Source organism: Schistocerca nitens, chromosome 8 (assembly GCF_023898315.1).
Source record: "Schistocerca nitens isolate TAMUIC-IGC-003100 chromosome 8, iqSchNite1.1, whole genome shotgun sequence".
Classification (NCBI taxonomy): Eukaryota; Metazoa; Arthropoda; class Insecta; order Orthoptera; family Acrididae; genus Schistocerca; species Schistocerca nitens.
The window spans coordinates 368,595,294-368,667,382 of NC_064621.1; the positions used below are offsets into that span (position 1 = coordinate 368,595,294).

General features: G+C 41.1%; 2 protein-coding genes across 2 annotated transcripts; both read left to right on the plus strand.

Annotated features, from left to right (window-relative positions):
• The first annotated feature begins 15,144 nt into the window (after positions 1 to 15,144).
• LOC126199574 (uncharacterized) lies at positions 15,145 to 16,104 on the plus strand. Its single transcript, XM_049936497.1, has one exon. It carries the CDS (start codon positions 15,145 to 15,147, stop codon positions 16,102 to 16,104), a length of 960 nt encoding a protein of 319 aa, XP_049792454.1.
• Positions 16,105 to 20,459: 4,355 nt separating this feature from the next.
• On the plus strand, positions 20,460 to 53,841 carry LOC126199323 (odorant receptor 85c-like). Its single transcript, XM_049936164.1, has 4 exons — positions 20,460 to 20,555; positions 33,775 to 33,876; positions 36,391 to 36,546; positions 53,686 to 53,841. The coding sequence occupies exons 1-4, from the start codon at positions 20,481 to 20,483 to the stop codon at positions 53,740 to 53,742; spliced, it is 390 nt and encodes a 129-aa protein (XP_049792121.1). The 5' UTR covers positions 20,460 to 20,480; the 3' UTR covers positions 53,743 to 53,841.
• Positions 53,842 to 72,089: the final 18,248 nt, after the last annotated feature.

Here is a 72,089-nt window from a genome sequence, read left to right on the forward strand (position 1 = left end):
TACGTTCAGCTGACGCATAATATGTTCAGATGACGTGATAATACGTTCAGCTGTTTGTATTGTGCAATTAGGATGCCAAGTTTCTGTCGACAAACCGTTACCAGGTTGAGAGGTAATTAGAAATACAACTTGTTGCATAGTTAGTAGATAAATTAGTGTAAAATAACGTTAGAAAAAGATGGACACTTGTTAATTGTAAGCACTGAATTATTTAATGTTCATTTTTTTTCACGTGTAAACATGGAAAGACGAATACATGGAGGAATTCTTTGAAAATACTATGAAATATTTTTCGCAGTGCCTCCACTGACACTTAATTATCTGTAAGTAAATTAGCAGAGAGAATTCGGCTGATCATAGACCAAACGGTAGGCAAATCGTAACAGAAAACTTTCGCTGAGACATGATGATTGTACGAGTGTTGTCAACAGCAACAGAATGGAGCATTAAAAAAACAAGTGTTGACGGTGTAGCACGAAACACGCAAAACTTATTTTTTTAACTGACCTGCAGTGTCGAACATTTACTCTAAATGACCAACTTGCTTCCGACATTGTCCAGTATCTTACAACACACAACAAACAATATTAATAACAGACGAAATATTAATCTCGCAAATGTAAGAAATGAAAACAAAGAAACTCTGAAGACGCAACGAACGGTCTCGCCACCTGAAACTGCAGCATAGTGCAAGCGGAAAGTGTTGCAGTGACGTGGGTAGGGGTGGAGATCAGGTGGCTATAGGTCACGGGGGATTGGCTGAATGCATCGTGAGGTGGCTTCCTAGTTTGCTTCAACCCATGCTGCCTTCGTAGCTATCAACCCTAATCAGGTCAGGTTAAATAAAAAACAAGTAACATACAGATATACTTAAAAAATTGGACAAGCTTTAGAAGTCGGATAACAATAGTGACTTCCGTCCTAAACACAGACTGTATGACGGAATTTAAAAAAAAAAAATCAGACGGATATTGTAAATGTAGGTTGCCGATATGCCATATAATAAGGAAGTACGGCAGTTTATAATAAATGAAAAAACAAAATTACCGTAGATATTGCTTTCTCCATATGGGAATTTCACTGAAAGATTTTTACAATGTCAGGAAAGTGGACTGGTGTTTTTGAAGCTAGTAATATAAGAAACGTTCTACGAGTCGGGGCGTGGAATGTCAGAAGCTTGAACGTGGTAGGGAAACTAGAAAATCAGAAAAGGGAAATGCAAAGGCTCAATCTAGATATAGTAGGGGTCAGTGAAGTGAAGTGGAAGGAAGACAAGGATTTATGGTCAGATGAGTATCGGGTAATATCAACAGCAGCAGAAAATGGTATAACAGGTGTAGGATTCGTTATGAATAGAAAGGTAGGGCAGAGGGTGTGTTACTGTGAACAGTTCAGTGACCGGGTTGTTCTAATCAGAATCGACAGCAGACCAACACCGACAACGATAGTTCAGGTATACATGCCGACGTCGCAAGCTGAAGATGAACAGATAGAGAAAGTGTATGAGGATATTGAAAGGGTAATGCAGTATGTAAATGGGGACGAAAATCTAATAGTCATGGCCGACTGGAATGCAGTTGTAGGAGAAGGAGTAGAAGAAAAGGTTACAGGATAATACGGGCTTGGGACAAGGAATGAAAGAGGAGAAAGACTAATTGAGTTCTGTAACAAGTTTCAGCTAGTAATAGCGAATACCCTGTTCAAGAATCACAAGAGGAGGAGGTATACTTGGAAAAGGCCGGGAGATACGGGAAGATTTCAATTAGATTACATCATGGTCAGACAGAGATTCCGAAATCAGATACTGGATTGTAAGGCGTACCCAGGAGCAGATATAGACTCAGATCACAATATACTCGTAGTAGTGATGAAGAGTAGGCTGAAGTTCAAGACATTAGTCAGGAAGAATCAATACGCAAAGAAGTGGGATACGGAAGTACTAAGGAATGACGAGATACGTTTGAAGTTCTCTAACGCTATAGATACAGCAATAAGGAATAGCGCAGTAGGCAGTACAGTTAAAGAGGAATGGACATCTCTAAAAAGGGCCATTACAGAAGTTGGGAAGGAAAACATAGGTAGAAAGAAAGTAGCTGCGAAGAAACCATGGGTAACAGAAGAAATACTTCAGTTGATTGATGAAAGGAGGAAGTACAAACATGTTCCGGGAAAATCAGGAATACAGAAATACAAGTCGCTGAGGAATGAAATAAATAGGAAGTGCAGGGAAGCTAAGACGAAATGGCTGCAGGAAAAATGTGAAGACATCGAAAAAGATATGATTGTCGGAAGGACAGACTCAGCATACAGGAAAGTCAAAACAACCCTTGGTGACATTAAAAGCAGCGGTGGTAACATTAAGAGTGCAACGGGAATTCCACTGTTAAATGCAGAGGAGAGAGCACATAGGTGGAAAGAATACACTAAAAGCCTTTATGAGGGTGAAGATTTGTCTGATGTGATAGAAGAAGAAACAGGAGTCGATTTAGAAGAGATAGGGGATTCAGTATTAGAATCGGAATTTAAAAGAGCTTTGGAGGACTTACGGTCAAATAAGGCAGAAGGGATAGATAACATTCCATCAGAATTTCTAAAATCATTGGGGGAAGTGGCGACAAAACGACTATTCACGTTGGTGTGTAGAATATATGAGTCTGGCGAAATACCATCTGACTTTCGGAAAAGCATCATCCACACAATTCCGAAGACGGCAAGAGCTGACAAGTGCGAGAATTATCGCACAATCAGCTTAACAGCTCATGCCTCGAAGCTGCTTACAAGAATAATATACAGACGAATGGAAAAGAAAATTGAGAATGCGCTAGGTGACGATCAGTTTGGCTTTAGGAAAAGTAAAGAGACGAGAGAGGCAATTCTGACGTTACGGCTAATAATGGAAGCAAGGCTAAAGAAAAATCAAGACACTTTCATAGGATTTGTCGACCTGGAAAAAGCGTTCGACAATATAAAATGGTGCAAGCTGTTCGAGATTCTGAAAAAAGTAGGGGTAAGCTATAGGGAGAGACGGGTCATATACATTATGTACAACAACCAAGAGGGAATAATAAGAGTGGACGATCAAGAACGAAGTGCTCGTATTAAGAATGGTGTAAGACAAGGCTGTAGCCTTTCGCCCCTACTCTTCAATCTGTACATCGAGGAAGCAATGACGGAAATAAAAGAAAGGTTCAGTGGAATTAAAATACAAGGTGAAAGGATATCAATGATACGATTCGCTGATGACATTGCTATCCTGAGTGAAAGTTAAGAAGAATTAAATGATCTGCTGAATGGAATGAACAGTCTAATGAGTACACAGTATGGTTTGAGAGTAAATCGGAGAAAGACGAAGGTAATGAGAAGTAGCAGAAATGAGAACAGCGAAAACTTAACATCAGGATTGATGGTCACGAAGTCAATGAAGTTAAGGAATTCTGCTACCTAGGCAGTAAAATAACCAATGACGGACGGAGCAAGGAGGACATCAAAAGCAGACTCGCTATGGCAAAAAAGGCATTTCTGGCCAAGAGAAGTCTACTAATATCAAATACCGGCCATAATTTGAGGAAGAAATTTCTGAGGATGTACCTCTGGAGTACAGCATTGTATGGTAGTGAAACATGGACTGTGGGAAAACCGGAACAGAAGAGAATCGAAGCATTTGAGATGTGGTGCTATAGACGAATGTTGAAAATTAGGTGGACTGATAAGGTAAGGAATGAGGAGGTTCTACGCAGAATCGGAGAGGAAAGGAATATGTGGAAAACACTGATAAGGAGAAGGGATAGGATGATAGGACATCTGCTAAGACATGAGGGAATGACTTCCATGGTACTAGAGGGAGCTGTAGAGGGCAAAAACTGTAGAGTAAGACAGATATTGGAATACGTCAAGCAAATAATTGAGGACGTACGTTGCAAGTGCTACTCTGAGATGAAGAGGTTAGCACAGGAAAGGAATTCGTGGCGGGCCGCATCAAACCAGTCAGTAGACTGATGACCAAAAAAAAAAAAATATAAGAAATAGGCACCACATCTTAAAAGTCAAGGTGTCACTGGATACCTGGTGGTACAAGCTATCAATTCAGCCACGCAGAGCATCTAGCAGACAGACGCAAAAACGCGAAATATTGTAATTACAAATGAATTATTTTCTAGTCAAACATTAGTAGAAAAAATGACGCCCAACAACATGTCAAGCTAGAAGCATTGTTGTTTTTGTTGTTGTTGTGGTCTTCAGTCCTGAGACTAGTTTGATGCAGCTCTCCATGCTACTCTATCCTGTGCAAGCTTCTTCATCTCCCAGTACGTACTGCAGCCTACATTCTTCTGAATCTGCTTAGTGTATTCATCTCTTGGTCTCCCTCTACGATTTTTACCCTCCACGCTGCCCTCCAGTACTAAATTGGTGATCCCTTTATGCCTCAGAACATGTCCTACCAACCGATCCCTTCTTCTAGTCAAGTTGGCCACAAACTCCTCTTCTCATTAATTCTGTTCAATACCTCATCATTAGTTATGTGATCTACCCTTCTAATCTTCAGCATTCTTCTGTAGCACCACATTTCGAAATCTTCCATTCTCTTCTTGTCTAAACTATTTATCGTTCATGTTTCACTTCCATACATGACTACACTCCATACAAATACTTTCAGAAACGACTTCCTGACACTTAAATCAAAACTCGATGTTAACAAATTTCTGTTCTTCAGAAACGCTTTCCTTGCCTTTTCCAGTCTACATTAGCATTAGTATCAAGCATTAGTATAAAAATACACATTAAAAACGTAGTATTTACACTTTTTAAAGTCATAAATGATGAGATTCAATTTAAATAAGTAAATTATGGGAGGACAGTGTGCGAAATATCACCAGCCTTCATGCTCGAGTAGAAAAAGTAGTCAGTTTCCTGCAATAAAGACACTATACACACATACTTATGAAATGATTTATGTATGATAAAGTTGTGCAATAATGAATAACATGAAAATACTTAACGTCATATAGAAATTAAGGTAGAATCTACTAATTAGCATTGCTTTTCTTGTTTGACAGCGCAACATGCAACGCTGTTTACAACTTTTCTGTGGTTACATGTGTTGTGACGGGAACTTCTGATGTCGCAAGCCATGGAAATGATACTTATAGGCAGGAAATTGCGTGGGATCAATGCAGTTAGTTTTGCAAAGTTGTCCAGAGGCTCTGGCAGAGGCTGACGGGCTCTGTATCAGCGGAAAATGTAGTGTGGTGATTTTGGCGGCGATTCAGCCACGTTCAGTAGTAACCTCGAAACTCTAAAGGTGTTCGATACTTATAAATTTTTTGGAGCTAAGTCTCGCGTGTGACTTAGTAAACCTCGCTTGACATGTTAGGCAGTGAACAGCGCATATGAACAATGTTGTTAGTGCGGCAGTAGGAATGAGAATATGGAACACTGTTGGAATTAATGGTGCAAGTTCATTAAATGAAATTTAGAATTCAGCGGAACTGATCGTTGGAGTTTAATAACTTCCTGCTTTTATCGAGTCGACCTTTCTGGTTTCGAACGATTGCACTGATTCTTGTTTGATTGAGGAAACTGTAATTAAAATTTACGCCGATTAGAGTGTCGCCTAAATTATTTAAGTTGGTCCACGTGTTTGCTGAACTTCATGAACTATTCAGCTAGTCGCTACGATTTTAGGAACCGATAATTCCAACGGTGCGCGGGTAGCCCAGAGAAATCAGAAGTTTTCTTTAGTGCACTTATCTGTTGTATGTGATTGTATTAAAGATGTAATTTAGGGAGTTATAGTGAAACAGAATAGCTTCTGGCGTTCCCCAAGGTAGTGTTATAGGCCTTCTACTGTTCCTTTTCTCTATAAACGATTTAGGAGACAAGCTGAGCAGCCGTCTTAGGTTGTATCCAGATGATGCTGTCGTTTATCATCTAGTAAAGTCATCAGAAGATCAATAAAAATTGCAAAAGATATAAAAAAGATATCTGTATGGCTCGAAAATTAGCAATTGACCCTAAATGATGAAAAGTGCGTGGTCATCCACATGAGTGCTAAAAAAAACGTTAATCTTCGGTTACACTATGTTGTTGTGGTCTTCAGTCCTGAGACTGGTTTGATGCAGCTCTCCATGCTACTCTATCCTGTGCAAGCTTCTTCATCTCCCAGTACCTACTGCAACCTACATCCTTCTGAATCTGCTTAGTGTATTGATCTCTTGGTCTCCCTCTACGATTTTTACCCTCCACGCTGCCCTCCAATGCTAAATTTGTGATCCCTTGATGCCTCAAAACATGTCCTACCAACCGATCCCTTCTTCAAGTCAAGTTGTGCCACAAACTTCTCTTCTCCCCAATCCTATTCAATATCTCCTCATTAGTTACGTGATCTACCCACCTTATCTTCAGCATTCTTCTGTAGCACCATATTTGAAAGCTTCTATTCTCTTCTTGTCCAAACTGGTTATCGTCCATGTTTCACTTCCATACATGGCTACACTCCATACAAATATTTTCAGAAACGACTTCCTGACACTTAAATCTATACTAGATGTTAACAAATTTCTCTTCTTCCGAAACGATTTCCTTGCCATTGCCAGTCTACATTTTATATCCTCTCTACTTCGACCATCGTCAGTTATTTTACTCCTTAAATAGCAAAACTCCTTTACTATTTTAAGTGTCTCATTTCCTAATCAAATCCCCTCAGCATCACCCGATTTAATTTGACTACATTCCATTATCCTCGTTTTGCTTTTGTTGATGTTCATCTTATATCCTCCTTTCAAGACACTGTTCATTCCGTTCAACTGCTCTTGCAAGTCCTTTGCTGTCTCCGACAGAATTACAATGTCATCGGCGAACCTCAAAGTTTTTACTTCTTCTCCATGAATTTTAATACCTACTCCGAATTTCTCTTTTGTTTCCTTTACTGCTTGCTCAATATACAGATTGAATAACATCGGGGAGAGGCTACAACCCTGTCTCACTCCTTTCCCAACCACTGCTTCCCTTTCATGCCCCTCGACTCTTATAACTGCCATCTGGTTTCTGTACAAATTGTAAATAGCCTTTCGCTCCTTGTATTTTACCCCTGCCACCTTCAGAATTTGAAAGAATCTAAAGGCCGCAAATTCCGCTGAATACCAAGGGATTATAATTACGAAAAACTTAAACTGGAAAGAACACGTAGAAAATGCTGTGGGGAAGGCTAACCAAATACTGCGTTTTATTGGCCGAACACTTAGAAGATGCAACAGATCTGCTAAAGAGATTGCCTACACTACGCTTGACCGTCCTCTTTCGAGGACTGAATCGCTGTGTGGGATACTTACCATATAGCATTAACGGAGTACATCGAGGAAGTTCACAGAAGGGGAGCACGTTCTGTATTATTAGGAAATAGGGCAGAGTGTGTCACTGACGTTGTACAGGATTTGGGGTGGACATCATTAAAACAAAGGTGGATTTCGTTGCGGCGGAATTTTCTCACCAAATTTCAGTCACCAACTTTCTCCTCCGAATGCGAAAATACTTTCTTGACCCAGACCTACATAAGGGAAATCAGAGCCCACACGGAAAGATATATGTGTCCGTTTTCCCACGCGCTTTTCGAGATTGGGATAACAGAATTGTTGTGAAGGAGGTTCGATGAATCCTCTAACAGACACTTAAGTGTGATTTGCAGAGAATCGATGTAGATGTAGATTTAGTACCGGCTACTCCGGTCTTTCTAATCTGGTTTGGGAAGTTGTAATTTCAGCGACGTAGTATGTAAGAATTTTGATGTAATAGTGAAAAGGTAACATCGTGTAACCTTACCCTCCCACACATCACCATTAAATTTCTCTGTCTCTGCAAAAGATTTGAAAGCTTCGTGAGATGTAAGACATAAGGAAGAAAAACTTTTTACTTATCTTCATTTTCTCTTGTTGTTGGCTCCAGTTCTTGCGTCTAGGGGTACACACTTGCGGCTGAAATTTTGATTTAGCATTTTGCGTTCCTGATGACTAAATAACTGATGAAGATTTCTTGAATTTTATTCTATGTCGCATTTTTCAATGTCACACCGTCTTTACTATTTCCATTTAATATTCAAAATTAAATTGTTAGTGTCGATCATATAAATACGTCTGTCTCCATCAGAGGCATACCCACTATTCCTAACATTCTGCGGTACTCATAATATTCCAAAGAATTCACAAAGCAAAAGAGTTTACAAACATTCTTGACAAAGGAAGAATCATCAGCAAGTTATAGCATTATTTTATAAATGAATCCAGAAATAAATTTAATAATTAGCTTTAGAATGTCCATAATAATATGAATTTTAAGTATGCCAAATATTTCGTAATTTCAAATATTTCTAAAAGAAGAAGAATTTTAACCGTACTTACAGAGTGTAACAAATTAATTTCTTTTTATACATTTTAGCCGGAAGTATCATACATCATATACAGAACCATATGAAGTTCACTCAGTTAAACAGCTGATATAATGTTCATTTATACAAGAATCTATAGTATACATGGTACCGGTTTTTTCCATAAGAAAAAGGTAATGTTAGAGGAGGGCGTCCTATTACAACCGCCAAATAGCACTGTCACGCATTCAGGAGATATTGCCACACAAACGTCTGCGGTACTGTGTCAAATTGAAGAAAATACTGCCTCAAATACTCTTCAAGTAACTGCTAAGAAAATATCGTATTTTGGTAATGTCTTCCTCTACATGAAATCCTCAGTAATGGAAATCTAGAAAGGAGAAGGTGAACTGGTCATGAAAAACCCTCATGGACGTAGAATATCCGACAATGACTTGCTGTATCAGATTTTCCCACATTGTTTATCTCAGATGATACGTCGTGTGCACCAAGCTTCTGGAGAAGATAGCGCGTCATTAAGAAGAGCCTTCTTTAATTCAGAGAGGAATCTGTCGGAACACAGAAATTTCACCCTACAGTGTTGAGATTTCATTATTTAAAATTTATTCCCATAACGAAACAGAATACTTGAGTTAAAATATGTTACACTGGAAGTAGTGCGCCGAAAGTTCCACAGACGATTTCTGCGTTGTAAGCAAGAAACCATGTGTCACTGTAATGTGAAAGACGTGTGGAAAAGGATCGAGGAGTTGAGCATATGGCTCACTGTAGGTTTCACAAGTCGAAAATCTGTTGTCTCTCGCAGCGAGCCCCTATTATTCCACCGCCATCTGGGTCTTTATGTCAACAAAAGAAAACCTCAGTTCAGGTCCGCAGCACTAAGCAGCACAGTATGTTCGCACATAAGTGTCCTTCGTGGCTATAGCTGCTGTCTTCGTCATACAGAGTACTGTGTGTCCAGGTACACACTTAAACGTCCCCTTAGAACAATTATGAATTACTATGCTGGTAAACCTCTACGTTATTTGATACAGAGACAGCTGAGTAAAACTCAACGTACGCAAACAGTTTTCTCTTTACTTATTCTGATCATCACTAAACTGACACGCAATAATTTTTTTTCTGACTTTCAATAATCCCTACAATAGAATGGCCCTGACTAACAATAACCTATAGCTTTCATGAATCACTTACCTCACAAAAATCTTCGTTACTCAAGCTACTGCAACACAGCGAGCGCCACTACTGCCAGCTAAATAAAAGATTCTAACTACTGAAAGCACTAACTACTGATAGGCATAGTTAGCAAATGAAAGATTTTGATAGAGAACAAACAATGTATTTACCTTAATTGTGTTCAAAAGTCATAATATATATATCAGTTCATGATATCCAGTCTTACAAATTTACTGTCTCTGTCCAGATCATCCGCTCTCAAAACTCCGCCATCTCACTTCCCACATCCACCACTGCTGGCGGCTCACCTCCAACTGCGCAACGCTACGCGCTGTTAACAGCCAACTGCCCAACACTACAATAGCCAACAAAAATGCAAACCAGCCACAGATTGCACACAGCACAGCCAGTGATTTTAATACAGAGCGCTACGTGGCGTTACCAATATAAAAACCTAAACAGCCTACTTACAAGGTGTCTGAATGCATGTGGAGGAATGGCAGCCCTTTGTTCCTCAAGCGGCGAAACCAGAGAAGACAGTGACATTGGACGCTAGGGTCTGGAGAGAATCTGACGTTCTCACTCATCCCTAAGGAGATCCATTGGATTTAGGTCGGGATTCCGGACAGGCCACTCAGTTTCAGGAATATTATTTTCCACAGACCGTTCCCTCATAGAATCTCCTTTATGACAGGGTGCATTTACATGCTGATACAAATACTCGCCGTCTCCATCCTGTTCTTTTACAGTACACAGTACACAATGCTGTAAAATGTGTTGACGTCCTTTCGCATTTAGCGTTTTCGTGAGCACAATAAGTGGAACACACCATAATCACGAAAAACACTCCACCAACCTTAACATCAACTCCTCTGTACTTCACTATTGGCGCTACACATCATTGCATGTAACGTTCTGCAGGCATTCACCAAACCTGAGTCGCCAAATGGTATAGTGTGATACGTGACTGCAAATCACTCATTCCCAGTCGTCCACTGTCCAGTGGCTTCGCTATTTACACTACCTAAAGAATCACTTAGCTTTGGGTACATAAATAGGTTGCTTATGAGGAGCTGCTAGACCACTGTATATCATTGTGATATTACTCCTTCTCTACTAACAACACAATACGCCCACCTCCTTTTGTACTGATGGGTCCTCCGCACGTGATATCTAGTGGTCAGTTTCGCATTATACATGGGCGTCTGATCAGAGAATGTACATACAAAGTGTTCCAAAAATAGTGTCGAATACTTCGAGAGGTGGTAGTACTAACCAAAAAGAAAAATAAGTCCAGCAAACTTGGGTCCGAAAATGCATACTTTCTGCGATAAACACGTGTTTACAGGAGGTGTTAATCGTGGCGTCCATTCACGACAATGCACCCCTCTGCTCTCCGGCGTGAGGAATGAGGCACCCTTTGAAGTATACCCAGTTGTTTTGCACCCGCTGGCGCACATTGAAGACACAACCCTGCAGTGTCCGTACATCGTTGCTTGGAGTCACCTAGGCCAGTTCCTTCAAATCTCCCCTTAATCAAATGTCTAGGGGATTGAGGTCTGGGGAACTAGCAGGACAAAGTGTGGGGCCCTCCCCGACCGCTCTAGCGGTCCTGAAATGTTTGCCTTCGATGTTTCCGCACACTGTCACGAAAGTGTGCTGGTGCGCCATCTTGGATGTATTCGTTGCTGCAGAGGCACAGCCTCCAGCAAGATAGACAATACAATAATGAGAAAGTTCAGATAAACTGCCACAGTTAACTTTTATGGTTGCACGTATGGGTCATATTAATCTATCGCCAAGTACGTTTGCCCATACGTTGGGCCGGCCGCGGTGGTCTCGCGGTTCTAGGCGCGCAGTCCGGAACCGTGCGACTGCTACGGTCGCAGGTTCGAATCCTGCCTCGGGCATGGATGTGTGTGATGTCCTTAGGTTAGTTAGGTTTAAGTAGTTCTAAGTTCTAGGGGACTGATAACCACAGCAGTTGATTCCCATAGTGCTCAGAGCCATTTGAACCCATACGTTGGCTGAAAATCTTTGTTGATGACCTCTTTCCTGAACTGCTTGGGGATTTGCATCTGTCCATAGATGCTGGTTGTGGAAATTTACAATACCGTCCTGTGGACCCTGCCTCATCGGTAAATGAAATCTGGGATGTACTGTAACAGCCACAGCAGTCTTCCATGATGATCCTGAACGCGGTGTAGATGATATGGGAACAGCAATTTTTCATGAAATACCCTCACCCCTGTGGCCGAGTGGTTCTAGGCGCTTCAGTCGGGAACCGCGTGACTGCTACGGTCGCAGGTTCGAATCCTGCCTCGCGCATGGATGTGTGTGATGTCCTTAGGTTAGTTAGGTTTAGGTAGTTCTAAGTTTAGGGGACTGATACCTCAGATGTTAAGTCCCATAGTGCTCAGAACCATTTGAGCCATTTTACCCTTACCCCACCCCGCACATAAGAGACTGAAGACGCCTCTTCTGCTGCTGCTAATCGTCACAAACTGTTTCCAGAGCTTTCTTCCAACGTAACACACGCTTCTCCTAGCACACGCTCCTTCAAGTGAGGCGTGCGGACTGTGTGGGGCACTCCACTGTCATTCTTCCAAGGCGCTAGGGTACCTGTGTCCCACATATACTCTAAAAGTCGACCGAACAATCAGAGGGCACTCTGCGCCGTAGATATTTTTCTGTCACGGGCTCACAGGCTGCTTCCGTTTGCTAAACCATAGCGGAGTATCATGTCCGCCATTTCACTTGCGAGTAGTAGGCTCCCATTGCTAACAAGTGGTGGAAGAGAGAAAATGCAAATGTACTACACGATTTGTACGTACAATCAGCGCAATAACAGTAAACAGATAAGTAAATCCGCGTTTGGGAGAAGGTAAAACGCCATGGTACGTACCCAGGCTTGACAGTACTGTACAACAAGACACACAAACACGACGAAAACTAACTGAAACTAATTCTTTAATTATTTCGAATTAAACACTGACCTACAGGATTTTCCCCGAGAAATACAACTCAAACTGTTTTGTTGGCTGAAGAGCAAACACCGTGTTACTAGGGGAGGCCGAAATTCACGCGTTTTAGCTCACGCAGGATGGCGTGAGGAGGGAAGAACTATACTGACTTGAGGTCTGCAACACGACAAGGAATTAGAATTCAGAAAGCGGACGTAATTAGTTTGATACTTAATTTTAATCCATTAATGATGAACGTCGCTCTTGAAGGTACATGATTCACAATATCAATATGGCGCCTTGCTAGGTCGTAGCAAATGACGTAGCTGAAGGCTATGCTAAACTGTCGTCTCTGCAAATGAGAGCGTAAGTAGCCAGTGAACCATCGCTAGCAAAGTCGGCTGTACAACTCGGGCGAGTGGTAGGGAGTCTCTCTAGACCTGCCGTGTGGTGACACGCGGGTCCGACGTATACTAACGGACCGCGGCCGATATAAGGCTACCGCATAGCAAGTGTGGTGTCTGGCGGTGACACCACACAAACTTAACCTATTCATTTATTACCCACAATATACAAGCCCAGCGCAGTCTGACTGCTATACATTGACAATATGGCATCCAATAATTAACACGAAACAAAGGCCTTTATTGCAAGGAATCCAAACAATAATAGAAATGCAATAAATATGAAATTAAAGAAACATGAAATACCTCCAACTCCGTTAATTGCCTAAACTCATTTGAATTGCGAATTCCGACAGTGCAAACCTCATTCTTTTTCATAAGTCACTTACCTCACAGAAAATCATAACACGAACTAGAGCAATTACAGCAAGTAGCAACTACAGCCAGCTAAATAAAAACATTCTAACTACTATAGACTCTGACTATTAGGAGGCATATGGTTAGCATAAAGAAAGATTTGGTTGAAGAGCCAACAATGTATTTACCTTATTCATGTGATATCCAGTTCCAAAAATTATATAATTGTTGATAATTCCACTACCCAAACATTAGCAACAACGTTTATCGTCATACATTTCCTTGCAAATTTTCTTATAAACACATCATTTCATCTCACTTTACAGTGCATGTCCTACCAACACAGAGTCTCCACTAAGTATATCTTTTCCTTACACTTCCGTATCCACTCGCTAACTGCTAGTCCGTCCAAACACAGAATCTCTTGCGGAAGGGTGCAGATCGCTGTCAGCGATATTAACCTTGTCTATAGTACTGCCAACATAAAAAAATGGTTCAAATGGCTCTGAGCACTATGGGACTTAACATCTGAGGTCATCAGTCCCCTAGAACTTAGAACTACTTAAACCTAACTAACCTAAGGACACCACACACATCCATGCGCGAGGCAGGATTCGAACCTGCGACCGTAGCGGTCGCGCGGTTCCAGACTGAAGTGCCTAGAACCACTCGGCCGGCCGGCGCTGCCAACATACAAACTGGTTACTTACATAACATAGCCTACAACACGACTCGAACCACACAACTGCGTACGGACCGAATGGTAGGTAGAGTACTGTGAGTGAGACTTGGTGATGCCCTGCTGACACATTTAACGGAGCGCCAATGCAACGACTTTGTTACTATCCTCAAACCCGCAACCAAGTGCCGCGCAGCCTGCCCTATAAACAGGTGTTTACCTTGGAAAGTATACGTTTCCGGATCCATATTTATTTGACAAATTTTTCTTGTTTCGATGAGTACTACCACCTCTGAAAGCATGCGACAGTCTTTTAATTTTTTTTTTTTAGAAATTTGTGGTAAGTACTATGACAGCAAACTGCTGAGGTCATCGGTCCTTAGACTTATGGACTACTTAATCGAGCTTACACTAATTTGCGCGAAGGACATCACACACACCCATACCCGAGGACTCGAACCTCCGGGAGGGGGGGGGGGGGGGGAACCGTGTGAACTGTGACAAGGCGCCTTAGACCGCACGGTGACGCTTTTTCTGGAATACCCTGTGAGTTGCTTTAGCAGATCTTTTGCCCCATCCAAGTGTTCTGCCAATAAAACGTAGGCTTTGAATCGCTTTCCCCAGATTTTATATGTAATGGAACAACTTTAATTAGTTCACAGTACTAAATGGGTTTTTTAAATTTTTACATGTACATCCTTCTGATTGAAGGTTTGTGGGATTTTGGCCGTTCACCGGCGTAATAAAGTGGAACACCTGCAGCCGTCCTTTCGGTGTTATTTATTATACACCAATCACTTTCGGTGACTCAGTTCATTATCTTCGGGCCTTAACTGAACACGACTCCATCAACGGCCAATATTTATGATTTGGCTTTCGTAGAATACTGTAACAGAGATGGTGCGGTTGAAACCATCAACTACCAGCTCAACTGCAGACACAACATTGCTGTTACAGTGTTCTACGGAAGCCAGATCATAAATATTGGCCATTGATTAGATCGTGTATACTATTGGAGTTCTACCCCCCCCCCCCCCCACACACAGTGTCAGCTAAGACCAGAAGAACTGGTTGCTAAATAATAAATAACATCGAAAGGACGGCTGTAGGTGTTTCATGCTTTTGTGTCTTTTAACTTACTCCGTTAAGAAAGAAAAATGTGTGATTCTCCACAGTTCGCGCAGCATTATGCCGGCGCTGTCGATGTTTGAACGCAAAACGAAACCGGCGAGCGGTGTCTCGGTGGGCGATGTCCTGCGTCACAACGTGACGCTGCTGATGGTGACGGGCGCCTGGCCGCCAGAGGGCAGCCGCTGGTGGCACCAGCTGTACCCCGCCTACACGGCCACCATATACTTCAGCATGCTCGCCACCATCGCCATGGGGTTCCTCTTCGCGTACCAGTCGTGGGGCGACTGGGACAGCATCATGCTCACGTTCGTCAACACGTTCACTCTGATCGGCGGCGCCGTCAAACTGGCGCACTTCTCCAGCCACGTCGGCGCCTACCGCCGACTCGTCACCGCACTTCGTGACGTCATCAGCGTGCAGTGGGTGCACTGTGAGCGCGACGGTGCCTTGATGGCCATCTTCACCGGCTCGCACCGTAAGGCCCTGTGGCTGACGTGGGCCCCCATGGTGTACCTCAACATCTTGGGGCCGGTGTGGTTCATGATGCCCGTCGTGGCCTGGGCGTCGGGCGTTCCCGGCCGGCAGTTCCCCTTTGCCAACGTGCGCGGAGTCGTCAAGACGAATTTCCCGCTCTATATCAGCGTCTACTTCATACAGTGCCACTCAGTTTTCTACTGGAACTTTTTAAGCTTCGGTCTGGATATATTCTTCGTCACGTGCATGATATATATAGCTGCACAGCTGCGTATAATGGGAGAGCGACTTTCGACTGTCGGTAGAGAATCAAAAGTCGAAGAAAGTAGAGCTGTGTATAACGAAAAGGCGAGACTGCAAAAATTTGGAACCAAATCGTATAACTCATCAGAGGCTGGCGGAGGATCAGAAGAGATGTACAGGGAATTGGTGGACTGTGTCAAGGCTCATCAGCACACTCTAAGGCGAGTCACTTATAATTTACATTTTCCTCCTAAATATTCTGCTAGAAATCTAACAATGGCGAATTGTTTTACTTCTTGATGTAAAACTTTTGTCATAGGTAGTCACCATTTTTATTCATGTTACAAAATGCAATTTGGGAAGAATATTAGAATTGGAGAGTGCTAATACAGTGATGGGAGATTTTAATGCACAGTTTGGCAAAGACAGAAAGGGACTTCAGGAAGTGTTGGGATGTTTTGCATATGGAGGCAGAAATGAAGAAGAGGAAAGACTCCTGGATTTGTGCCAGAAGAATGGAATGAAAATAGCAAACAGCTGGTTTATGAAGAGAGAAAGTCATGTTATCACCAAATACAGTTGGGATTGAAGAACCAATAGTATAATTGATTATGTTCTAGTAGATAGGGAAGGGGAGAGAAAGTAACAAATGTGAAAGTAATTCCAAGTGTGAGTGCGGAGGGAGACCATAGATTACTGGAGGGCCAATGGAAAATGAATCAGTGTGTAAAAAATAGAAAACAGAAGAAAGTGATGTGGATACGGAATTGGAAACTGAAGGAGAGTGAAAGTGCTTAGAAGTATAGAGAATTATTCACATAAAAATTTCCAAAAGAATTTTTCTGCGATGTAGAAAAAGAATGGAGTTTATTCAAAGGCACTATAGTCGAAGCAGCACAAAGAGTATGTGGTAGAACATCTGGAAAGGAAAAAAAAAGACAGACAAGTTGGTGGCATGATACCACAATCCAAGCAGTAAGAAGAAAAAATGGAGCATGGAAGAAGTGGTGGAAAACTAAAAATGATGAGGACCATATAAGATATATAGAGGAAAACAAGAAGTGCAGAGAAATAGTGGAAACAGCAAAGAAAAAGGCATGGGAAGAGTTTACAAAAAAACTTGAAGAAGATGTGAAGAGCAATAAGAAAATGTTGTATAAAGTGATGAAAAATACAAGGAGGGCTTCTGAAGTACCAGTAAAGATGGAAACAGAGGATGGTACTATGACTGAAGATCAAGGGAATATAAAAGATCTCTGGAAAGAACATTTTAAGAAACTGTTAAACGTTGAGGAGCAGGTACACGAGGAAACAACAACTAATGTAGAAATTGAGAGAAGTTGGGAAGCAGAAATAGGACAAATTACACGGGAATAAATGGAAACAGCTGCGAAGAAGATGAGTGGGGGGAAAGCCCCAGGGCCTGATGAAGTATCAGAGGACATCACAAGAGCAGCAGGTGAAGTGGGAATACAGTGGCTGTATACAGTACTATCAACTGTGTGGAGAAAGAGTACAATACCTGACGATTGGAGAAGAGGAGACAGTTTTCCCATCTTCAAAAACGGCAACAATGACTTTGTAAAAACTACAGAAGAATATCCCTTTTGAGTCATACAGTCAAGAGTTTTGAAAGACTTTTACAAAATTGAATCAGTGAAAAGATAGAAAAAGAAACAAGTTGGGAGTATAACAAAAGGGTGATAATGTTTTTTGTAGACATAGAAAAGCCATATGACTCAGTTAACAGAAAAAGACTCTGGGAAGAAATGAAGAAGATAGATGAATACATTAATGTAATAAAGAAAATGTACAGAGGACACAATTGTAGAATTGGAACACCATTGGGGAACTCTGAATACTTCGAAATAAGACAAGGACTTAAACAAGGAAGTATTCTATCTTCTGCACTTTTTAGTGTTGTGATGGAGGGAATGAATAGGGCAGTTAAAGATATAGTAAAAGAAAAAGACAAATGATTAATGTTGCAAATGATATGGTAATATGTGGTAATAAAGAGGTAGATGTACAGTTACAATTTGATGCGTGGAAGGAAATAATTAAAAGGTATGGATTAAAAATAAATAAAGATAAGAGTGAAGTAATGGTATTTGGAAGAGACAGAGGGATCAACGGAAATATTACTTTGAATGGAGAACCCCTCAAAGTGATAGACAGTTTCACTTATTTAGGGAGTGAAATATCTAGTGAAGGAAGAATAACCAACGACATTAATACGAGGTTGCAGAAGGGAGGCAATTTGTACCAAACAATAAAATACCGGATTTGGAACAAGGAAGTTTCAGAAAAAGCAACACTCCTTATGTATAAGAGTTATTACTTCCTTAATGTCACCTATAGAGGAGGAACATGGTCAATGACAGAAAGGGACTGGAGCAGACTGCAAGCAGGGGAAATGAAATTTCTCAGGGCAGTTTGGGGAAAAACAAGAATGGACAGTAAGGAATGAAGATATTACAAAGGACCTTAAACAATAAAGTGTGAGAGAAGAAATTGAAAAAAAGAGATTAAGATGGTATGTGCATGTAGAAAGGATGCGTGGGCAGAGACTCCCCAAAATTATGGAAGAACAAAAGATGCATGGAAAAAGACCTAAAGACCTAGAGGGTGCCCAAGAACACGGTGAAAAACAGGAGTGAGAATATCTGTGGAAAGGAGAGGTGTGGCTTGGCAGCAAGTGGAGGAAGAAAGGTGGTGGGAGGACCGAGCCAAATGGAGAGGACTCGTCAGCAGCCAGACCCGGCACTAACTGGAACGAGAACCGAATATGGATAGATAGATAGATTAGAATGTTTTACAGGTGAACCTTGTTTTATTACCAGCTGAAACTATTAATATCGAGGGTGGCTTGTGACAAATGAAAATTACATTGCACTTACAAAACACAGCTCGATTTGCTACATGGGAACTTAAACTTACTAACCGTAATATCATTTGTCATTTATTAATTACGTAGCAAACATATGGTCGTGAGCGATAACTGATTGTAAGGTACCACAGGGATTTAGAGGAAGTCGAGACAAACAAGTTGATACAAGGCACCACTTGTGGCCTATCAAATTGAAATAATCTGAAACTGGCCTACAAAAGCCACTCAAGCTGTTTAACGCTCACTTATTTTACTCGCTATAATAATCCTGGGAAACATACGTTGCTATTATGCCCACAAATTATAAACTGACTCTGTATGTAAATTTTAACTCGAAATGCTGTGAATATTACCAGTCTAAAATTAACAATTAAAGCGTTTTGTTTTACTGGCCTTCTTAGCACGATGTGTTTGTAACGGTTGTATTTAGATTCAACTTAAATGTAATTAGATTTTCCATAGAGCTTACAACAGACTCTTTCCCCTAATTACCACCAAGGAAGATTCAAATCAATATTGTTAACGAAATAAAAAACTTCCAAGAATTGGACTGACTAAGATCGGGGTGTAACAGGATGAAATTCAAAAACTGATGGAACACTCATGCGTTGTCGCTAAGGTGACTTCAGAAGCCAGTTTAATGTTTACGAGCATCGAATTTTTCGTCTAGTCTTCCCCTACGACACTGCAGTGGCGTTGAAAATAGTTATTGTACCCACCCCCTACAAATTAAAGACAGTAAACGCATGTGTTACTTCAGCTGTCTCCATTAAATTTAAACGTTTAACACACAGGGTATCAGTGCATAAAATTTTATATGTGATAGATTAATATGTACACACATCAGTGTGTTGCTATTTTTCGCTGTGTCGAACAGTCTTCCTAGAAACACGCTACAAACTTTGTGACGTAAATGTTTTCTGCATGTTCGAGCCTGGGCCAAGAAGTGAACGATTCCTGATAGTGCAGACATAACGTTTTGCGTCCACACGTTCACATTTCAGCTCATGACAAATGTGTCCAGGAGAAAATAAACATTAATGGCTTGTTCTTGCCCTCATGTACTTCGAGGTACTACTCAACCTAAAAACGTACGACTTGTTATCATAATTATTAGCCTGCAAGTGACGTAAATACTGACGATGTAATGTTATTCAGTACACCGTCCTCGTTCGCCGACAAAAATATCTGCACCTTCACCTTTTACCCAATGTACGTTCTAACATAAAAATTTTTGTTACCTTAGTGAATACTCCGAAATTCCTTGTGCCGTAAGAATTGCAATAATTTGGTTATATGTCAATCTGAGGACGATCTGCAGTGCACAGGAACTAAAGAAAACTTCACAAGCTAAGAACACTAAAAAAGCATTTTATTAGATGACCGGTTTCGAAAGAGATGTGCTGTCATCGCAGTGTGAAGCGACTTGTAACACTGATCGAAAATATTTCGCAAAAATTCAAAAGCATAATATCCGATGATGACAGCACAGCCCTGTCGAAACTGGTCGTCCAATAAAATGCTTTTTTTTGCGATTTTGGCTTGTGAAGTTTACTTCAGTTACCAATAATTTGGTTCTGAGAGACTCAGAAAGTCTGGGTGGTAAAATAATGGTCGGACGTTGAGTCGTGGCACCGCATACATTTCTAAATTGCGAGGAAGTGTCGTGGTTGTTCTAAGATTATGTTTAGATGAATGACACACTCAGATCTGAGCAGAGAGCCAGGTTAACTGTGTGATCGTTCCTCTTCCTGCCCGCAGCTTCCTGCACGTGCTGCAGGACGTGATGAGCCCCGTTGCGATGACGCAGTTCGTGTGCAGCGCCACGGCTGCCTGCATCACGCTCTTCCAGGCCACGTTCGTAAGCAGCTCTCGTTGTTTCACAACATATTTCCATTATTTTAGCGATCATTTTCTTGTAAGATACACTGATCAGCCTGAACTGTATGATCACCTAACCAATAGCTATTATGTCCAACTTCGACACGGGTAACAGCGACGACGAGTCGTGGCAGGGAATCTATGAGGCCTTGGTAGGTCGCTGGAGGGCGTTAACCCCATATCTGAGCACACAAGTCACCTTATTCTCGTTAATTCCGGCGAGGAAGCGATGAGCTCTGACGCCACATTCAATCACGTCCCAGATGTGTTCGTAGCGTTCAGATCTGACGAATTGGGAAGCCAGCACATCAATTGGAACTCGCCACTGTTTCCCTCGAAATACTCCATCACATTCCTCGCCTTGTGACATGGCGCATTATCTTGTTGAAAAATGATACTGCCATAGGGAAAAACGATCGTTATGAAGTTGTGTACGTGGTCTCCAACCTTTGTAAGATACTTCTTGGCCATCATGGTGCTTTGTGCGATCTTCTCTGTACTCATGGATGTCCGCGTGAATGGTTTCCAGAGCAGAATGGAGCCGCTGCCACCTTGTCTCCATACCGTCGTACTGAAGTCACGGAGCTGTTCCCCTGTAACAAGATGGATTCGCGCCCTCCCATCAGCATGATGAAGAAGGTCTCGGCTTTTCGCGGATGATAGTGTAGTATACAGAGAAGTTGCAGCATTAGAAAATTGCAGCGAAATGCGGGAAGATCTGCAGCGGATAGGCACTTGATGCAGGGAGTGGCAACTGACCCTTAAAACAGACAAATGTAATGTATTGCAAATACATAGAAAGAAGGATCCTTTATTGTATGATTATGTGATAGCGGAACAAACACTGGTAGTACTTACTTCTGTAAAATATCTGGGAGTATGCGTGCGGAACGATTTGAAGTGGAATGATCATATAAAATTAATTGTTGGTAATGCGGGTGCCAGGTTGAGATTCATTGGGAGAGTCCTTAGAAAATGTAATCTATCAACAAAGGCGGTGGCAAACAAAACACTCGTTCTACCTATACTTGAGTACTGCTCATCAGTGTGGGATCAGTACCAGGTCGGGTTGAGAGAGGACATAGAGAAGATCCAAAGAAGAGCGCTGCGTTTCGTCACACGGTTATTTGGTAAGCGTGATATCGTTACGGAGATGTTTAGCAAACTCAAGTGGCAGACTTTGAAAGAGAGGCGCTCTGCATCGTGGTGTAGCTTGCTGTTCAGATTTCGAGAGGGTGCATTTCTGGATGAGGTATCGAATATATTGCTTCCCCCTACTTATACATCCTGACGAGACCAAGAAAGTAAAATTAGAGAGATTCGAGCGCGCACGGAGGCTTTCCGGCAGTCGTTCTTTCCGCGAACCATACGCGACTGGAACAGGAAAGGGAGGTAATGGCAGTGGCACGTAAAGTGCCCTCCGCCACACACCGTTGGGTGGCTTGCGGAGTATAAATGTAGATGTAGATGTAGATGTAGATGTAGACCATGCATCGCTCTACCACTGCACCCACGTCAAATACGGATGGTCACGTGGCCATTTCAGTCGTAGTTGCCGATGTCGTAGTGTTAAGATTGGCACGTACATGGGTCGTGGGTTGCGGAGACCCATTAGGAGTGGTCGGTGCACAGTGTGTTCGCAACACACTTTTACTCGGCTCAGTATTATGGTCTGATATTAATTCCGCCACAATTCGCAGCCTCTCCTGTTTTATCAGTCTGCCGAGATTACGACGTCGGCATCTGCAATGAGGTGTGGCCACCCAATACCATGACGTCTGGACGTGGTTTCACCTTGGTTTCGCCACTTGTTGAAGATACTTCTCGCAGCATTCGTCGAAAACGCGACAAGTCCTGAAGTTTCCGTAATGTTCATGCCGAGCCTCCGGTCCATCACAATCTGCCGTCGGTCAAACTCAGACAGATCGCACGGCCTTCCCCATTCTCCACACGGACAGCGTGCTCATTATTACTACATGCACCGTGCGTGTGTCTGATTGGCAGTCACTCCTCACCAAGTGAGCTGATGTCGCCTGGACGCGTTATATCGATAGTAGGTCGGTGGTCACCATGTTCTGGATGATCAGTGTATGTGTTCAATAGACACAATACTTTACTGTAGTTCATATTTCATGAGTCTAAGATCACAAACTTCCAGGCCACATTCTGTACATCTCTCTTATTTCAGGACTCATTTCCTGATTGTAAGTTTCGTTTTCGATAGATATAATAATTTACAAATCTATAATAAGTTCAAAGATGAATAAGTTTCATACTTTTGTTCAACCTTCTGTGCAGGACTACGTGTTAAAATTTTATTCGTGTGTTCCAATAAATAATGTTAGTTTATAAGATACACAAGCACATCACCTTCGTGATGAGTAATTTATCCCCTTGAAAATCACCACGCAGTGTTGTTTATGAGAATTACCTTTTACAGTTTTTCCCCCACAACATGTAATCCTCTAACTTATTCGTTAGGGTGACAAGTGTCGCTGTGATTTGGCTTTTTATTTGTTAGTCTGGATAAGACTGAGAGGCGTAGCGACAGAATAATGTTCATCCTCAGTCACTTAGGTTATCTCCGATGCTCCGCACTGTGACAACTCTAAGCAAAGGAATGTGCTGCTTATTGAAAATGCGATGGGAGTGATGGTTTCAGTCTTTACGATTTTTCACTGTTTCAGAGACTTAATTTTACTGTTTAGACTTTCTGTCTTAGCAGTACTATTCTTCTAGATATGATGTTTCCTAGAAGCGACTGTACTGTAAGATAGCAGGACAAGCTCGCAAGCAATTTGAACTTCTAGCTGTCTGCCACTAGCAACGGCCTCTAGGCACGTTCGTGCTAACACTAAAAATACGTAATTCCAGAAAATTGCACATAACGCAGAACACGTATTTACTTTTCCGCAACATTTAAATTTTGAATAACATATAAATAAGAGTGCTGACGATTAGATGGGTAGACCGCGTAACTAATTAGGAGGAACTGAACAGAAATGGGGAGACAAGAAATTTAAGGCACAACATGACTATCTGTTGATAGGACCCAATGTGAGACGTAAAGGTATCACCAATTTAGTGCTGGAGAGGGGTGTGGGGGATTAAAATCGTAGAGGAAGACCAAGGCTGAATATAATAATCGGATTCAAAAGGACGTACGTTGCAGTAGTTTTTCGCAAATAAAGCGGCTTTTACAGGATGGTGCAGCTTGGAGACTTGCATGAACCCGATCTCGGACTAAAGACTACAACAAAAAAAACATATTAGGTGATACAAAACACCAATGTTACGTTGGGGCGTCAACTATTATTCGATCAAGCGTCTATTCTCAAGCATCCTTCTACAGCACCACGGTTCATAAGTTTCTATCTTCTTATTGTCAGAATTTGCTATCACCAACTTTTTTGTTCCACACGAGATAAATTCCTTCAGAAAATAATGTCTGAATCATATTTACAACGTTAAGAAATTCCTCATTTTCAGAAATGCTTTCCTTACCCTTACTAGTCTGCATTTCACACCTTGTCCACTCCATCAGTTATTTTGCTGCCCAAATAACAAAAGTAGCATACTACTTTCAGTGTCTCGTTTCGTAATCTAATTCCCTCAGCATCGTCTCATTTACTTAGATTACTTCCTACTAACCGTGTTTACTTTTAATGATGTTTATCATATAGTCAGTCTGGAACCGCGTGACCGCTACGGTCGCAGATTCGAATCCTGCCTCGGGCATGGATATGTGTAGTTCTAAGTTCTAGGGGACTGATGACCACAGATGTTAAGTCCCATAGTGCTCAGAGCTGTTTTTCATATAGTCATTTCTCAAGTCACTATCCACTTCCTTCAACTGCTGTTCCAAGTCATTAGGCACATCTAACAGAATACAGAGTCATCAGCAACTGCCAAGTTTTTATATATTTTCCCTGAACTTTGATTTCCCTCACAGCCTGCTCTGTGCACAGATTGAATAACATCGACGATAGCCTACATCGACGTCTCACTTCCTTCTCAACTATGGCTTCTCTTACATTACGTTCGATTCACATTAATGCAGTCTGGTTTCCGTATAAGTTGCAAGGAGATTCCGGACCCTGTATTGTGTCCCTGCTTCCTTTAATATTTCTAAGAGAGTAGTCCAGTACACATTGTCAAAAGCCTTCTCTAAATCTAGAAATGTTGCAAATGTAGGTTTGCTTTCTGTGATCTATGAAATAAGTCGATGGGTCAGTACTGCCCCGCGTGTTATACATTTTTACAGGGCCCAAATTGAGCTTCCCCAAGGTCGGTCTCTATCAGTTTTTCCAGTCTTCTGTAGGGAATTATTTTCAATATTTGGCAACTGTGAGTAGAATTCAGTCTTGTTTGCAACTGCTTTCTTTGGAATTGGAATTATTACCTTCTTCTTGAAGTATCAGAGTATTTCGTCTGTCTTATGAATCTTGCACACCAGGTGGAATAATTTTGTCATGGTCTGCTCTCCAAAAGTTCTCAAAAATGCTGAGGGAAATTCGTCCACGCCAGGGATTTTGTTTCCACTTACATCTTTCAGTGCTCGGTAAAATTCTTCTCGCATCCTATATCCCATATCGTCCCTTACTTCTTCGCATTTTTCCATATCATTGTCTTCAAGTTTGTTACTCTTTTATAGACCCTCTATATATTCCTCCCCCCTTTCATCATTTCATTCTTTTGCTTGCATCGGAACATTTTATATTCATAGTTACTCCTTTTCCTCTCAATGGTCCCATTCATTTTTCTACAGGAAGCATCTGTCTTACACCTAGTCATCCTTACGTCTAGGTCTTGCATTTCCTGCTGGTCCCGGCGGAGGTTCGAATCCTCCTTCGGGCATGGGTGTGCGTGTTTGTCCTTAGGATAATTTCGGTTAAATAGTGTGTAAGCTTAGGGACTGATGGCCTTAGCAGTTAAGTCCCATAAGGTTTCATACAAATTAGAACACTTTTTTCTTGCATTTGCCCTCTAGCCATTACTACTTACAAGGGGAGGCCGCCATATATATATATATATATATATATATATATATATATATATATATATATATATATATATATATATAATTCCCGGCAATCAGTTGCAACAATTATGCATATAATAAGTTGTTGAAAGTCGTTTGTCGTGGAAAAACTGGCGACTTCGAACATCATTACGTTTTCCGCGAACAAAGTTGTATTTCACAAATGTTATTAATTTTCTTTATAATGTTAACCACGTATAGTTAACGGAAGATGTAGAAACGATATTCCGACACGAGTACGTATAGCGTAAGTCAAACGTTGGAATTAGAATAGAGACCCCACGAACACAAATTTGCTGTGGCAGGCATGAAATATAAACTCCGTTACTTGCTCGTTACACTTGAAGGACAGATGTTGAATGGGCCGAAACGAGCCGCCGCATAACAGCGTAGTTGCCTGCTAACTTCAAAAGAAGGTAGATGCGGTCCCTAGCGCAACATATAACATCGTCGAAAATCAGTGCGGACGGGAGAGCTTTGGTACACCCTGTTAAACAAACGGAAAAATGGAGGCGGTACAATTGGAAAGCGATCCGCCTTCACCAACATGCATAAGCAATTCATTAATAGTTTATATATATATATATATATATATATATATATATATATATATATATATAATTTCAATTACAAAAAACTAATAATAAAAAAAATTGTATGGCGCGATATTCGATCCGGCGACCTTCGGATTACGAACCCGACCGCTTACCGCTGCGCCACGACGCTGTAGGAAATTATTAATCGTAGAGAGTATTTCACCGCAACGGTTTCTTTTAACTGTCGATTTTCTCGACAGCGGCTGAGAGGTGCATCTTGGTGCTTTGCCACATTACACCTCTGGCCATGAGCTTTTATTATGCGCAGTATGAATCGAATCTGAATTTCACAATTGGCGGCCTCCCCTTGTTAGGTAGTTTATACTTCCATCAGTCTCATTTTTTGGATGTCGGCTTCATTTGCTAAGTTATACATAAAAAGTATAAACTTGAGAGCTATGACTTGAGTGTGTATGTGCGTGGGAGAGGGAATATGCGTATGGGAAAGAGGGTGTTTTCGGAGATCAGCTGGCAAACTGACTTCCCGCCATCCTCTTCTTCTGGAAGCCATCCTTATAACACATCCCTCCAAACCTTACTTAGCTTAAACTTACAGATAAGCACAGCGGTTTCCAGCAAAGTAAGGACAGGGACTCAGGCCTGAGCGTGCTGAAGGCACGACGGCAGTCAGTGTGACGATGCACTCACTTCTTGATAACTAAACAGGTGAGACTACAGCACATAGACACACTTCTTGGACATCAATAGCATCCTGATCCCAGATGTGGCGACAGAAACACTGGCGTCTGCAGCTCGCATGCCGAGGGCGCACTTCCCGTACCACGTAATCAGCGGAGACACGTGGGGGAGCTGCTGTCCCGTAACTGGCAGTGGGAATGTGGGAGTATTTACAAAGAACTTGGTTGGATGAGCCCATTCATCAGTATGAAACTCACTCACTCTGACCTGGATGTTAAAATACTACTCCAATCAATGAGATTCGAGGCCGAAAACGGACCCGAATGTGGTGTATACATTTAGGAAATTACAAAAAAAAAAAAAAAAAAAAAACGGTTCAAATGGCTCTGAGCACTATGGGACTCAACTGCTGTGGTCATAAGTCCCCTAGAACTTAGAACTACTTAAACCTAACTAACCTAAGGACATCACACACATCCATGCCCGAGGCAGGATTCGAACCTGCGACCGTAGCGGTCGTGCGGTTCCAGACTGTAGCACCTTTAACCGCTCGGCCACTCCGGCCGGATAGGAAATTACAGTGAAATGTCAGGCAGAGTACAGGGTGGTCCATTGATAGTGACCAGACCAAATATCTCACGAAATAAGCATCAAACGAAAAAAACTACAAAGAACGAAACTCATCTAGCTTGAAGGGGGAAACCAGATGGCGCTATGGTTGGCCCACTAGATGGCGCTGCCATACGTCAAACGGATATCAACTGCGTGTTTTCAAAAAGGAACCCCCATTTTTATTACATATTCGTGTAGTACATAAAGAAATATGAATGTTTTAGTTGGACCACTTTTTTCGCTTTGTGATAGATGGCGCTGTAATAGTTACAAACGTATAAGTACGTGGTATCACGTAAGATTCCGCCAGTGCGCACGGTATTTGCTTCGTGATATATTACCCGTGTTAAAATGGACCGTTTACCAATTGCCGAAAAGGTCGATATCGTGTTGATGTCTGGCTATTGTGATCAAAATGCCCAACGGGCGTGTGCTATGTATGCTGCTCGGTATCCTGGTCGACTTCATCCAAGTGTCAGGACCGTTTGCCGGGTAGTTACGTTATTTAAGGAAACAGGAAACAGGAAGCGTTGAGCCACATGTGAGACGTCAACCACGACCTGCAACAAATGATGATGCCCAAGTAGGTGTTTTAGCTGCTGTCGCGGCTAATCCGCACATCAGTAGCAGACAAATTGCATGAGAATCGGGAATCTCAAAAACGTCGGTGTTGAGAATGCTACATCAACATCAATTGGACCCGTACCATATTTCTATGCACCAGGAATTGCATGACGACGACTTTGAACATCGTGTACGGTTCTCCTACTGGGCACAAGAGAAATTACGGGACGATGACAGATTTTTTACACGCGTTCTATTTAGCGACGAAGCGTCATTCACCAACAGCGGTAACGTAAACCGGCATAATATGCACTATTGGACAACGGAAAATCCACGATGGCTGCTACAAACGGAACATCAGCGACCTTGGCGGGTTAATGTATCGTGTGGCATTATGGGAGGTCCCCATTTTATCGATGGCACTCTAAGTGGTGCAATGTATGCTGATTTCCTACGTAATGTTCTACCGATGTTACTAAAAAATGTTTCACTGCATGACAGAATGGCGATGTATTTCCAAAATGATGGATGTCCGGCACATAGCTCGCGTGCGGTTGAAGCGGCGTTGAATAGCATATTTCATGACAGGTGGATTGGTCGTCGAAGCACCATACCATGGCCCGCACGTTTACCGGATCTGACGTCCCCGGATTCCTTTCTGTGGGGAATGTTGAAGGATATTTGCTATCGTGATACACCGACAAAGCCTGACAACATGCGTCAGGGCATTGTCAATGCATGTGCGAATATTACGGAAGGCGAACTACTCGCTGTTGAGAGGAATGTCGTTACACGTATTGCCAAATGCATTGAGGTTGACGGACATCATTTTGAGCATTTATTGCATTAATGTGGTATTTACAGGTAATCAGGCTGTAACAGCTTGCGTTCTCAGAAATGATAAGTTCACAAAGGTACTAGTATCACATTAGAACAACCGAAATAAAATGTTCAAACGTACCTACGTTCTGTATTTTGATTTAAAAAACCTACCTGTTACCAACTGTTCGTTTAAAATTGTGAGCCATATGTTTGTGACTATTACAGCACCATCTATCACAAAGCGAAAAAAGTGGTCCAACTAAAACATTCATATTTCCTTACGTACTACACGAATATGTAATAAAAAACTGGGGGTTCCTATTTTTAAAAAAAGCCCAGTTGATATCTGTTTGAACTATGGCAGCGCCATCTAGCGGGCCAACCATAACGTCATCTGGTTTTCCCCTTCAAGCTACACGAGTTTCCTTCTTTGTAGTTTTTTCGTTTGACGCTTATTTCGTGAGATATTTGGCCCGGTCACGGGCAGTGGACCACGCTATATAGTATAATTGTCTTCAGTGACGAGTCCCTCTTTGATCGCCTGCCGGAGTGGCAGAGCGGTTTAGGCACTTGAGTCTAGAACCGCGCGACCGCTACGGCCGCAGGTTCGAATCCTGCCTCGGGCATGGATGTGTGTGATGTCCTTGGGTTAGTTAGGTTTAAGTAGTTCTAAATTGTAGGGGACTGATGACCTGAGATGTTAAGTCCCATAGTCCTCAGAGCCATTTCTTCCCATTTTAATCGAGAGAATGACATAGACTTCATTGTCTTCCTGCGTTAACAGTAGTAATCTTGTAATCTTTTAGATTTGGTTTTTGCTACAAACACAATACTGTAAGATAGCAGGGCAATTCATATAGTTCGAGCTCCTCACTACATGGTATTAGCAATTGTCTTTAGTGATGAGTCCAGCTTTGAAGACGTGTCTGGAGGCATCTCGGACTGATTTGGGATAGCAGCCATACGGCACAACAAACCTAGAGTGATGATCGGGAGTTCCATTTCATTTCATGGCAGGACACTCTTGGTTCCCATCCTTACAACACAGTAGTAGATCGACGATATTCGATTTTGTTACCCTTCATGGAAAGCCATCTTGGGCTCACATTTCAGCAAAATAATTTCCGCCTGTACACGGCGAAATTTTCTGCAGCTTGTCTTCGTGATTCCAAAACCCTATCTTGGCCAGCAAGGTCACCAAATCCCGCTCCAATTGAGAACGTTAGGAGCATTATAAGCAACGCACTCTAACCATATGGGACAGAATTTGGCACGATTTCCCTCAGGAAGGCGTCCAACAACTCTTAAGCAATGTCAAGCCGAATAACTGCTTGAATACGGGTCACAGGTGTACCAACGTTTTTAATGACTTTCTCAATTCGTGAAGCTCATTCTTTTGAATAAATCATCCGATTTTTTCTGAAATTATAATCATTTGTCTGTGCATCAACATTACATCTACCGATTTGAGTCCCATTCGAACAATTACTTCGTGGTGCGTCGTTTTTTTTTATCTTAGGAAGTAATTTGCAGTTCATACTTATTCTTAAATAAAATATGAAAAACTATTAGTCCAGTTCTTATATCTTTGGTAATTAGAAGTTATGAAGCTATTTACGATTATCATATCCTGTAAAACTTTGTGAAATATTGATGAAATATAGTAAATTTAATTTTTTGATCTATTTACCCCCTTCTAAATCAGATTTCTATTTGTTTTATTCCGAAGAGACTTTGCTGTTCTCGCAGTCCATCTCGACAGGGCTTGGACGTCACTCGCACCTGTACTGAGACGTGCAAATGATCGGTGCTGCACAGATTATAATTGGTAATGATAACCATCATTATTATTCATGCTGCAAAAGGCCTTCAGCCGAACCCACAGCTAACGGTGGACCGCAAATTAATTTTTTTGCGACAGGAACTTTCAATCACTAAAGATTCTTCCAGCCGCTTCATGACCAGAACGTGGGGATTTGTTACGAAACTAGAATATGTTTCACGGGCCCTGTTAACTTTCGTATCTATTGCTTTTCCATGTGCTAAGCATCGAGAACAATTAAGGTCACATCGTCACCTTATTATGGTTACGGATTTAATTGTCGTGAGTCCTGTAGCTGAATGACTGTCTGGCCTAATGGAACGCCTATTCAACACTCATATCTTTGCTTCTCGTGTTACTTCGTTAGAATGTGTCACATTTTTTCCTCCAGTTTCCTCAGTGATTTTGTAATCATGTTTGCCGTATAACTTGTGTAGCTTGTAACATAAAAGCTTGTGGCCACGCATTGCGTACCGCCAGCTTTGAGCTACGTCTGGAATTTGAACCCAATGACATCTGCCATTCTTTACTCCTCGATGTATAAATTCAGTCAAAGAGATTGTTAACGTTTTGCACACCCCGAGCACAATCATCTGTAACTCCGGCTCTGTCGTTCCTATATCCACAGCTTCATCCCATGTTAAAACACAATCACTGTACACACCGGTACATGAATATTATTTCTTGCAGCGTGAAAGGAAAGTTCTTCGCTTTACGAATCCACGAGACGAGGGGCAAGTCAACAGAGAATGTCTGTAGTGAATAATTACAGGTCTAGCATGCTAGCATGGAGTTGTACTCATTTCCAGGAATAAGTCACGTTCATTAAGATCATGTTACAATTAAGAACATCTTCGAGGAGTAATCTCATTGCAGTTAGATAATGCTTAAGTCAGAGTAGGATCTTTCTTACATGCAGTGAATTCAATTCTTGATTTAAGACCAACAAGACGCCACTTTCAGATTCCTCTAATATTCGATCTCTGCCATTTGTGGCATCACACACAAAGTTGTAGAATCGATTATTGGTTATTGGTCTGTTTTTGCATTCACATCGATTAGTTTCATCTTGTAATGAGTTTAGCTGACAATGATTATTTCAGTAGTTTCTCATCAGATTTCCCTCTCCTCAGCAGAATGTGAATACGTTGGTGCATTGGCGACAATGATTTTCATTGAATACCTTTTATTTATTTTTACAGCAAATCTTTCTGAAAATATTTAATTACATGTAATATGGTTCCTAATTTTCTTGTTTACAATAAAGCTGCACATTTCCTTCCTTCTCTGTTCCTCTGTAATAAAATAAGCGTCTCACTTTTAATTGATGTAGTCGTTTTTGAAAGAGCCTTATTCCAAATTTTGACAAAGAGAGTTAAGAACGGTGCCAAGTTCTACAAACATAGATACACCCTTGTGAATAAAAAAGGCGTTATTCCAACTATTGTAAATGTGTTTTTTGAGACTTCGTTACAGCGACATCATTTTCGAAAGGGCTTTACTCCTGGAATAATGCCCTCTCAGTGGTGATTATCTACGCCTGTCGTCTAATCGAATACCTAATGCACTAAGCGTTACGTTTCGCTTAACGTAGTTCAAGTCATATGTTGAACGGTACTGCTAAACTGATGCGTAACATGGAAAATAATGAATCTGTAATGCATGCATACCATGAAGGCACTGAGAAGAAAGGAGAAAATGACGTGTGCTCCTTCAGACTTGATTATATAAAAAAACATATACCAGGATATGTCAAAGAGCTAAGTTTGTTTCCCGACGGCTCGGTTTGGCAAAACGAAAATCATTGGTGAACGCTAAACATTTTGCTAAAGTGGAACGGTGTTTTTCTATGCGTCGACATTCGTATAACGTATGCGACAGGATATGTTCCGTGGTAAAACTAGTAACCAGAAGAACTCATAGAGTGTACGTGGCAGAATAATATTGTGAAATCATTGCAAGTGCTTCGAATATCGTAAGCTCGCCATGAAGCTAATAGAAACTAAAGATATGTAAACTTCTCTAATTGGTGACAAACATGTTACAAAAAGGATACATCTTTTATTTTTGGAGGTCCCTGCTCTTTTAAATTTTAAAAAGGCTTACGCTGGACCAGCGGCTATTAACAGGAACAAAATGGAAGATCTTCAATGTTACTTGATTATATTCAGCTCAAATACAGATATTTCTATGATGATTTGATGAAATGGCCTGTACGTAACATTGCTGCTGTTACCGCTGCAGATGATGATCAATAAAATCATGTTTGACGTGCTTTGATTAGAGTTACAATACAGTGAAAACATATGAGTAAAAGGAAACTGGTTAAAACACTATTAAAAAATGCAACTTGACCATAATTATGAATTACTCAATCATGGAAAGGACTTCATTCCAAGATTTTGGACTTAATTTTTTCAAAGACATTTCAAAACCTAGCAACTGCAGTAATGGCAAAATATACATTATATTCTGTTCTTTAAACATTGGAAATCCCAACCTGTTAGTTTCGATACATTCACTCGCAGAATGTTTTCCTTCGTTCCTGAAAACTTAATATTTTGGAGTAATGTCTTTTGAGAAGTTGGCTGTGTCAATTGTATTTGGCCCTCATGGTTTCACCACAGCTCAATTTCTTGTGTTGTACTTCAATGGATCCCATTTTACTACACTACCTTTAGATTATAAAACCATAAAATAGAATTTCCTTAAATAAAAGTAAAAGAAACAGATAGGATTATAAGATATCTGTCACTGTTTATTCACGTGCATAAAAATATGTGACACAGGCCTTTTTTTTTTAAGAAAGGGGGGAATGTTGTTGCAATGTTTAAAGGCAAATAAATTCAGGACTCCTCGAATGTTGTACGGTATCTACATGAAAGTATTTAGCGTAAAACACTATAATCGCCCTTTATTCGTATTTCACATTTGCTACTAACCTTCCACATGTAAGTGAATGTAAATGTAATAATCTGTGACATATTTAGTCCAAACTCGTAGAATTCGATAGCTCAAACAACAAAATGAGTAGTAACATGCATGTAAACAGTTTTTCCAATTGTTCGATACATAAATGAACGTTACTAATTATTTCTTTCAGAATCCGGAAGGAAACTCTATTTTCAAATGTTTGATGTACCTTCCCATGCCAGCATTTCAAATATACATATACTGTTGGGGTGGACATGAATTAATTGACGAGGTATGTACTTGTAATAATTAGATATATATTTCATCTATTTAGAGTAAGTATTTGGCAAATCTCGTTCATATTCTATAGCAGTCTTTGCTGACTGTGAATTAAGAATAGGTCCACCTTTTTCCAGATAAGCTAATTGTTGTTTTGTCTTAACACCCAAACATGTTTCACTACAGTTGTGACATCCTCAGTGGGTTTTATTATTTTCTTGTTGTGTGTGTCCTGTTACTGCCAACCGAAATCTGCCACAGATGTAAATTAGTACCTGTGGTAATTTAAAACAGTGGATGACTTTGGTTAGTAGTCACAGGACCGCACAATTTAAAATAAAAAAAAAACATCCCACTCAGGATGCCACAGCAGTAGTGAAACATGTTTTAGCGTTAAACACGATATTTAGTGTACTTGCAAGATGGCGGAGCCATCCTTATTTCACTGTTATGTTCTGCAAGCACGAGAACTGTGCTCAGATCACCAATATGCTCTTTGTTAACTTTTTTGTATTTCTCCTGGTTTTAAGCAGAATTATAAACCTAGCTCCGAGGTTTTGTATTACAAAACTTGAAAACCTCCATTCCAGGCTTTAGCTTTAACCTTTGAGCTAATGACAAGTTATGACTCCAGTATTAGTTCCTAGAAGACGTCACCCTCTGTATGAAACTTGACCTACGACAGAACAGTATCGCGATCTGAACACTTTTAGTAAAATGTGAGATATTGTACCAACTTTCATAGAGCAACGGATGCAATTATGGGCCTTCAGCAAAAGCTAAATCAAGATAAATTGTAACCAACATCGAAGGACTGAAAACAGATTACGTCAGAAAAAGAATTTAGCGGAGACTTTATATAAACTGAGCTATTCTTCAGACAGTAGAAACGAAAGCTCATGAGTAGATAATATGTACAAGTGCTGACTGGAAGAGCACGCGGCTCTACAAAACCACGTGCACAACTGGCCATTAAAACTGCTACACCACGAAGATGACGTGCTACAGACGCGAAGTTTAACCGACAGGAAGAAGATGCTGTGATATGCAAATGATTAGTTTTTCAGAGCATTCACACAAGGTTGGCGCCGGTGGCGACACTTATAACGTGCTAACATGAGGAAAGTTTCCAACCGATTTCTCATACACAAAAAGCAGTTGACCGGCATTGCCTGGTGAAACGTTGTTGTGATGCCTCGTGTAAGGAGGAGAAATGCGTATCATCACGTTTCCGACTTTGATAAAGGTGGGATTGTAGCCTATCGCGATTACGGTTTATGGTATCGCGACATTGCTGCTCGCGTTGGTCGAGATCCAATGACTGTTTGCAGAATATGGAATCGGTGGGTTGAGGAGGGTAATACGGAACGCCGTGCTGGATCCCAACGGCCTCGTATCACTAGCAGTCGAGATGACAGGCATCTTATCCGCATGGCTGTAGCACATCGTGCAGCCATGTCTCGATCCCTGAGTCAACAGATGGGGACGTTTGCAAGACAACAACCATCTGCATGAACAGTTCGACGACGTTGGCAGCAGCATGAACTATCAGCTCGGAGACCATGGCTGCGGTTACCCTTGACGCTGCATCACAGACAGGAGCGCCTGCGATGGTGTACTCAATGACGAACCTGGGTGCACGAATGGCAAAACGTCATTTTTTCGGACGAATCCAAGTTCTGTTTACAGCATCATGATGGTCGCATCCGTGTTTGGCGACATCGCGGTGAACACACATTGGAAGCGTATATTCGTCACCCTACTGGCGTATCACCCGGCGTGATGGTATGGGGTGCCATTGGGTTACACATCTCGGTCACCTCTTGTTCACATTGACGACACTTTCAACAGTGGACTTTACATTTCAGATGTGTTACGATCCGTGGCTCAACCCTTCATTCGATCCCTGCGAAACTCAACATTTCAACTGGATAAAGCACGACCGCATGTTGCAGGTCCTGTACTGGCCTTTTTGGATACAGAAAATGTTCGACTGCTGGCCTGGCCAGCACATTCTCCAGATCTCTCACCATTTGAAAACGTCTGGTCAATGGTGACCGAGCAACTGTCTCGTCACAATACGCCAGTCACTACTCTTGATGAACTGTGGTATCGTGTTGAAGCTGCATGGGCAGCTGTACCTGTACACTCAATGCCTAGGCGTATCAGGGCTATTATTACTGCCAGAGGTGGTTGTTCTGGGTACTGATTTCTCAGGATCTCTGCACCCAAATTGCGTGAAAATGTAATCGCCTGTCAGTTCTAGCATAATATATTTGTCCAATGAATACCCGTTTATCATCTGCATTTCTTCCTGGTGTAGCAATTTCAATGGCCAGTAGTGTATTTACAAAAGGTAGAATTATAACATGTTTTGGAATGTAGCTTCCAAATTCATAAAATCAAATGGCTTATCAGTATTTTGAATGAACCTGATTTCCTATTAGCGGATACAATTAACAAGTGTGTTATCAATTGTATGGATAGTTTCCGTAGCCCACGACTAAATTTTCACCAATTTATGCAGGGAGCGTCGCTCTCAGTGTCTGCGTACAGCTGTGCGTGGATCGGGGCGAGCCGACGTGTGACGACAGCGCTGCACATTCTCATGTGCAGGGCGCAGAAGCCGCTCATACTCACCGCTGGGAAGCTCTACCCGGTCAACCGGGACACATTCGTTTCTGTAAGTCTCACCTTTTTTGCACATCAAATGTACCTCAGATACCCCTGAAAAATGCCATACCCTGCACAAATTACACACAAAAATCTCAAAAATTGAGTCATAAATGATATAACATTAGAATGACCACCTGATAGGGTTGAGATAAGACCGGCCAAGGTGCACTCCATGGGCGTGTGCGGTCCGAACGCTGTCATACATAGAGGGAAGGGCAAGAGGGGGAAGGAAAATGAAGGTTGTGCCTGAACAGCACACCGAACATCACACCGAACACAGGAGAGGCAGAAAAACTCTGAGCGCTGGCGTGAGGCACACTTCAAGGATGAAAATCTTGCCCAGACCTTGTCTGAAAGAACCGACGATAACAACACACGCAAGACAGATGAGCTGGATGTGACTGTGGTGCTGATAAGTCCACTGGTCACGGAAGTGGCGCCACGTTGCTTTTTCTTCCGACGAATCTCAATTCTGCATACAGCGTCTAGAAGGACACTGTGTGTGTGGAGCCTCCGAAGAGAACGAATGTTACCTAATAGCATTTGTTATTGTCATATGGGAATAGTACCTTGAACCATTTGAGCTTCAGTCTATATGCATAAGATTCTTCAGCTAATTAAGTACAGTATATGAGAAGAATTGTTGTTGTTGTTGTGGTCTTCAGTCCTGAGACTGGTTTGATGCAGCTCTCCATGCTACTCTATCCTGTGCAAGCTTCTTCATCTCCCAGTACCTACTGCAACCTACATCCTTCTGAATCTGTTTAGTGTATTCATCTCTTGGTCTCCTTCTACGATTTTTACCCTCCACGCTGCCCGCCAATACTAAATTGGTGATCCCTTGATGCCTAAAAGAACATGTCCTACCAACCGATCCCTTCTTCTAGTCAAGTTGTGCCACAGACTCCTCTTCTCCCCAATTCTGTTCAATACCTCCTCATTAGTTATGTGATCTACCAATCTAATCTTCAGCACTCTTCTGTAGCACCACATATCGAAAGCCTCTATTCACTTCTTGCAAACTATTTATCGCCCACGTTTCACTTCCATGCATGGTTACACTCCATACAAATACTTTCAGAAATGACTTCCTGACATTTAAATCTATGCTCGATGTTAACAAATTTGTCTTCTTCAGAAAGGCTTTCCTTGCCATTGCCAGCCTACATTTTATATCCTCTCTACTTCGACCATCATCAGTTATTTAGCTCCCCAAATAGCAAAACTCCTTTACTACTTTAAGTGTCTCATTTCCTAATCTAATTCCCTCAGCATCACCCGACTTAATTCGACTACATTCCATTATCCTCGATTTGCTTTTGTTGATGTGCATCTTATATCCTCCTTTCAAGACACTGTCCATTACGTTCAACAGCTCTTCCAAGTCCTTTGCTGTCTCAGACAGAATTACAATGTCATCGGCGAACCTCAAGTTTTTATTTTTTCTCCAGGGGTTTTAATACCTGCTGCGAATTTTTCTTTTGTTTCCTTTACTGCTTGCTCAATATGCAGATTGAATAACATCGGGGAGAGGCTACAATCCTGTCTCACTCCCTTCCCAACCATTGCTTCCCTTTCGTGTCCCTCAACTCTTATAACTGCTATCTGGTTTCTGTACACATTGTAAATAGCCTTTCGCTCCTTTTATTTTACTCCTTCCACCTTCAGAATTTGAAAGAGATTATTCCAGTCAACGTTGTCAAAAGCTTTCTCTAAGTCTACAAATACTAGAAATGTAGGTTTGCCGTTCCTTAATCTATTTTCTAAGATATGTCGTAGGGTCAGTATTGCCTCACGTGTTCCAACATTTCTACGGAATCCAAACTGGTCTTCCCCGAGGTCGGCTTCTATCAGTTTTTCTATTCGTCTGTAAAGAATTTGTATTAGTATTTTGTATCCATGGCTTATTAAACTGATAGTTCGGTAATTTTCACAACTTGTCCTCAAGAACATCACCTTTCCACTAAGTATCCAGCTCTACTGAATTATTCTTGCTGCCAAACGTGTCATGACTGCCTTCTAAATTTTATACTCTGTACTCACCTAAATGTCCTACAAATTTAAACATGTATTTTTCCTGCTGCACTGTATATGTGCAGTGACTAAAATTTTGCTCTGAGCTTTCCTTGGTAGTGTTTGAATTTTAATGGCCAACGGTGTAGACTGCAGCGACAGAGTTCTTGTCCCATGGCCTTCTTTTCAGAGTTGTTCTCCTCTTAAGTTTGCCGATAGATAAGCTGGCATCTCCCAGCCTATAAATACAAAAACCGAGTTATTGCATGTGACCAACCTTCATCTATTAAAAGTAACAAAATTACGATACTGGCACCATACGCTTGCTTCGTAGTTCTGCATGCTACGTTTGTTCCCATTGTAAAGGAGTGTTAGAAGCTGCAGTTGTTACCTGTTGCACATAGGGCTAGGAACCGCATCCTTGGTCACTACAGAGAATATATTCGTTTCTTACATTGTACAGGGTAAACCAGAGCTCCAGTGATGAACTTTCAGAGGTTCTTCAAGGGTAACTTTTGGGTGTTTTGCTATAAGCGACCCACGGCCTCCGTCGGCTCGTTACAGAGTTACTGCATTTCCTTTGACGATAGATTGGCCGCGGTGGTCCTCTTCCACTGCCATCTCGCTACCAGACTTCACACCAATAGACTTCTTCTCGGAGCACGTGAAAAGCCTAGTTTGCGAGACTCCTGTCGATGCTCGCACGACGGTGGTTGCTTGGATTTTCGCAGAAGTGAATTCTGCAATTCTTGAGAGTCTAAAACAGTCGATTGTGCATCGATGTACACAGCGTGATCATGGTGCATGAAACTTTTAGCAAAATCTGTAAGGGAACAGTTCTGCGTTTGTTACGTGCTGTACTCCCACAGTGACAGAACAGACTGTACAAAATGTGATACAAGGGTACCTGTTCCGTCTGAAGGTTGTTGCATTACTTGGTGTTGTGTATTACACGTTTTGGGCATTGAATATTGCAGACTTCTTCACTGTTGTGAAGGAATTTCCGCAGAAGCAAGGGTGACTGCGGTAATACACTGAACGAATCATAATTTCATCCATATTCTGTAACGAGCCGTCAGGGAATGAAGGTTCCTTACACCAAAATATCCCGGAAAAATCTCTGAAGTTGGTCGGTGGAGTTCTCGATCACCTTATTTATATTCACATCTGTAACGGTTTTCAGAAATTCGTAAAGAAAACAATATACCTCCTTATACCGGAAAAGGAAGTGGGAGGATAGATGTGTCATTCACAAGAACCGAATTAATTATTAGTAGTCTAAGGGAAGGGTGCTAGATACGTTACTGCCTATACTTTATTTGAATGGCCCAGACTGTGATAACAGCTGCAGCATCACACTTGGCGAAGGTGACGCGGATATTTAAAATGTATATGTTATAGATAAAACTGTGCAGACACCAGATTTATAAAAATAAAATCATCTTGGCTCTAGAATTATATAATTCGTACACTTTATGACTCGCAGAGTTACAGCAGTCCTTGGTCAAAGAATTAACGCCACATTCACTAAGTAAATCGTATCTCAAAAGTTCTTGCATGTAATGACGCATGGGACCCCGCAATGAGTTAGTCCCAAAATTTCACTCGTGGTTAAAGCAGGCAGAACGCTTCTGTTATTGGTTGGTTGCCGTAGGTTGTCTGTGATAGGTACTGTTTATCCCTAATTGAATATTAAGTTCGAAATACTCTATTTTATTTGCTTCGTATTGTAGAATAAATATGGGGCAAGAGGAGCTTTCACGTATTTTTGAAATAACATTTCATTAAAAACTGTAATCGTGGGTCCTCTTTGCACAGAACAATACATGGTAGCTTATACTTGTTAAGTAAATATAAATGTCATGTAACATTGTCAGACATTGTCTCAGAGTTAAAGTTCCTAAACAGCAAAGTCTACCTATACTCCCGTCGACTGATTGTGAAGCGTGAGTGCTGACTTTTACCTGTGATTGTTTAGTGTAGATAACGGTGTTAGAGTTTATAGAGTGCAGTGCTTACGTTACACTGTTGATCAAATAAGAAGGAGAGGTTGAGCCTGGGGCCACGTGCTACGGACCGATTACCGTCAACAGTATCACATTCCTTCACTTCTTAAGACACAATGGAGTTGCTTGGAATTTAATCTGGGATATTTGCAGAAATTCTAGCGATTAAGTACAGTGCGCCACCACCCTCGCCTTTTTACTCGAGTATTGCTGGTGAAAGTGGCTTCTCCAAGCAAGATTCGAACTTGATACCTTCAAATCGAATGATTTTACACAAGGGCATGTTGGTATAACTCAGTTGCTTCGATGATTTGTTTGTCTTGAGACAGTTTGATAGTATAGTTTTTAATAATTACAATTTACAGGAAATGTTCAGAATTTTATGCCGTTAATGGAAATATTACTATCTTCCCTCTCTGACAAGATGTATTTATTTGAACACTTCTATGACTTCAGTGCCATCGGGAACGATATAACGTCCTCCTTGCAACAAGTGCGTCTCTGGTTCCTTTTGTCCATCTTCACGTAATCTGTTTATCGCACACAACCCCACCATTATATCTGAGCACTTTGCTTTCTCCCTACACCACTAAGCAATTTATTTCACTACTTATGAACTATACAAGCTACATCACATATAAACACAACAAACTCAGCGTCATGTTAAGGCTATGCAATAGCACAAATAGTTTAATTCTTGTCATATCAAGTACTCTAACACATGTTTAATAGCTAGTCTATGTTCAGTATAAGTAGAATGAAGGAAACATGTTTGTAATTAACAGTAGCAAACATACAATATTATTCTGAAACAATTTTTCATGACTTTTCTCTCCATAGTATTCGCACCTTGTATCACCTTTTACTACTTAAGGTAGCTAGCATCATAAACTTCTATAGTTACTGATTCTGTTAAATTCGTGTACAACTATGAATGGTGGAGCTTCATTATTTTTACTATATATTAATCTTGCTACATTTTACTGTCTGTGTTCATGTCTCTATTCTTAATTGCTTGAGGAATAACTGAAATTCTTTAGCTATCTTTCTATTTGTGTAACGTCTAATCAATTTCATTTAGAGAAGATCTCTCTACGTTATTCGATAGAGCGTAAGAAGTGTGATTCATTGGTATCTTATTGGTCATTCTGTTCGTTTCAAATGGATTATATTGGTTTTCCTCAGACTTCAAGAAAAGTGTAAGAATTACTATTCCAAAGAAAGTAGGTGCTGACAAGTTTGAGCATTACCAAGCTATTAGTTCAGTAAGTCGTGGCTGAAAAATACTAACACGAATTCCTTACAGAAGAACGGAAAAAATAGTAGAAGCCGAACTCGGGGAAGATCAGTTTGGATTCCGGAGAAATGTACGAGCACACGAGGCAATACTTACCCTACGACTTCTCTCACCAAGTATGTTTAGGAAAGGCAAAACTACGTTTATAACATTTGTAGGCTTATGGAAATCTTTTGACAGTGCTGACTGGAATACATTCTTCTAAATTCTGAAGGGAGGAGGAGCAAATACAGGAAGCGAAAAGCTATTTGCAACTTTTACAGAAGCCTGTCAGTTATAAGAATCGAGGGACATTAAAGGATATAGTGATGGAGAATCCAGTGAGACAGGGTTGTTACCTATCCCCGATGTCGTTCAATCTGTACACTGAACGAGAAGTAAAGAGAAAATGGTGAAAGAATTAAATTTCAGGCAGAAGAAATAAAAATTTTGTCGTTTGCCGACGACACTGTAATTCTGTCATCTGTCAGAGACAGTAACGAAATAGGAAGAGCAGTTGAACAGAATGGACAGTGACTTTAAAGGAGGATATAAGACGAATATTAAAAAAAAGCAAAACAAGAGAAATGGGATGTAGTAGAATTAAATTAGGTAATGGCGAAGGAATTATGTTATGAAATGAAACACTACAAATACTAGATGGGTTTGGCTATTTCGGCAGCAAGATAACTGATGATGGCTAAAGTAGAGGGGATGGTAAAATGTAGAATGGAACTGGCAAGAAAAGCATTTCTGATGAAGAAATATTAGTTGACGACGAACGTATATTTAAGTGTTAGGAAGTATTTTCGGAAGGCGTTTGTCTGGACTGTAGCTTTTTATGGAGGAAAAACGTTGAAGATGAACAGTTCAGACAGTAAAAGACTAGAATGTTTCGGAATTTGGTGCTACAGAAGAACTGAAGATCAGATAGATCGATCATGTCACTAATGAGAAGAGTATATTGAAGAGTATATTGTGGGAGAAAAAAATCTATGGTACAGCTTGGTCAAAAGGATTCATCGGTTGAAAGAATATTTTTCCAAGACATCAAGAGATGACCAGTTTAGTACTGGAGGGAAGTGCTGGGGAAAAATTGTAGAAGGAGACTAAGAGATGAATACAGTAAGCATGTTCAAAAGGTTGCAGTAGTTATTCGGAGATGAAGAGGGTTGGAAAGGATAGAGTAGCATGGAGAGCTACATCAAACCAGTCTTTAGACTGAAGATCACAACACAACATTGATTTCCTAGTGAATCATATACTTACGTATTTTAAACCATGGATATTTCCTATGGATTACGTCGGATCCATTAACCATTTACGTTAGAAATTTCATTTAAAAAGGTGTTCTTCATTTTTATCGCAGCTCATCTGTTACTTATAACGTTCATATTCCTCCATTTCCTGTGTTCATTACAATGATTACACAAAACGTTGGGCCATATTCATAGCACGACCAGCTCTTTACCTGACTGAACTATTTGCTCCCCAGATCTCCCTGTGGGTCCCAGGACCCTGTGCCATTGTCATATGAGAAGTGCCGAACAATGACTGCAGACTTATATCTGGCTAGTACCACTCCGCTAGGCTCGACAAGAAGCGTTACATCATACAAACTTTAGAGGAAGTTCCACACTCACACAGTTTCATGTTCTGAAACTTGATGATTTTAGTCAATACTACATTTCTTCTTCGAGTCACTGATCCTAGTATTTTTGTCCAATATTACAACAGCGTTAGTGTACGAAAACGAAAACTTAATTTTGATATCCTTTTCAATTTTAAATCGTTTCTTTGTTGGCAGTTTGACTGAACTGTACGTTTTGTGTGGATTACCTTTATGTACAAGACACCAGTGAAACAAAAGTTGATACTAGGAGAGGTTTTAAGGGTCAAAATAATATTCCATAGACCGCAAAAAAGCCTGCCGCTGTGGCCGAGCGGTTCTAGGCGCTTCAGTCTGGAACCGTGCGACCGCTACGGTCGCAGGTTTGAATCCTGCCTCGGGTATGGATGTGTATTATGTCCTTAGGTTAGTTAGGTTTAAGTAGTTCTAACTCTAGGGGACTGATGACCTCAGATGTTAAGTCCCATAGTGCTTAGAGCCATTTGAACCGTAAAAAAAAATTTGTAAACTGTGTATGCACGGTGATTCACGAAAATATGCAAATATTTTAATATGGAGTTAGGGCTAGTAAAAGATTTTGCCCGAAATTTAGCAACTTCGCTAATATGAAGCCATCGCAAAACTGTAAAAGGTTAAAGTAAAGCATGATTTCCATTTATTTTGTTATTACTCATCTGGTGAATCTAATAAAACATGTTCCAGACGTGTCCTGCAGTAGTTTTCCAGAAAGACGTAATTTCGTAAAATTTTTAAGTTATTAATTACTTGACCCGGTTTGTTAACTGCAGCCGTAGCATTACCATTACATCTGCCATAAATAAACTCCATATCGGCGCATTCCTCTGTCGTAAATTTGAAAGGCATCCCTGTTTCATAAATAATCTGCAAACTACAACAGTTACTTTGTGGTTTCACTTACATACTCTGTTCTGGTCATGTTCTTTCACTGCACAATACAGAACACTAACTCATTTCAAGGTTAGGAAACGAAAGAAACAAGCCAATAACGGTTTCCAACACTGACTTAAACGTTTCTACATTCTTAATGGAAAGTAAACAAATTTACTTGTATAATAATCTTTGCTTCTCTGAATGTTCTGGAAAACTACTGCAGATACATGTCTGGTATATGTTTTACTAGATTCACCAGACCAATAACAACAGGATAAATGGAAATCGTCCTTTACTTTAATCTCGTACAGTTTTGCGATGGCTTCAGATTAGCTAAGTTGCAAAATTTCAGGCAAAATCTTTTATTAGCCATAACTCCGTAACTAAACATTCGCAGACCTATGTTTATGTGAACTTTTTTCTTTAGTTTTACTTGTAAAATAACATAAAATATTTGCATATCAACGTGAATCACCCTGTATAAGGAATACCTTCGTCATTCTCGATCACCACTTATCACAAGAAGTATAAAATAACATACTCTGGGAAAAGCTTTCTAGAATTGTTGCAGTATCTTAGAATAGAATGTAATGGCAGAAGTGAATAGATTTGGCTTTTGGAGACTTATCGAAAGAGGTTTTGTTAAATTATGATGTCATAAGAGGAAAGATTCGTTTCACCGAATCAGTGACTTACAAATTATTGAATTATTATGACTTAGCCAGAAACAGAACGAGAGATAATTCTGATGCTAGGAAGAAAACTTTATGGCCCGCTATGAAATGATCTAAAAACTTTCTGCTAACTTTGCGTCACTGATCCTGATAGCTGGTGTTAGAAACAGGAGGCATATATATGAGCGAAAACCATCAATTCCTTGCATCTGTTACAGAAGCTATGAAACCAGCATACAGTTAGTTGTGAAATTCGAAATTCTCTTAGAAATACTTTCACAGTTAAACTCAAAGGCAAAGTGAAGTCTAATTCAGTAATCAGAATCACAGAGAATAATATGGATTCTTACGGCACAAACCACAAAAGTTTAGTGTCTGGGACACGATTTAATGTCTTACTTAAGGCCTTCAACTGAAGTACTGACAATGCATGTTACAGCTGTAACAACAACATATTATTCGGCCCATGTCTCCCCCATTCCCCTAAACTGAAAGAGAGTGGGAAACTGCAATTTAAGTTGTAACTATAACATTCATATCATGAATGTATGGAAATAAAAGAAGGAAAAAAGATGCTTGTGATCGGGACTTTGCTGCATACTTGTGTAGTGCACTTTAAAACTACTGAACATTAAAATCACTTTTTTCTTATAAGATAATTACTTTCAAAAGAACAGGATGCAGGGCACAGGAAACTAAATATCTCATACCTTTTATCATAAATACATAACGAGTTGTGAATGTAGAAGCTACGTAAGAGCTTTTATAGGTGAATGCATGAAGATAAATATGTATTATTTTTAACAAACTGTACTATAATTCAGTTTTAACATAATTCAAGTTCTAATGAAAATAAATAATATATGTTTCTGTAATTGTTACTAAAATGAAAAAATGTTCATGAGTCTGTCTGTTACAACCGTATTTACTATTGATTCACTAGAGAAGCACTCTCCTGAATGGCAGATGAATTTACAGTCAAGTGACTTAGCTTCTTGTAAACAATTGTTTAAGTAACTAGGCACACTAGTAGCTTTACGATAAGCTTACTCCCTCACGATATTTACCGTTCGCCGCTATTTAGGATTTGAAGCTCACCGTGAAGCTCATAAATATTATACCAGGAATACCACTCACTTTTATTGGTGTCTCAAACTTTTTTTAAAGAAAGAAATTTTTGGCGCAAAAATAGTCTGTTAACTTCTCACGAAATGGTTTACTTTTGATAGATAGTAATGCAGATACAAAATATTTATCCGGCAGCTCTCATAATTTGTGGAAAATAGATTCTCAGCCGCAGTTAAATCATAGTTTTTATTTGTTACATAACGTTTAATCAGCACATTCCTTCATTTATTGAACATGTGAATGGTTCAACAATTTATTTTTAATCTCAACGATTTCCCTGTGCTATTCGTGCCACGTCTCAACCTCACAATATGACTCGAAGCTTGATCTCACAGTTCTGTACGTGACTGGTCATAATTTAAGCCAAACGTAAGTGCGTTTTATTTACGTGGGATTCGTATAAGGATAAAATATCAAGGTGCACTAGGAGTGCACAAGAAGGATGGACTAGAATGGAAAGAGATTTGTATGAGTTTCGTGACAATAGCACAGAAATGATGAGAAAAGTGGTTTGGAAGAAATTTAAAGAACGAGGCTTATTAGTACCTCACAAAAGCCCGCTGTTAAGGCTTAAGAAAGCAATTTTCAGTGGTAAATCCTCGAAATCTCCACAACGCTACACAAAACACTCCTTAATGGATCGTGAAGATAAGAGTATGCTAATAATAGTTCCTAAAGTGATAAGTAAGAAGCTGATGGTGCACCACCTCTTCAGTGAAAGGACTGCAAAGGAAATATGCGCCTCAATTAAGGTGAGTGTCTCTCCCATTCAGAGCCTCGATTTACCGATTTCAAGAATTAATTTTATGAGCTTTTGTAGTTATAGCGATATAGCGAAGGGTTGATATTCACAGTGTGAAAGTTTTATCCAACTTCAAACATCTTAGTCAGGTTCTAGTATACTATACAATAGTTTGCAAAATGACAGTACACTGTTATTGGTATTCCGTGCAGACTACCTCTGCAGAGTAAGCTGAACTACCTCAAGAATGTGTGACATATATAGGATGTTTAAAAAATGACTCATTTAGCTGTAGTTGGTAGTATCAAGTTTATTAAGATACATATATTACAAGGCGTCTTACTTTAAAACGAAATACAACATGTAGGAACAACTATATCATAAATACTGGAAACAGTAGAAGAAAACAAACCCAGAAAATTCATTTTATTATAGTCCATGAAAACTAGAACAAGAAGGATAAAATAATGGGTGTCGATAAAGTCACGCTTTCATTTCAAAAAATCATAACCTGGAAACTATTAGGGATAGAGCATCGTAGTTTGCTGGAAAACATGTAATAGCTCTCAGAGTTTTTTTTTATTGTTATGTCAGAATTTTATTGTACGACCCATTCAACGCGCATAGAACACGAATACGACATTGGAGTTCTGCCCGTCTACTGGTAAGCATAGTAGCAGTAGTAATTCTGACTGCTCCAATGAAACGTGCACGATGCTTAGCAGTGTCATTGTCTGATGTTGTGTAGACGCGATCTTTGACACAAATCGGCAAGGGAAGTCTAAGGCCGTGACACCGGTAGAGCGCGTGGGCCATGCGATGGGAACATCATGGCCAGTCCACCTTTCAGGAAATATGTGCATGTCCATCTTTTCACAGATGGTTGCAGGTCCTCAACTGTTCAGTACTTGTCGTCAGGTGATGTTTGAAGTGACAGCTGTCTCAAAAATCGACGGATACTAGTCAAAGAATGCTCGCCCCTATTTTGACTGGACCAAAGGTGGGATCTCGCTACATGTCGGTCAAAAGGCCTGAAGATGGCGTCATATATCGCCGAAACTGGTAGCCCAATAAAATACTTATTTGGAAATTCAGACAGCTGAAAGTTGTTTGATTTGACATTCTTTCAGGAAATATATCGTTCAGCACATCCCGCAGGTTCAAACTGCAGTGCGGTGGTGCACCATTATGCTGAAAGACGATGGTTAGTTGTAGCAGAAACGGTTCGAACATGACCAGGTAAATATTTCGCTTTATCCCATTCAAAGCGCTCGAGGCAAATGTCGCGAAGGTTCTATTTCCTTCCAAGTTCTTCAAACATTCCGAGCTTCTACTCCGATGTCGACGGGACGTTAAATCCTAATCTTCCTTCTTTTTCGTTCTCGTATGTTTTGTGGTTTTCGGAGCTCCAAATTTTAATGTTGTGGCAATTCACATTTCCAGAAATGTGAAACGCTGCTGCATCTGTAAACAGTATGGAACAAGCGAGGACGGTAGTTTGGGTGCAACAAATTGACTATATACACTCTGCATGCAAAACGCGTAACCACCTATGTAACATTTTATGGACAGTTTATCTTGATATTTGTAATTCACGTGATGCTCGACGACTTGACTTCTGAGGGAGCGCTGAAATGGAGCGTACACTCTGTCAACATGTGACTGAGACACAGGGTGACGTCCACTTCGATAAACATATTCCTTGCAGTCAGTCACTTCAAAGCTTCTGAACCACGTTATATGCCCTCCTGTACTGGTGTTGACAATTATGTAGTACCTCTGGCGCAGGTTAGGATTCTGGATACCAGATGACACATTGTGCCTTCTCCCGATCTGTCGCCATTTTGATGTACTGTAATTCCAGTCAGCAAGGGGGGGGAAAAAAAAGAAAGAGAAAGCTTTCTTTGAGGTGCTAAATGTTTTACAACAAACCACGATTTTATATCTCTAATAGTTTCCAAGTTATGATTTTCTGAGGTGATAGAGCGACGTCGTGGATACTGTGCCTGGTACAGGCAGATATACACTCCTGGAAATTGAAATAAGAACACCATGAATTCATTGTCCCAGGAAGGGGAAACTATATTGACACATTCCTGGGGTCAGATACATCACATGATCACACTGACAGAACCACAGGCACATAGACACAGGCAACAGAGCATGCACAATGTCGGCACTAGTACAGTGTATATCCACCTTTTGCAGCAATGCAGGCTGCTATTCTCCCATGGAGACGATCGTAGAGATGCTGGATGTAGTCCTGTGGAACGGCTTGCCATGCCATTTCCACCTGGCGCCTCAGTTGGACCAGCGTTCGTGCTGGACGTGAAGACCGCGTGAGACGACGCTTCATCCAGTCCCAAACATGCTCAATGGGGGACAGATCCGGAGATCTTGCTGGCCAGGGTAGTTGACTTACACCTTCTAGAGCACGTTGGGTGGCACGGGATACATGCGGACGTGCATTGTCCTGTTGGAACAGCAAGTTCCCTTGCCGGTCTAGGAATGGTAGAACGATGGGTTCGATGACGGTTTGGATGTACCGTGCACTATTTAGTGTCACCTCGACGATCACCAGTGGTGTACGGCCAGTGTAGGATCTCGCTCCCCACACCATGATGCCGGGTGTTGGCCCTGTGTGCCTCGGTCGTATGCAGTCCTGATTGTGGCGCTCACCTGCATGGCGCCAAACACGCATACGACCATCATTGGCACCAAGGCAGAAGCGACTCTCATCGCTGAAGACGACACGTCTCCATTCGTCCCTCCATTCACGCCTGTCGCGACACCACTGGAGGCGGGCTGCACGATGTTGGGGCGTGAGCGGAAGACGGCCTAACGGTGTGCGGGACCGTAGTCCAGCTTCATGGAGACGGTTGCGAATGGTCCTCGCCGATACCCCAGGAGCAACAGTGTCCCTAATTTGCTGGGAAGTGGCGGTGCGGTCCCCTACGGCACTGCGTAGGATCCTACGGTCTTGGCGTGCATCCGTGCGTCGCTGCGGTCCGGTCCCAGGTCGACGGGCACGTGCACCTTCCGCCGACCACTGGCGACAACATCGATGTACTGTGGAGACCTCACACCCCACGTGTTGAGCAATTCGGCGGTACGTCCACCCGGCCTCCCGCATGCCCACTATACGCCCTCGCTCAAAGTCCGTCAACTGCACATACGGTTCACGTCCACGCTGTCGCGGCATGCTACCAGTGTTAAAGACTGCGATGGAGCTCCGTATGCCACGGCAAACTGGCTGACACTGACGGCGGCGGTGCACAAATGCTGCGCAGGTAGCGCCATTCGACGGCCAACACCGCGGTTCCTGGTGTGTCCGCTGTGCCGTGTGTGTGATCATTGCTTGTACAGCCCTCTCGCAGTGTCCGGAGCAAGTATGGTGGGTCTGACACACCGGTGTCAATGTGTTCTTTTTTCCATTTCCAGGAGTGTATTTAAACCGGCGGCACTGGCGACAGTGGACATGAGAAGAGGAGGAGGTGGAGAGTAAGACCAATGGGGTGGAACACAAGAAATAGAGAAGTGGACAGAACCTGGCTTGACTGATAGAGAAACGAAGAGTATCTTAAACGTTTGATGAAAACTTATGTAGCTGACAAAAGGAAATGCCTCAGACATTATTTAAATACAACAGGGAATTGAAATGTGCGCAGTGTGCAGGACAGCTTGTTTTGGAAGAGGGAGCAGCAACAGAGAAGAAGTTTGCCAATGTTTCTGTTTTATGGATGAGCACTGGTAGGATACTGAATAAGAGAGGCTTGTGTTCTGGTGATCTCTTATGCAAGATATTGGGGTGCTTGCGCACAGAATAGACACAACGTGTGGTATTTATGTGACGTACCTGTCCACAGCCATCGTTCTTGGGATATGAAGCAATGACATGGTCAAATAAACGCATGTTGCAGGTGTAACACACACAGGCATTCATAGGCAATTCTGACCGTCCAGATTTTTCACTTCTCGTGATGTTACAGATTAGCAAAAGGGTATCGTCAGGAGTGTCCCGGGGAAGTGTTATAGGATCGCTGCTGTTCTCTTCATACACGAACCATTTAGCGAAGATGGTCGGGCAGCAATCTGCGGTTATTTCCTGATGACGCAGTAATGTACGGTAAGATATCGAGGCTGAGTGAGTGTAGTAAGATACCAAACGACTTAGACAAAATTTCGAGTTGATGTGATGAATGGCAGCTAGCTCTAAATATGGAAAAATATAATTAATGCGGACGAGTAGGAAGAGAAAACCTGTATTTTTCGGATGCTGTATTAATAGTGTCCTGCTTGACACCGTCAAGTCGTTTATGTATGAGGGCGTACCACTGAAAAGGGATACGAACGACCATGTGAGAACTGTGGTAGGGAAGGCGAATGGCCAACTTCAGTTTACTGGGAAAATTTTAGGAGAGAGTGGTTCATCTGTAAAGGTAACCGCTTGTAGGACGCTGGTGCGACCTATTCTTGAATACTGCTCGAGTGTTTCGGAGCGGTACCAGGTTGGATTTAAGGAAGACATCGAAGCAATTCAGAGGCGATCTGCTTTACTGGTAGATTCGAACAACACGTAGGTGTTGACGGAGATGCTTCCGGAATTCAAATCCCAGGACGGAAGACGACGTTCTTTTAGGGAAACACTATTGATAAAATTTAGAGAACCGGCGTCTGAAGCTGACTATCGAACGATCGTGGGCCGCGTCAACGTACATTGCGCATAAGGACCACGAAGATAAATTAGGGCTCATACAGAGGCATGTCGACAGTCGCTTCTCGCTCCCCCTATTTTCGACTGCAACAAGAAAGGAAATAATTAATAGTGGTAGAGGATACCCTCCGCCATGCACCGTACGGTGGCTTGCGGAGTTTTTTGGACAACATGGTTGTGGAAAGAAGCAGCGATTGGTATGATTAATCAATAATTCAAAAACAGTCTTAATCGCATTTATTATTATTATTATACCGCCAACCGGTTTCGACCCGACGTAGGGGTCATCTTCCTGCCGTTTACGCCATTGGTCGACTGCTGGTGGTGTCACTCCTGTCTACATAGGGGCAGGAAACTATGTAGACAGGAGTGACACCACCAGAAGTCGACCAATGGTGTAAATTCCCGGAAGATTACCCCTACGTCGGGTTGAAACCGGTTGGCGGTATAATAATAATAACAATAATAAATGCTATAAACAGCAGACCAGTTGCAATGGATAAAGTATTCTTATCTAGGTTTCAACAAATTTAAATTTGTCTTCTTCAGAAGGTGGCCTAAGGACAATGAACATCATAGCTTACATTAGAAAAGTATGAAACTTAAGTCAAGAGTAGATTTTAACATAAATTAGAGAGCTCTTGCATTACAGAATATGAGAACGACGACTGGTACTTACAATTTTACATTTGTAAGGACTAATGTACCATCGCCGTTTTTACAAATGTCGGCATAGATCCATTTGTCAAAATTAAAATATAGCCCTAGAAACAGGGTTTGTCACGTAAATATAAATTAGCACATGGATCTTGCAGAGCTCACAACCGACTGAGTGTAATCGGCCAGCGTAGTTACTCTACGACCAGGGCAGGTGGCGCTTATGGCGCGAACCATGTGCCAATTGGCGTACTAAAGCGTACTTAGATAAAGTAACAATAAAAGAAGGAAAGCGTTTAACACTCCCGTTATAACAGTATGGGAGCCTTGGTACAATTAATGCAGTTATACATAAAAAAGGCAGGTGGCGCTTACGCCGAGAGAGTTACCCACAGTGGCATATACAGCCAAAATATAAAAATTACATTACTATATTAGTGAAGCCCACGAACGGTATATATGTCAGAACTTTAAAATTGACAATAATGGCTCTTAAGACAGAATTACGAACCTATTGGCTTGCGGAGTGTCTGTGCAGATGGGGATGTTGAAGATGCAACTCACACAGGCATTCATAGACAGTTCTAACCGTCTAGATTTTTCACTTCTCGTGATGTTATGTTTTACATGACAATAGCAGAAAGAGTGATCGCACAATTTTACATTCCTAATCCTGTAACACCACTGGAGGGCATAAGGACAAATGGGAGTTTTCTCGCACGTGGCTTAGTATTTTATGCCCACTTCCTGCACCTTTTTCCTTGTTGTGCTGGGATAATTTTCTGGATATCTTTGGCTACAAAAATTTTATACAACTATCTGGTCCCAGACATTAATGCAATAATTTAACAGCCGGACTTTTGAGAGGAAGCTATGAGCTGAAAGGGACTAGAGGGCATTAACTTATATCGCTCTGCGTGGAATGAACGTCGATCAACGGTAGCATCCAACAGTAGTTGTTATTTTAATTTTATCACAGATTTCACAAGACACAGAAACTATATTTGTATCTTTAACTTGATTGTAATGTTTTTTCTGATTATTTTGTAGTAATTATTTCACCACTCATTTTATGAGACTAAATTTAGGTAATCATTAGCAACACTATGATGACGCAGCTTTTCAGTAAACACTGTTGTCTGCCGCATGTTGGTCATTCAGTCAGTAGAAAATCTAGCTTCATCAGCGGCTAGTATCATTCGAACATTAGAAGTATTTTGAGTCGTGGTGGCGGACTATGCAGCTGGGCTGGTCTCTTTAATGAAGCATCATTGTGTAATTAGTGTTAATACATTCCAGCTTAAGCTGCATAGTGTATCTGCTACTATATTCCCAGTAGAGATGATACTACTGTAGTATCAAACATCTAAAGACAATTTTATATTGATCTAAGTGTTCTCTGTGTTCTATTTCAGTTAATAAACGGATCTTATTCATTCTACGCGCTTTTGCGACAGATGAGAGGCCACTAAGCGGAACAGAACACGCAACTTACCATCAGACGACGCAGATAAACACCGCCCTGTCTGCAACGGAGATCTCTGCTGGCTGGACACCACATGTAGTTTACGCATCACTCCGTCTAATTTCTTTTCTTAAGATTACTTATTTCTTAATTAACATTTAGGAGACTTAGAACTGCATGTTTGTCGTTTTTATTTTACAAGTTGTTGGCTCCATCCCAACGAAAACAAATTAAGCATACTCGAAATTTCGTAGTCTAACCATGTAGAAGTAGCTAATATATCTCCTAATGAACTACATACTATTTTCACGCCACACATGCTATATTATTAAATCGATCCTAAATTCCAGAGAATGCAGTGCTTCGCAGTTCTCCGGGGAGTGATGCCTCCTCGTACGTCGAAATATTCTGCACTTTGAAGTTTTCTCCTGTGTCTGCAAATAGTCATTGATCCATGAAACGGCGGAAAAAAATGTTATGTCCCGTCCATGACGAGGTCATGAGAGACTTAACAGGTGCTAGGATAGGACAAGGACATGGACGCGAAGTAGTGTCATTCTGAAAGGAAGCTTCCGGCATCGAACTTCATCGCTTAAAAAAATCCACAGAAAACGTAAATGAGGATTTCAGATGGGGATTTGCGCTCCACCCGTCCACACTGAAGATGGAACTAGATTGAGGTTATTTAGTGGATGGAAGTGGAAGTTATCTCCCTGCTCATTGACTCTCATTTATGTAAATGTTCCGTACGGAGATGTGGGTGTACTAATTGCTGCCTCCCAGTGTAGCCATTCCTTCATACTTTTCTTTCAAAACTACAGCTCAATTTATTAAATAAAAATTGCGAATTAGAAGAGTCTTAAAAACGTGTTAAAGTCACTCGCGTTGATTGATAAAGATGTCCTTTATTTAGGAGCACAAACATTCAATATAAAGTACAGCTAGTAATAAAAAGTGTAATTAGAAATAAACTCTAGGATTTATTTGTCCCCCCGTCCTTCCACTCTTTTGATAAACTTCTCAGCAGAACCAAATTATGCAGTTATTACTAACTCTATGTCATAACACGAATGATATGTGATGACATGATGTACGTTATTCATCCGTTTTCACTGGTTTTGTTTTGACGATGTTCGTCTAGTTAGTCTAGGAATCATCTTATTGACTTCTGTGTTTATACGTGAAAATGCTCGTGGTAAGTTTTTTGATCTATGTATATAGAAATGCAAATATGAATAAAAATCTGACTTTTTACCACATCAATGAGGATCATTATGCTTAGATATGGGGAGGAATATTAGCTCATCGGCTTTTTTATAAATGTGTTACATATTTGGATGTTTCTAATCTTCAATATGCGTCTCCGGAAAGAAAGATTAAAGGTTGCTGAGCTATCCGTGGAGGTTTTTTCGGTAAGAATTTCTACTTTTTAGTCAAATGACTAAACATTTTCTCCTAAATAAAACGTTGAAATAATTAAAACTTCATAGCTCTCGAAAACTCCGACTGGTAAAGATTCGTTTCGCAGACGTGTTGTTTCACTAGAGCGACAAAAGGAATATTGTTGGGCAGAAGAAAATTTCAAGCTGCCAGTACTTTACCTGCCGCTTTAGAGTTTTATATTAATCTTATTTCGAAGTGACGAATACTATAAGCTTTCGAAATTCGAGCATTCATTTCATTTTCTGTTATTAGTTAGGAGTAATCCTCGGTTATTTGTAAGCTTACTATCCCTGGTTTTCATATGCATATTGTGATGCCTAGATGTTTCATTACTTCGTTCTGCATCATAAGAAAAGCAAATATTTGATTACGTTCAGCTGTATCATCGCTCTACAACATGGTTCCAGTGAAACTGATGCTTAGCAGCAACAACGACAGCTGACACCAGAGATAACGCTGTGGTTTATACATAAGGTCCGAGGGATGCACGAGTAACGGAACTGTCCATCGGTATTATTTGACTTTTTCGTGCAATAAGTATACAAAACATTAAAGAAAACCAACTGAAAATGAATCAGGTATTTCCTAACATATCTGTGTCACACATTTAAGTGCAATTCTGTTCTTTGTAGAACATTTAGCTCTCAGTGAGGCACTATAGCATCGAATTTTGTTTTAAATTTGTTAAATAAAGCGTTTACGGAAAATGAAAGTAACTTCTTCAGAAATAACAGCGATAACAAGATGAGAGAAGTAAATGGTCTCAAACATCGCTTAAATACTGTATTTAATGCGTCTGAAATTACGACTTCATCGTAACAGACGACACCAATGCGTCCCCATAGTGAGGGCAAGCTAAAGAGAAGCGGAGGTTTAAATACACCTGATGGAAGATATTTGCATTAATAGCATTTGCCATTTGCCTAGCACTTAGATGTACACTTTCTCAGTTCCTGATCACAATTTACACCAATAGAGGGCGGAGGGAGGGATGGGAGGGGGGTTCTCGGATGAAGGGAGGGAGGAGGTGCCAACAAGACGAAATTTTCCCCGACGCTAGCTACCGTAGCTACGTCACTGGTTTTACGTCGTCGTTATATAAATTCGCAGGAAACTCGGAAGAATATGTGTGTCCTACAAATAAGAGTACCTTCCGAATTTGGCAGCGGCTCTTCTCATGAAATTCTGGGTCAGTGAGTTGAATCTCTGATTTTAGTTAGCACTCCAAATTTTCAAATGAACTCATTACCCTAAGGACATTTTCTTGAATCTTTCACGAAGTTCTGCGATGTCAACGAGCCTCAGTTGCTAGTCAGTTTTATGAGTCACATGGGCAAAAATCAATTAGGTCTTTCCCAAGTTACGAAACACAAACAAACAAATTACAACTACCTTCATACAGCGGAAATAATTAACAGAAATAAATTTACCTTTGAAATGACCGAGGTGCACTACGAAGCAATGAAACAAACTACTCAGCAATGTTAAGCATTACTTTAAATGAACTCAGTGAGTGCAGATTTAAACACAATGACATCAACTCCATGATTAATCTCAACAAGAGATTTTTGAAGTTTTGCAGTAATTAAAATCCATCGTACAGTTTCCGGGAAAACTTTTAATTGCCGCCTGAAGCTCAACAGACGGGGTAAACGAACTTCCTGTACCAGTTAATGATGCTGTCACTCAGAGTCCGATGTATCCATCTTTATTGCTGTTGCTAGAGATCTACCATAATTTTACCCCTGTTGAATATGGCTAGTGATATTCTCACACGATGAATTAATAGACAACGTTTCTGTTATGGTGCTGCAGGATAACCATAATTCTATTACCAGATTTGGAATGGGTTCACAATAAGCCAATGGCCAATTAAGTCCATCTGACAAAACTGATGTTCAGAGAAACTAGCAGTATATTTGATCATTTTAGACACTTTTGGCTATCTCCATGATTAGCTGCTGGCAGTCTTTACAAATTTCATATTTTATGTGACATACTTGATTCTTCGATGCAGATAACGTTTCGACCTTTAAAAAGTGTATTTTCTTAATATCTAAATATATTTGCTTTATTTTAATGATCATTATTGTCTCAGGTCCTACTGGCTTATATTCGTGAAATAAAAAAGAAAAAAATCCTCTTCAGAAACAAGATCGATTTTATTAACAAGCACCATTCATCTCTAGTCCTGAAGCATTTTTCTGGAGCTTAATATGTTGTTCTGTCTTACATCCCCTCTCACATTGGTACCAGTAAACAGGACGACATTTCTCATCTTATATTTGCGAATGGCCCTCTACTTAACATTCAAGAGGCAAAATTGGTACTTTTCGCAGACGATACTACTATCATAAATTTTTACTGTTGTTAGTGTTATAATAAATTCAACTGTAGAAAAAGCAACACAAGAGATTTTAGATGATATTTTGTAAAGAGTTGTAACGATGTGCCCAGAAAATGTCCTCTCTCTAAATTATGAAAAAAATCTATGTTCAGTTCTATACAATAAATAGTCACACCAACAACTGATTTAGCACATGAGTAGGAGTCATTATATAGAGTAGGATACTCCGAATTTTTGCGTGTACATATTGGTGGTAACTTGTATTGGATAAATTTATTATTGAGCTTCTCAAACAATTAATTTCAACAATTGTTGCTTTTCGTATCATTGCTAATATTGGAAGCAGACGAATCAATCTCCTGACATATTTTGCACATTTCCGCTAAATGATATCGAATAATTTTGTAGGGTAACTCACCACATAGAAAGAAATTATTGATTGCAGAAAAGATAACAGCAAGGATAATAAGTGGTGACGTCATGTCTTCAAGGTGCTAGGCATTGTAACTGGGCCGCCATAATACACGTATTCACCAATGAAATTTGTCGTAAATAATCCAGTACAATTTGAAAAGAACAGTGATGTCCATACCTACAACAGTAAAGGGGAAAAGGACCTTTTTTAACCGTTAATAAAGCTGTCAGTCGCTGAGAAACGAGTTCAGTATGCACAAACAAAAATTTTTATTATTTGCCCAATACCATAAAACGTGTTGTACGCATTTCTCCTGGACAACTTCTTCTACTCCAATGACGAATTTCTATCTAAAAACTGGTTTTTACGTATTGTTGCACGAGTAGCACCAAAAATATGTTTTCATTAATGTTAACACTAATCACGTACACGTGTCCTGTAAACTGACTCGTTTCACATCATTTTGATAAAGAATGGTTCAAATGATCTGCGGAACATGTGACTAACTAGCTAACTGTTTTAATGTGTATATGTCCAGTACTGTGGTAGGTAATTGCTGATGGCCTTTTGGTCACGATTGAGCTTGTGCCATGTTAGTAGTGAAGAAGGATCTTACGAAATTCGATGCTAGGCTCTATCAGAACTATCCTGGCATTTAATTCATAAAGTCGCAAGGCAGCAGTAACTTTTTGTTTGATCTTTCACTGGGGCTACTAGTAACTCAAATATGTGTGAGCGGAAGATGTCTTGAAATTAGTGGTTTCACTGCAGGATCTGTGAATTCTGTGTGTGGCATATTTATTATTGATTTAAAATTATTCGTGACTACACCAGGCGTCGACAATATAATAGTTTTCAACACACGCTTTGGGTACTTATTTGTAAGTCAACGAACCTCTTCCTTTGCCTTTCCTGTGATTCTATGATTGTGCATGTAACACCAGTTGGAGAGCAGCAACAAAACATGTACAGACCAGGTAAGACAGGCAAGATTTAACAGGCTGCAGCAGTGCTTATCCACACTGATTGAACACAACCGGCAGGTAGGTCTCTGGTATTTCCAGATCGGACACACCTGTTATCCTTCCAGTTCATTAGAGGTACGGTACACGAGGGCCGCCTCGGACGAGCTGGTGACGGGCGGGGACAGCGGTGAGCAGGCGGGTGCAGTGATACACACAAGTAACGTTCCCGCATCGGTGGTCGGTGTCTGTGTGGCTTTATAGTTCAAAGGGCCTGTGGCAGTGTATGTTGTGGTACAAACAGTCGTAATTTTGTCAGTTCACTTTGTTCGCCGCTGTCGTGAAGTAGTTGTTTATTGAGTGACTGCATATTGAATTATTGTGACTGTTCTGTTGCTGTCAGAAGGGCATTTCATGCTTGGTTGTTTTAGACCTACTTAAATTCTTTCAGGCCACAGAAAACTATTATATTCCTTTTATTGTCGATGGTCAATGTTGTTACCAGAAATTTTTGATAGCTGTTAAATTATGTCCAACGTCTGCACGGCCTCTAACCCAAAGCACACTCCACCTACTTCCCACGATACTTACAGATATTAATGAGTAACGTGAATTAAGCCCACCCGGTTGGCCATACACAGCTTTCCAGGTGGGAAGGAGCGCCGGTCCCCGGCACGAATCCGCCCGGCGGATTTGTGTCGAGGTCCGGTGAGCCAGCCAATCTGTGGATAGTTTTTAGGCCTTTTTAGATCTGCCTCGGCGAATGCGGGCAGGTTCTCCTTATTCCGCCTCAGCTACACTATGTCAGCGATTGCTGCACAAACAAGTTCTCCACGTACGCTACACCGCCATTATTCTATCACGCAAACATAGGGGTTACTCTCGTCTGGTGTGTGACATTCCCTGGGGGAGGGGGGGGGGGGGGGGTCCATCGGAGGCCGAACCGCACAATAACACTGGGTTCGGTGTGGGTGGCGTAGGGGTGAAGTGGGGTTGCAAACCACTGCAGCTGCGGCGGGGATGGAGCATCTCCGTCGTTTCTAGGTCCCCTGTTCACATAACATAACATAAGGTGAATTAAGGTACAATGCGATTCGCCGTGTTGCCAGGAAATGGTATTGGATACTGCTATAAAGTACCAAGGGTCAAAGGTTTTTTGTAGAATTCTCCAACTAGCAAAGGTCTGAAACACTAAATTGCTTGTGGCATACTCAGATGTTAAAAAGTCATTTTGAAAGCCAGAAAGAGTGAGAAAATACGAGAGTCCCTTGCTCTCACTGAGTGGGGGTAAGAGCAACAGTCAGCCATAACAATGTTAACATGGCACGCACAGCAGAAACGTGTGACAGAGGGCAGTGGCTGGCAGCCGACAGTGCGGCTTTACGTACATTCCGTGTGCCCACCTCCATGATCCACTCCTGCTGACGATACGGTGCGACACACAACGTCACAGACAAAAAGCAAGCTAGATTACCATCTCTTTGGCATCCGTTTGGTGCGCTTCTAAAACATCAGAACAAAATGGATGGCGGTAGGGACCCAGTAGATTCTACATCACAGGGTGACATGGAATATAATATTAATACTGTTACAATTAAAATAGATGTCAGCGGTAATAAATTATTCAGTACAGATGTATTTTTAGTCCTGTGCATTATGGTAATGGAACTGCAGACAACCTTCTGATGTAAGAATACCACAAATGAAATTGTAACCAGCTGTACTTGAGCTGAGCGATTCAGTATCTAATCCTGCTGATGATACTTGGGTGATGATCGGAGAAATTGGAAAGAAAATGTTTCCTGAGGTCAAATCCGATGGGAAAATGTTTTGAAGTCGTCTTTAATTGAAACACTCAGCAGTTCTAAGTCCTAACTGAAAAATGAAAATGCCAGTTTTTATTAAAGTAACAATAAAAATTAGCGAGGGAAATTCTAGTCTAAAAACTGACATTAAGACCAAACTTGTACTGCGAGAACCCATCTTTCAAATGAAGTTTCTAACTAGTAATCGAAAGCGGGAAGACATTGTGTTTGTTGCATAGCGAGTACAACTGAATGAGCACGTGAGTTCCACACTAAAAATCATTTCCTCAAAGGTAGACTTGTAACTCAGTTCTCTACACAGTCTTTGTGCAAAGTGCCGAAGAATCAGAGCTACAGCTTGCAAAAAACAAATGAATATATTCATCACACCTTCTCCAGGCAGGTAGAGGTAAAGCAAGTCGTACACGAAGATGATCTGTGAGAACTGTACAGTATAAATCCTTCTATCATGCAAGAACAGTGTACTACGTTCAGTAATCAAATTGGAGAACCGAATTGTATGCTGAGTACTGAGCAAAAACTGTGCGAGTTTTTTCAGACTGTACAGCTAGTGCATGATGATGTTATTGATGAGAGATTGGTCGAAACCAATTACGGAATTAAGATGTTTTGCAAAGTACAAATCAGTATTCGTTATTTGTGTCTGCAGAGGCAGTATTAATGAATGTTTCAAGTTCAATTATTTTGATTCACAAGATTATGAAGACATGAAATTGTTGCTCCAACCGGTTACGGATGTGCTGCTGGCATCTCAGTTGGCACTGTAACTGGTTTCTTAAACAGTGGGACATCTGAAATGAGATGCGGTGTGTTGTGTGAACGAAATTTCAAACACTTGTATGGATCTCAAAGAATTTCAGAGAAAATTTCTAAAGGACTGTTGGCTAGTGGAAACTGAGAGGAATTTGTTAGTTGATTCTTGGAGTAGAGAAAGATACCACTCAGATTGATGCACAGCGAAAGGTTATTGCAAGTACTGGTGGAAACACATTAAATATGTTGATGTGGGAATGGACACACAAGTGTTTGCTGCTGGTATTGAGTGAATGTTATTTTACACATTTTTAGAGATTTAAATTCAGCATAATTAGGAAAGTTAGGCAATATTTTGGAAACTTATGGCATATCTGTGTGGACATGGTGGCAGCAATGGCAACAGACAAGTGAATATAATTTGTGGCCACAGTGGGTAGCCAGATGCAGATAACACGCAGTGTAATGGAAGGCACTGAAATGTGGCCGAATATGGCATTCACTGTATTCCCCCAGGACCCATTAAACTACATAGCACCTCAGAACAGGATTGCCCGAGTCAACAATTTCTGATGTCCCAACGTTTATGCCAAATTAAAAAGATGAGAACTGCGGAATGGTGACGCTATGTTTGACCTTAGAGGCAGAGGGTTGAGGTGCAAGGATATGAGGAGCCTGTCCACTGCCAAGGTATTTCAGCTCATGGGGTGTCCCAGCAACCAAGCTATAGCAATGCCACGGTTGGTCTTAACATGGAAAGGCAAGAAGCAACTTGTGTGCATTGCAGGGTGATTCCTTTGATAACAGTTCCAGACACCATAATATTGTTTTCTAGATAAAAGGGGATGATCTTTTCAGCATGAACCAAACACAGCAGAAGTCAATGGAAGAACATCTAGTTGGCAGATATAAGATCTGACTGATGAAACAGAATTTTGAACAATATGCGTTTACCTAAGGAACTTGACTTTGAATTCTATAAAGCTGAACAATTAAAGAGCACAAAGGGCCCTGGGGGGAAGTGGTAGCATATACAGAATTATATTCCACAGGAAATTTGAAAGTGAATTGCTTTTCAGGCTACATAATAGTGCTGCATTTCTTTCACATGCGCATGAAGAGTGATGCAAAGTATTTGACATATGAGATTTGTTACTTGATGACAGAATGCTTAAATACCTTCAGTATTTACACTTGGTGAGAGTAAAAACTAAAAATTCAGCCGTTAAGCTAGAGTCTGTTGACAGGACAGTGATTGATGAGTCATTATATGAAGATGATCTGGTGCCTACTAGTATTAACATCAGTCCCACCACAGTGGACAGAGTAGGTAGTGTAGGTTCAGAAATAGTAGTAGACAATGGTTCAGAAATGTCAGTGATTTAACCTACGTATTTGGAAACATTTACAAGCAAAGAGGATATGGTGATAATGCTGGTGTCAGGTGTCGAATTTGTTGTAGCGATAGGAAAACAGGCTAAAGCTATCAGGCAAGGAGTGCTGCTGTCTTTGCAGTTTAATAACATACAGATGGAACAATCATTTTTAATTATTGCACAGATTAGTGTAGGTATGATCTTGGTTGTGATTTTTCTATATCACAATTTTTGTAAACTTTGGTTTCATGCCTGCTGTCTGAAGCTACAGGTAAGTGAAAATCATCTGGCAATTCAGTTCATAAAACGAAAAACAAGTGTTTGGGTACCTCAGCAGTTTAATATTTTGAAGAATAGGCAGAAGAACAAGCAGTGGGAACGATATATTTGTGTTGACTTCAGGTTGAGAGATGAGAAGATCAAATAAATATGGGTGGTCAGGTGGATTTAAGGAACGGTTTTAATGAAAAAGCGTAGAGTGTTTCGCAGCTCTTGGAAATTCCATACTCAGGCAGATGTGCAGATTTGAACCGTGTAGGACAATTCTTCTTTCCCTTGTTTTACTATCTTTCACATTCTATATTCTTCCTTTGTCTACAATATGCAGGATTTTGATTTTATTGAAAGTATGTTTGATGGAAAAAGAAGCCTGAGGCTTAAATATAGTTTCAGGACGAATTTTCGTGTAGGCAAGTTTAAACATAATGGGTCATAAGAAAAGAGTGACTGTAAGTTGTGGGCTGAATGAGAAAATGGGCCACAAGAACTAAACGGTAAGATAGAAAGAGAACTGGCGGTTCTAAAGTTGACAGAAGAGTCTGGAACCGACCATTATATAATAATGTTGGAAGTGAACCAGCTGAAGAGTTGGACAATAGTTCGTTGGACAATAGTTTTCAGTCTGTAACTAAAAAAGACATAATTAAGTCAAGGAAGAATGTTACAAGTAACATTCAATGAATATTGTGTAATGAAACGCTGTCATCCTTTGTGTAAATGACAAATATAGCGTGAGGAGTATAGGAAAGTGGGCAAAGCAGCCATCAGTAGTACTGCCATAGTGGCAGAAACTTTTAATTTATGTGCTAAGAAAATGAAAGGGCTAAGCAGCCTCAGGCACTAGTGTTCGATAAAATCAGTTTGTTGTTTTTAAATGCAGTGGACTGAGCAGCGACGATTTCAAGAGTGAAACAGAAAATTTTACTTTACTTATAACTAACTAGTAATGTAAGCTCGAAGTGTGAACCTGGGCTGTGTGATTTGAGTTAATTCAACATACAGTGGGCTTTCAAATAAAATGATGTGGTGGTGTGGTGGCCCTCAACTACGTACCACAGACTCAGAGTTGAAATATTAAAAGTTTAGGCTGGTTTCGTTGTTAGAGACTGGGATACGTAGTTGCCGCATTACAAGCCAAATACTGCTGAGTCTACAGTATACCATATGAACAGACACATGAATCAAATAGTCAAAGTTCATATCACTCGGCAATTGCGAATTTTGGATGTAATATAGACATTTACAAATGAAAGACTGTAATTAAATAAATTCTGCAGGTTCTATTTTAACAACTTTAAATGATGGTTACGATAGGAGAAGTACCTATAAGAATGCCCTTTTGTTACTGTAAAACACTTATAGGTGTCGATGATCCAGCAATTAAATAAAACGTAAGTTGAATAACAGGAAAACAATAGATTCCTACTGCATGTAATTAGTTACGAACGATAACATAGCTTACAAGACATTCACTTCTAAACGCATACTACGTCTTCCCTGTAGAAACTTCGGAAATCTCACAAGTTCACAAGTCCCCACACTCCAAAGTATGTCTATCTCTCGCGACCAGGCGCAACCAGCTCCACACTCCACGTCTCTCTCGCCACCGTGCGTCCCTCGCGCCATACTGTTCAGAACTCCACTTCCATTCACTTTGGTAGTCGCCTCCCTAAGTAACAAGCGCTGTGATTGGCGATAGCTCTCCCGTCATGTCTCCAAGCCAACACACACTCACAAACATTTTGAAACACATTCGAAATATGGATTTACATTTAAATAACTTGGAATTAAATATTTACTCCTACGGCTGAACCATAAAAACACTCTAACAGAAATTTTTAAATACATGAACAAATTAAATAGACCTATATCAAAGGAACAGCAAGCAACATTAGGCCAGTAGCTTAACGCCTCTGTGCTTTCTAAAACACAGTAAATAATTGACCAATTTTTTCATGAATAGCATATACAGACGAATAAATATATTTATAAGCAGGCTGCTACCGTTTTTTGGTGTCACTGTGGAGTATTTATGGCCTGAGGCGATTAGTAGCAATCGGCCACTTTGCCCTCCAAGTTACATGCCTGTAATTCATACCAATTTGGGTTTACACTAATAGCTTTCCAAAGACAAGTCGATCGACGAAATCGGATGAACCGTTTAGATTTTGGGAATTCGTTGCTGGACGTTACTTGTATAATTAACAGTCAGATACTAAACTTTAAACTAATAAAGATATTTCAAATCTGATTACACCATCAAAATCGTCTTGCACATAATGGTAATGTAGATGTTTATTTTTGAGGTATCATGATTCTTCTGGCTACTATTAATTTCTATATGAACTGTGCCTGCCACTGTGGCCGATCGGTTCTAGGTGCTTCAGTTCGTGACAGCGCTGCTGCTATGGTCGCAGGTTCTAATCCTGCCTCAGGCAGGGATGTGTGTGATGTCCTTAGGTTAGTTAGGTTTAAGTAGTTCTAAGTCTAGGGGACTGATGACCTCAGATGTTAAGTCCCATAGTGCTTAGAGCCATTTGAACCATTTTATATGAACTGTAAAATGTCTGCCATTAAGGTTTCACGATGTCCGCCATTTTCGGCACTTCCTGCATGTCTCCTTCATCGACACAGCATGACCATGGAATTCCCAGCCATGTGGCCGATGGACCCTGGCTAACGTTCGGCACCACGTGGCCGACGAGCTGTGGCCGGCCGCCGAGAGGCCCCAATGCAGCCAGGCTAATTCCGAATGTAGAATATTTCCAGGGCGCCATAACCCGCCCGTTACCTAACAATATTCATTCAAAAATTTTCAAATACCCAGGTCGTATGAGTTATATTTTTAGGGAGTATGTAAATGGGATGAAATGGCTTCCAAGGTTTCTACAATAAGAGAAAATGAAATATAGGCGATATCATGGAAGACAGCCAAGAGAAAGGAGAATTGGTGTAGGCGGTATTGGACTGTTTTCACGTGACAAGGCAAGAGGTCGCGTGAGAGCACTTTTCACGCCTAAGTTCTGTGGACAGTAAACTGAACCCACAGTTTAGTAAGAGACAAGGCAGATAAGGCGTCACAGATGGAGTCTGCAACGACTAAGGCGGCGGCGCTTTTGCGCAGATATCCTTCTTACCCTTACCTTCCACCGAGGCTTGCCACAGAAAAGAAACACAGATAGAGAGCCTATGTTCCCCCACAAATATCTGTAAACACAGCAGTCATCGCCATAGACGACAGAATGTGGATGTGTTGCAAGTGTGAGAGAGTGTGAGAGAGTATTACAAAGTGAGATTACAAAGTGAAATTACCGAGCGTGGTGGAGCAGTGGTTAGCTCACTGGACTCGCATTCGGGAGGACGGCGGCTCAGATCCGCGTCCGGCAATCCTGATTTGAGTTTTCCGTGATTTCCCTAAATCGCTCCAGGCAAATGCTGGGTTGATTCCTTGGAAAAGGCACAGCCGACGTCCTTTCCTAATCCGGTGTGACCGTTGACCTCGCGTTTTGGTCCCCTTCACCAGGCCAATCAACCAAGAAAAGTGAGATTACTTGGGAAGTGAGGAGGTGGAGTAGTATTAAAAAATAAGTGTATCATGTCTGAAAGTTGTGTTTTGGAATTGTTTTCGTTTGTTGCTAATACAGAAATCCTTTGCATATCATTTGTTTGTCTTAAGTCATAGTAAAACGATAAGTGCCATTTAATATGGCCCACAAGGTCTGAAGAAATTAAGTAGGACAATAAGAAAAATATCGTTAGGGGTTGAAAGAGGAACTTTGTGAATGAGATTTTGGGTTGCAGTAAAGATTTAAGTATGTGCAGAGAGCTGTGGCTCACATACTGATTGCGATAACTCTGGGAATTTTACAAGCAGTCGAGATGGGTTGATACTCATTTCCAAACGATGTTACTTAATCTAGTAAGTAGTGTAAGAGAATAATTTATGGTTTAACATAACCTAAGTCTGTACTTTGTTGAATTATTTCCAACTAATTTGTGCAAACCACATCTAAATCCACCGTTAGGACCATTGTCACGTGGATGGGCGTAGTGCACCTGAGGATGATGAAAGTCATCTAGGTGCGGTAATAGCATGGCAATACCGAAGCAGCTGGAGGTTTCGGGCAGTTTGGCGCACATATTTAGTAAGAAGACACGCCTTAGCAACAACAGAATAGACTCGATCCCGCCCATCAAGGACATAAGGAAAATAGTAGTCCTGTCGAAATGTATGTTTTGAAGCGGACAGAGTGACTGCAAAATTGTCACAAGAAGGTTTACGTGAGAGTTACACGTGAGGAGCAAGTGAGGTGCTACACAATATGAAAATTTTGTTTATTAGGAAAGTGGATCGCAGCTTCTTAATCTAGGCAAATCTCGGCAGGTGTTGCTTAAAGACACACCTGTAGCTGGTGTTACCTCAGGCTCAGTGACGCAATAACCTTTTATGTTAGCTCATCCAATGTTTTCAGACTATAAATATGAACAGTTGCAGAGAAAGTTACTCTAATTGGTGTATACAAATTGGACTTCTGGCTGTGATAATAACCACGGATTTACATATGTTTAATCAGGCGGACAAAGGTTACTTCATGCTATTAGTACATTAGTACATACGTCATATCTTCAACTGGTACTGGTGAGTAGGACAACTCTTCTCATTTTACTGGTTACTTGTGCAGTACTGTGGTGGATAATCACAGTAGGTTTTCTGGTCGCGATTGTGAGAAGTAATTTTTACATTACTGGAGAATTTTGCGGATTTCTGCCTAAAGCAGTGTCAGAACTATACTGGCGTTACATTTATAAAGTCCCGCATGGCAGCAGTATATTTTATTTGATATTCCACAGGGGTCAGTCGTTAGTCAAATTGACGAGAGTCGAAGGATTATTGAAAGTGTGAATTCAGTGCAAACATTGCGAATTCTGACGTGTGGTACATTTGCCGTTGGACATCATCTTAATTGGATTACACCTGACCTCGAAAATATAGTTTGCCTTTATCAGAAGCAGTGGGTATTTATTTACGGACCAAACAACCTATTTCTTCGTATTGCATGTTAAATCGAAGACTTTGTGTAACTCCAGATGGCGATCAGCGTCAGAATGAGTGCAGCCCAGGTGAGGGAGGCGTGATTTAACAAACTGCAGCAGCGCTGATAGCGGCTGAATGAACTTCATTGAAAGGTAGCTATCTGGTAGCACTATTCCGTACAAGTTTCTTATTCCTGTAATTTCAGGCTGCAGTTAGTTCATACTAGAAAGACGTTACAAACTGTTTTCTACTTTCACCGATTTGTTAAATATACTGATATACAGATATTAATGGATGTAGAGAATTTTCAGTGTGTCTCCACCACCTAGTGTCGTTCAGCGTGGTGTTGTTACCTGATGCGATTCTGTTATGTTTCGAACTTAGAAAGAAACTGCATTTCCAAGCTTCGACAGTGATAGACTATCTACATAGCACATAGACCTTCCCAACAATCTACACGCTACAAGTTGAGCTTAATCATTTGGAAGCTGAAACAGTACGTTTCTTAATTTTTTTATCAGAAAAAGGAAGCTTAATTAGTTACACACATGAACCACCATACCACCAATCGTGCGCCTCATTTATGCACATAGGAATAAAATCTATGAAACACACTTCCCAATATTACCATAATTAGGCTACTTAGATTCAGTCAGGACAATGCATGTGACATCAACAGGCAAGTCAAGTTGACTTTGTGGAATGCAGCAAAGAAAAAAAAAATATCTTAACTGATTACAGAGCATCAGCAGGTAGAATGAACTCTTATGGACATGACCTTCATTGATAATGAAAATAATTGTACTTTAACAACTCATCAGAGATGGAATATAACTGTGATTGTAGATAAATAAAACTAATATTTAAATATAATTCACAGATAGACTGCTGTTGTTTACCTAATACCTATTTTACTTGAATGGTGAATTGTATCTTCTAAGGTTACTCATACACGACTGGGAAATACGTACACACAGTTCCACCGTTGCAGGCATGTAGATGTAGTTCGCACGTTACTTTATTTTTCGATTAAATAAAAATAAATGTGTCAGTAACCATAGGCGCTATTACACTAGCGTGGACATAATTCCGGGTCACTGAGTTGTGATAGTGTGTTCATTGCAGCTTCTCATACAACCCAGCTGCAAAAATCAACGCCACTGAAAAAGTTTCTTTGTACTCCTTGCGGCCAGTGATTTTCTGTACCGTACTGCTTTCTGTTCCTTGCTTTCAGTTACCTAGTTGTAGTAAACAGTGCCTATTACCATTGCATTTCGAACGTGGTGTATTTACAATGATTTCTGCATTTTCGGTAGAGTTTGATTTTATACGTCCTTTACTGACGTTTCCCGTATTTAGATTTGACCTACAAACACGCAATAACTGTATTATTCTACCGAATGTCGAGCACATATTTCACAGTTTACAAACATACCAACAGAGGAACGTCAACTAAAGTTACTTATACAGTATCACAGGACTGATACCTTCCGCTCGAACTAGTAACTTTGAATCTCATATATGCAAGACAAAACAGAATTTACACACACTGCCGGAAAGAAAAATTAGTACTTCTGGAGAGACGACGTCGATTTTGACCCGATGACGGCATACAGCATCTGGGGGATAGTAGATGTACTGCTAATGGCTTCGAAGTCGTCTGTCAGCAGATAGCGTAGTGCCATAGCTACAAGAGTGCCACCTGTGTGTAGCTTTTAATGGGGAATAGTCACAACCAGACAGCTCAACGATGCGCAAACGTGTGAAACAAGCAGGCAACCATGCCAGGGAGACGCTCTTGTGCTTCCTACAGCCAACTGAGTGACTTAGAATGAGGTCAGTTGTTGCTTTCTGCGTGGCGGGGTGATGATTTTGGAGAATTGCCATACAAGTTGGACATGCTGCTTCAGTCGTGCAACGATGCTTGCATCAGTGGTCAGTGAACATTCTCACACCCATAGATGAGGTTCAGGACGTCCACGCAGAGCAGTCACCACCAGGATCGCCATACTGTAAGGGCTGCAATGGCCAATCCTACAGGTTCCACAGCGGAGATAACAGGACTTGTGAGCTCGGACATGTCAAGATGAACAGTTACGAACCGGTTACTACAGTGGGACTACAGTTACGCATGCCTGTAGTCCGTCTTCCACTCACGCTGCAGCATCGACGTGGACTGCACGACTGGTGCCCTCAGAGGATCACTTGGATTGGCACGCCGTGGTCTCCAGCGACGAAAGCAGATACTGCCTGCATGCAAGTGATGGCGCTTGCCCGTACGTCGTTGACCTGTTGAGCGCTGTCTCGTAGAGTGCATTCGTCCAAAAGACACTCGCCACACCCTGGCTTTGTGGTCTTGGGTTGGATAAGCTACAACCCTGGTTCACGTTTGGTGTTTCTGGAGGGGACGCTAACCAGCGCTCAGTACATGCATAATGTTGTTAGACCCATTCGTTTGCCATTCTTGCAACAGGAAGGTGATGTGTTGTTCCAACAGGATAATGCTCGTCCACACACTGTCCATGAAACTTAAAGTGATCTGCCAGACATGCAGCAACTTCCCTGGCCAGCACAATCTCCGAACTTCTTCCAGTCGAACACTTGTGGAATATGATGTGACGAGAAGTGACTCGTGTGATTCGTCAACCAACAACTCTCACAGAACTACGTGAGCAGGTCGAGCAGACGAGACCTAGCGTATCCCAGGTATTCGCCCTCTGTACGATCGAGTGGATGCCAGCCCATGGTGGCTACACGTCGTGCTAATATGGGTGTTTCACCATGGGTTACCTCAGAAATGCTTGTGCTATTGATCTGTAACTATAATAGTTTCATGTATTCCATATGCACGGTGACAACAATAAATGTTGTACTAATTTTTTCAGCAGTGTGTATAGCCCTCGGACGCTCTCAAAACTAGGAAAAGTAGGGGAATATCTGGACGTTTGGCAGGCCTAATTACAAGGCACTATCAGAACAATAAGATGCTTTACCAACATGGAACATGATCACAGTACCGAAATACAGTAAATATTACACTAAAAATAGTTCTGTACATTAGATAAGCTGAAAAATATCTAATTCCTTCAGTAAGTCACAACATAGTTTTTTCACAGGGAAACCTAACGGAAAAATAAGTTTGAAAGATAAATGATAAGAACCATACCAGTATATTTGGTGAATTCGGGGCGTTTTCTTTGTACCTCATTAAGTCAGGTCTGTTTCAGCACAGACCTCTTATATCATCGAGGTGCGCACACCATGAAGAGCTGTTCTCTTAGACCCACTAAACGATATAGTCACTCAAATGAATTGTGGAATGCTCCCCGTCGGCGCCAGAGATATACACTGAGGTGGCAGAAGTCATGGGACTCCTGCTAATATCGTGTTGGACCGCCTTTTGCCCGGCGTAGTGCAGTAATTATAAGTTGCATGGACTCAACAAGTCGTTGGAAGTCCCTTGCACAAGTATTGGCCCATGCTGGCTCTACAGCCTTCCATAACTGCAAAAGTGTTGCCGGTGTACGATACTGAACATGAACGGACCTCTCGATAATGTCCCATAAAGGAGCGATGGGATTCATGAGGGGCGATCTTGGTGGCCAAGCCTTCGCTCGAATTGTTCTTTAAAACAGTCACAAACAATTGTTGCCCAGTGACATGACGTCAGTGTTTGGAAACATAAAGCAAATGGTCTCCAAGTAGCCAAACTTACCCATTTCCAGCCAATGATCGGTTCAGTGGGACCAGATGTCCCAGTCCATTCCATGCAAACACAGCCCACATCATTATGGAGCCACCACCAACTTGCACAGTGTCTTTTCACAACTTGGGTCTTTGGCTTCGTGGGGTCTGCGCCACACTCGAACCCTACTATCAGCCCTTACCAACTGAAATTGGGACTCATCAGACCTGATC

What these genes read in the sequence shown, in the direction of transcription:
- LOC126199574 (XM_049936497.1), top strand. Translation starts at nt 15,145, where the DNA reads ATGCCGGCGCTGTCGATGTTTGAACGCAAAACGAAACCGGCGAGCGGT.
- LOC126199323 (XM_049936164.1), top strand. Translation starts at nt 20,481, where the DNA reads ATGAGCCCCGTTGCGATGACGCAGTTCGTGTGCAGCGCCACGGCTGCC. An exon ending in CGCTCTTCCAGGCCACGTTC is followed by an intron (nt 20,556 to 33,774) that starts GTAAGCAGCTCT and finishes TATTTCTTTCAG; the next exon opens with AATCCGGAAGGAAACTCTAT. An exon ending in ACCGGGACACATTCGTTTCT is followed by an intron (nt 36,547 to 53,685) that starts GTAAGTCTCACC and finishes GTTCTATTTCAG; the next exon opens with TTAATAAACGGATCTTATTC.